Source organism: Rosa chinensis, chromosome 6 (genome assembly GCF_002994745.2).
Source record: "Rosa chinensis cultivar Old Blush chromosome 6, RchiOBHm-V2, whole genome shotgun sequence".
Classification (NCBI taxonomy): domain Eukaryota; kingdom Viridiplantae; phylum Streptophyta; class Magnoliopsida; order Rosales; family Rosaceae; genus Rosa; species Rosa chinensis.
Window position 1 is genome coordinate 7317665 of NC_037093.1, and position 71144 is coordinate 7388808.

A 71144-nucleotide genomic window follows, 5' to 3' on the forward strand; every position below is an offset into this window, starting at 1 on the left:
GTTTAATGAGTAAATTTAGTATTTGAAAATTTGATAGGAGGTGTAGAAAGCATAGAGGTCAAGTGAGCAAATTTAGAGATTACAATAGAAAAACTCTTGCTAGTTTCTCTGTAAATAACTAATAACTTTAGCCTTGAAACAACTGAAATTATGAAGGGTGAAAATTAACTTTTTACCTTTGAATATATATGAATTTCAGCTATAGTTGATATCTAAATAAATAACTTCAAGATATGGGTCCACCGCGCTCCATCATAAAAATTAAAAATACTGTTTACACTAGTAGAGTAATAGTGAAATGGTAATATTAAAAAGGATGGTAAAAGATAAAAGGGTTACTAATGGTATAATATTAAGTGAATTGGAAAGTTAGGAAGAAAAAGGAAAAAATTTTGTGTCAAAAGTTAATGAGGTGTATGGAAAGTATTTTGATAGAAAGTGGATAAGTGATCATTATCCCTTAATTTTTCTAAGGACATCTACTACGAATTTTGAAGGATATTAATAGCTCGATTATACTAGGAAGATCCGGGACCCGAGCCCACACACATCTGAAGTGTCACTAGCTGCCTAGCAGGAGATTTCCAGCAGACGAAGAATATTATTCTTCCACGTGGCATCATCTCTCTCACCACACTCCGCCACGTGTCGGCGAATAAGGTCAAACCCAGCCTCTGTGGAAACCGATTTGATTCAAATCGAATACGTTACGCTTTGCCTCGTTGCGTGACTTCCGAAACTGCCACCACCAGGTTACCCTCCCCCAGGCGAACCCGCCGAGGACAATTAAGTCATTTTCTAATTCTGAAATTTTGAGGCAGCGTAGTGATCTGAAGGAGTTAGAAAGAAGCAAAATGGGGATTTTGTGGAGGATTTCAGAGTAAGCCAAAGCGTGGAGAGGAGAGAGATTCGAAAATTGGATTCTTCAGCACCATTTTTGACCTCTTTGGATTCGGACTAGGGATTTCGATTGGTCTCGTCGCTGGCTATTTCCTTTTCATCTATGTCCAATCCTCAGATGTTGAGGTTCGCTCTCTCTTCAATTTCTTTCTTCATACACACAATGCAATCCATTCCTTTCAATTTCTAGGGTTTCATCTTTGTATTTTGATTTAACACACCGAGGATGCTCAGTTCTATATCAACACGATGTGATTTGATTTCGCTAATTTGTTTTTGTTGTTTGATTCTGTGGAAATTCAACCTGTAACTGATATTGAATTATTGGTTTCGTTTCGCTAATCGTTTTGGAAATTATTGGATGCTAGTGTGTGCGTGTGTGTGTATAGATTATGGGCACGTGCTTCGGTTTTCGAGTTGTGTGTGATGCAGCATTCTTAGGCATATAGATTTTACTGTCAGCTGTACAATATGAAGTAAGCAAAGCAATGAAGGTGCTTCGAGCACGAAATTGCTGCAGTTATGATAGCTGGGAAAGAGTAGGAGACTTGGCAGATCATGCATGCAAGGTGGTTTTACTAGGAAAGGGACACTTTGCATAAAAGAGCATGTATACTTGCTCAGCCGTACTTGTGGAGAATCGTTGATTTCTGTTTATTTTTGTAATCTTAGTACACAAATCTATATGGACTCTATCCGGAGAAACTTAGATGGTTTACAAATAGAAGAGACTTGAAATGGATATATTGCTTTATCGAAACTATCAGCTTGCTAGGCAAACAAGTGCGTGTGGGTTAAATAAGTTTGACAAGAGTGAAGAGTATATAGAGAAAAAAGAAATTTATTTTCTTTTGGGGAACAGATGTTGAATTTTCTAGAGGCCAAATCGGCATCTACGCAGCAACAGCTGCACGCAGCACGTGTTGGCCGCAATTACTGAACATGGTTTTCTTCGGTTATTGCATTGTCTAATCCTATTCCACTCATTTTGTTTTCTGTTACGATATTTAAACTGTGTAACATAAATTTCTCTTGATTTGGTTGTCTTTATATTGTGTCCTAATTAAGCTGCATCTCCTAGGCTTATTTGAATTGAAGTTTGCATTCCAGAAAAATGGAGGAAGTGCAAACCATGGGGGCTTATTTTCGTGTAATATTGCGGATTTGAGATGCTGCTATACAAAGGGATGAAGGGGCAGAAAAGCAGCAGAATGGGGGGCTAAGAGCCACTAATGTAAAAATCAGTGCATGGTTTCTTTGTTTGCTTTACTTTTTGTTTGGATGTTGCCAAGCCCCAAACTCTTAAGGGATTTGTTTGTAATTAGTGTGATAGTTTTAACTGGGGTGAGCGCTACTCTACTTTTTGCTCTGCTCCCGCTCCCTATTTGTTGATTACTCCGTACAAGGACTACTAGATACTAAATATGAAGTTTTCTTCGATGACGTACTAAATATGAAGTTTGCTCATAATCTCCTTACACTTTTTGATCAAAAGAAAAAAAAGAAAAAAATTTGTTTATACTTCACATTATACCCATTTATTTAATACAGAGGGTAGAACTGTTGCCTAATTACATTTTCTTTTCTTTTGGTCTGGATCACCAAGTATTCGAGTATGGTACTGTATGTATCATAAAATGAAGTTTTGATACCTTCCGTTGCAAGGATAAAATTGGCAAGAAGAATATTAAAGCAACTAATGTATTACTTGAACCTATAGAATAGTGATTGGTGTCAATATGTGTAAACTAAATTAGTTAATTAAAAAAATAAAGAGGGCATGCTGCTCATCCAAGTGACTACATGAGAAACACTAAACAAGCGAAACCCTAGTTTCGAGCCTAAGCGGTGGGGTCGGCGGCCATCGTGCAGAGTCGGCAGCTATCTGCGTGCAGCTCGGTGACAAGCTTGACGGGCTTCACAGGACGGGTCTGGTGGTTTACTTGATTGATCTCTTGATCGGTGGTTGGCTGGTTTTGGTCGAAACTGGTTTGCTCAAAGGTGACGATGGCTGGTTGGCTTGACGTTTAAGGGTCGGGTCAAAGGATCAGAGAGTCGAGGAGTAGAGATGGTTCGTTCGATCTTACCAGTGAGGCTTGGTCGAGGTTCCAGGAGTCTGAGGCACCTGATCGACTTTGGTTTATTGGGATCGAGTTTCTGGATTTCCGGTGGGGTTGTTGCCGATTCGGAAGGAAGGCAGCGGACCCAGTTGCAGGTGATGAGGTGCTGGAGGGGCCGGCCGCGGGAGAGCTTGGTGGCGACGACGATGGATTGGCAGAAACTGTCTAGGACTTCGGCTATTCTTGCTCAGGTTTGGACGACGGCTGGGGTGGCTTCGCTACTGGGGGCTAGGGCTGCTGTCTTGGCTGCTCGGGTTTGGGCTTGGGCCTTTGGGCCTGGGCTCAAACTTGGGTTGCTGGGCTGTAACTAGGCCCATATTATGGGCTTAGGGTTTTTTAAAATGTCAGTCCTAATTCAGATCATGGTTTCTTCGGAATTGGTAATTATCTTGAATTTGGACTGGAGGAAGCGGCTTATGGATGAGGAACTGACTCCTATTTGTTTGCTGGGAAGTGGCTCTCTGTTGGTACTGCAATTGTGCGCCTGGCTAATGGGGATGCTAGTCAATGATTTTGCCCTAGAAGACACGGAGTTGTTCTTTGTTTATGGGTCCGCTTCCAAAGCGGGCTCAAAATCGACTTGTAATGAGTTTACATTGCTTAGATAGGAGCGTGGTAGTTATCCCGCCATTTTTCTGTCTTTAAGTGTATGTTAGACTCTGGCTTTTTGGCTGGTCATCTAATGCAATGAACCTTTGTTTTAAAAAAAAGTGACTACATGAGCTCAAATATTTTTAAATTTTTAAAAGCCTAAAATTGCTTTTTTTCTAATATGAAAATAACTTTATATGTTAAGGACATAATAGTACATCAACATACTCAATTTTTTTGTTGCTGATAATAACTGCATGTTTTCATTTTTTTTTTCCGATACAAAATTTCTAGTATGAAAAAGAAAAAAAAATTATCTAAAGGTCTAATCTTAAAGAAAAACTAAATTAATCTTAAAAGGCAAATTAGCACGTGCTAAAAGGCTAATATGAGTTAAAGTGAAAGAAGGCAGTGGGGCAAATTTTTTTGAACCAACCTATAGAGACGTAAAATGAGGTGGCACTCCTTGGAGGATATTGTCTATAAAAAGTGTAACACAGACAAATTAATGTAATTTGAACACAATGAAAGTAGATGATGAAGGCAATTTCTTACACGACTTAAATTCATTTTCTAGTATATATATTGTTTTCTGATGAGAAATTTTAAATACACACCCCCAATTACTTAATACACACCCCATTCTCAATACACCACTCATTTAATTTACCATTCTAATATTTTACTAAATACACAACCCAAAGTACCTAAAATACCCTTAATCTCAAAAATCATGAAATATTATATTATTTGACCATATTAAGGCTACTATTTAGTATGATTAGTATAGGTTGACGTTTTGTAAATGGCCATATTGATTACTTGTGTTAAATATTGGGAAATCCTTACAGATATATTATTGTTCCTTTCAAATCTTTAAACATGAGAATAATAAACAAGATGAAGAACACACACCTCAACAATACGTGTGTTTGGATGAAGGAAAAAGAGATGATATTTAAAATGAAAATAAGTTCATAACTTCTTAACATGAATTATCTCATTTGACATTCTATACTTGGAAATTATGAATTTCTCTATGGACAGAAATGAATGAATTGATTGTCCGAATTCTTCACTTCAATTTCCATCAAAATATGTATCATTTCGAATTTCCTTACAAAAGTTTACTTTTCTTACTTTATTAGTTTCCAAAACAAGGTCATTTTCGTTTTCAATATTTTAACTTGTTTTAAATCTTCTTAATTTATTACACATTTCAAATTCTGAATAAATACAACCAAACAATGGAAATTGCAATTTATGGAAATTCTAATGATGGAGTGGCAGATTCCATCGTTTTAAAATTTCTCAACAATTTATAATTATTTCATCCAAACACAACATAATTGAAGAGAAGATTGTTGAGCGAGGTCTTAAGAATCCATGTCAATGGTCGAAATTGATATGATAAAGTGTGGAGAAAGATGTATTACAGCGTCGAGGGTTTAGAAGAAGAGACGTAAAAAAGAATATAGGCGTGATTCAAATTTTTTTCTTCTTCTAATATATAGATGTCCATTTTGGACATTTAATCTACCTATAAAATTTGATTTAAAATATAAAATAATAGGGATGTGTATTAAGTAATTAGAGGTGTGTATTTAAAATTTCTCTTTTCTGATCAGTGACACAGAAAAACAAAAAAAACAAAAACAAAACAGAAAAAGAAGAAAGAAAATAGCTGTCTTCATAGTTTTAGGAATCAAACTTGATGTAGTGTGAAGTCTGGGTATTGAGTTGCTAGAGCCTTGCAGAACAAAAAGACAAGTTCAATTGCTTCTTCTAGTTTCGGTGGCAACAAAGATGTTTGGAGGAAGTTATGGAGTTTAAATGTTCCTCACAAGATCCGAGTGTTTATGTGGAGAGCTATTCATAACTTCTTACCATGTGCAAAGAATCTGAAGCAGAGGAAAATCTTAGGGGATGATTGCTTCTGGCAATGTGAGGCACCGAATGAGACTGTTATGCACGCAATTTGGGAGTGCCCAAATGCCAAACAAGTTTGGAAGATGTCGTTTCTAAATGGCGTCTATAAGATGTGGCAGGAACGATCTCTTTTTGATTTGGTATACCATGTCTGTCTGACTGCTACTAAAACAGAGTTAGAGTCTTTCTGATTTATATCCTGGTGGTTGTGGCGAAACAGATATCTAAATAGGCATGGCGAAAAAGTTCAGGGACCAGCTGATGTCATACTTGGGGTTAGTGATTGGCAACGTGATTATGGAAGCATGTGTGGTCCAAGGAGGGTCACTATCAATGAATCCCCAAAGAACCATATTATATGGAGGCCACCAGCTGTTGGTTGTTTAAAGATGAATTTTGATGGGGCATGTGAAACAAAAAATGATATTTGTGGCTTTGGTGTAATTTTCAGAGATAATCAAGGTTTAGTGCTATATCAGTCCCACAACTTGGGAGCCTCCGTTCACAGTCAATAGAAGCTCTTGCTCTTCTACATGGACTCAGATTTGCTATGCATGTGGGTTTCACAAACTTAGAAGTTGAAGGTGAAGCTCTCACAGTTATTAACACGTTGGAAGATAATGAGGATGATTTGAGTTCTGAGGGACAAATTATTGCAGAAGTTAAGTCTCTAATTCAGTCTTTTCATAGTTGTAGTGGGCACTTTGTGAAACGAAATAGCAATAAAGTTGTCCACCGTTTAGCAAAAGTAGCCTTAAAACTTAGTCAACCATTCCTTTGTTTAGAGTCTGGGCCTATATGGCTTCATGAGTGTGTCAATATGGACTTTCAGTGTGAAGTCTAGTGTGGGTAACCTTCTAACTTTTCTACCATGTTGGGGAATAAGTTTAAATTGATACTCCATAACTCATTGTAATCATTTCATTATTAATGAAGTTCTATTCAGATAAAAAAAAAAAAACTTGATGTACCCCAAATTGAACTCCAAATATTTGGGTTAAATGAAGGAAACAATAATGTCATGATAACAAAAATGATACGAAAAGGCATACACAATATGTGAGGAACAGAAAGTTGGTCTATCTACCTAAAAAGATCAACACGTGTGCTTTCCTTCCTAAATAAATCCTACAACAACAAACAAACTAATGCTAAACAAAATGGCTTAAACGAAAAGATCAATTAATTGAGACTGGTTATTCGCTATTAGCTCACACATGGTCGTAGAAAGAACTAAAGAACGTGGTTCTTGTCTTGGTGTTGATTGTAACCCCTTTCTCGTTGCCAGTGGACTTTTCTTCCGCAGAGACATTAAGGATGTCGTTGGCATCGAAATTAAACAGTAATCAAACTGAGAACACGCTTGGGAGCTGGAGGATGGTCGTTTTCACCCATCAAATGATTTTTTTCCATGTTTCAGAATACGAAGATATTATATGAAGTTTCTTCACTCTCATCTCCACTCTCACTCTCACCTTTATATGATCAGGAGGTTCTTGTCTTGGTGTTTATTGTAATCCCTTTCTTGTTGCCAGTGGACTTGACTTCAGCAGAGACATTGAGGATGTCGTCTGCATCAATATTAAAGCAAATATCAATCGTAGGAACACCTTTGGGAGCTGGAGGAATGTCGCAGAGCTCAAATTCACCTAGTAGGTTATTATACAAGCCTTTCTTACTCTCACCTTCAAATACCCTGATCAGTATGCTATCTTGGTTGTCAGACTTGGTAGTAAAGTACTCGGTCCTCTTGAAGGGAACTTTGGTGTTTCTTGGAATCAAAACTTCCATCTCAATACATTCGGAAAGACGATCATGATTATGATCATAATCAAGCCTACAAACACCTGTGCCAAGTGAGAAAGGTGTGACATCCGAGAGAGTGGAGTTCTTAAGCCTATTCCCATTTGGTATTCCACAACACCCATTTAAGACTGCATCTTGAAGCCTATTTCCATTTTGATTTCCACACCCGTTTAAGACTGCAGCTTGAACAACTGCTCCATATGCAATCGCCTCATCAGGATTGGTGCCCTTACACAATTCCTTCCCGTTGAACGCATCCTGCAATAGCTCTTGCACCTTCGGAATTCTAGAAGAGCCACCAGCAAGAACAACATCATCTACATCTCCAGCGTCGATGCAAGCATCACTCAAACACTTTTTCACAGGCTCCATACACTTTTTGAAGAAATTCATGTTCAATTGTTCAAATTTGGCTCGAGTAATAGTTGCATTGAAGTCAATACCCTGATCCATATAGTCGATGTCGATGTCAACTGAAGATGTGAATGACAGTCTCCTCTTTGCCTTCTCACATGCATTTTTCAACCTCGTAAGAGCTCTCGAGTTCCCTCTAACGTCCAAATCGTGCTTCCTCTTGAATTGCTCGGCACAATAGTTCACCATTTTGTTATCAAAGTCTTCACCTCCAAGGTGAGTGTCTCCAGCGGTGGCCATCACATCAAAGACGCCACCACCTATTACCAGTAGTGATACATCTATAGTACCACCACCTAAATCAAATATCATAACAGTTCTTTTGCTCTCCGAATCGGCTTTCTTGTCGAGGCCGTAAGCAATGACTGCAGCAGTCGGTTCATTTATAATACGAATCACATTTAGGCCAGCCATTTTAGCAGCATTTTTGGTAGCCTGACGTTGTGAGTCATTAAAGTAAGCAGGGACAGTAATAACAGCATTTTTTACACTTGATCCAAGATAGGCTTCAGCAACTTTATGCATCTTTGGTAGTACCACGGATGATATTTCTTCAGCAGCAAAGTGTTTCTCTTGGCCCTTGTCTTTCACAACAATAATGGGCTTGTCATTAGGACCTTCGATGACCTTGAATGGCCAAAGCTTCAAATCACTTTGAACACATGCATCACTAAATCTTCTACCTATCAATCGCTTTGCATCTGCAAATGGCAAATTTGTGGAACAGAATCAGGCATTTATGAAGCATAAGGCCGATGTCAAAGCAATACATACACAAGACAAACCAGCCAGTTCAATTAGCTTTGCCAAACAACAATGGTTGTCGGTTAGGAAAAAGAAGTTAGATGATTTTCATACCAATCTGCCAGCTTTTAACACTTTGAAAATACGAGTGCTACTTGAGGAACCTATTTCTTTTCTTTTGCAAAATTATAACTTAATAACATGGAGACTATCCACAATGTGTCTAGAGAAGTGTTAGTGGCTTCTTTAGTATTAGCTGCAGGGCCTAGGCTTTCGGAAGTTACGAAACCACAATACATGATAAGCCTAGTAATATCAAGAATCTGTTGAGGAAAGAAAAAGTGGTAAAATAAAGCAGTTGCAGGAAATAATAATACAATTTATAGAAGGCCATTTAATTCTTCTTAAAAAAAATAAAAAAGAAAAGAAAGAAGAAGACCATTTAATTAGAATTTGATATATTTGTAAATTTGAGATGAATAAGATTGATGATTATACCAAAGACTGTATTGTTGGGGTTTTTGATGATCTGGTTAAGTGCTGCATCTCCTACCAATTGCTTAGTATCAGTGAAGGCAACATAAGATGGAGTGGTTCTGTTGCCTTGATCGTTCACTATAATCTCAACACGATCTTGCTGCCACACTGCTACGCACGAGTAGGTTGTCCCCAAGTCAATCCCTATCGCATGACCCGCTATTGTTTCAAGAACTTAAAGAAGAATACATAAAACAAGATCGAAGAAAACTGGTCTCGAAGATTGATTGTCTGTTGGTTACTTGGTCTGTGTTTTATAAGGATAGGTTCATGGGTATAACGGGCGTTAGTTGCGAGAACAGTTTTGTAACTATCTAAATGGGAAGGTTTGAAAATGTCGAACAGGGAACTCAGAAGAGACATCTTAGATTCCATTGCTTATCTTGTACACCAAGAATTTCAAATCTCAGACAACATTTGATTTGCAATGTCTTATTTTGGTAGGATATGTTTCAACCGCTTCATGCTTTTTGTGCCTGATTTTGTTACTCCTCAAATGTATTTACCTGGGTATTGGGTATTCATGGCAGCCTCGATCAACTTATGAGCAAACAGAACCCTTTTGTTTTCAATCAGTACATGATTTCACCCTAATACCGTAGACAAACCCGAAATGTCTTTCATTTCAGGTCATTATGAGTGGCTTATTTGTTGAATATACGACATTAAAATTTTCTAATGGTATAGACACTAATAAACAAGAGAGAAGGGCATTAGACATTCGTAACGGTCATCATAACTCAAAGAGGCCATGTGCCCATGTTACGTATCCAATCCAAAAAATTGTTGTCAACGTTGGAGAAAGAAAAGGGAGACACTTCAAAGCCAACAATCAATCAATCCACCAGCAATGGAAAACATACTCAGAATCTGAGTTGCTGTCACCCAATACTATGACACTTCCAAGGCATATGGAAAACAAATGGTTGAGATAAAAAATGCAACCACCTCATTCATTACACACTACCAGAACAGATCAAGGATCAGAACTACTGAAACCAAAACAATTTGGCACATACTCCACCTAAACAAAGTATATAAATACTCTCCAAAATAAAACATGTAACCACTTCAGTCATTAGTACACACACTACCAGAACAGATCAAGGATTTGAACTACTGAAACCAAAACAAACATATCCTCCACCTACACAAAGTATATGAATACTCTATTCCTAAATGTACCTAAAGTACGGACATACCTCAACTAATACAGGGCAGCTTAATACAACAACCAACAAAATAAATGAAGGTACGGGGACTACTCAGCCATTTTCCTAGCAAGACTATCTATATGCTTAGTTGGTAACCCAAAGTTCGACAGTACTACTACAAAGAACTCTGCCAATATGATTCTGCAAAGGAATTGTTCAATATATTACACAGGACTCAATTCAGGATACAATTGGACCCTTCACATTAATCAATTACAAAATATTAACGTAAAAAAGCTTTGATAAAAAATTTAAACACCAAAACAAACACTTGGGATTCAACCCAACAGTAAAGCATCAAATTTTATATGTTCTCCATCACCTCCCATGGAGTAAGACACAGACAAAGAAGAAAAAACAGGGAGCAGGAAGGACCCGTAAAACCCCAGGAGACTTGAAACATCACTATGTGGCTACGCCAATTACTAGGTCGCATAGAGAATGAATAGTGTGATTGAAGATATATTCTTCAACTTCTATAATTGCAGCATACTCACAAATGAGATTAAATAATTTAACTGATGACCACATTTTGCAATACACAGATGACCATTCGAAGTACGAAACAAACCTCACAATAGCACCAATCGGATCTACCAAGTCGAGTATCAACAACTGACCAAATAACAAAAAAAAAAAGCATCAACCCAACCCTCAAGCAATGAATGCCACAGTTAGCATCACGTCATGTCAACATTGGGTCATCAATAACCCTAGACTCATCTAGCAATAGCATTCAATTTGTTCTCATCAACATTTCCCCTCGGCTTCCATAATTAAGAGGCACGAGTAAAGAAACTAATCTATCCACACAGAAACTAGCGTAATTTGCAGCAAAAAATGACCACAAAGCAAGCAAACAATACACTCAATCCAACCAATCAAAAGCAAGCAGAATAAAGCACCAATTCAACTTAACCATAATGTAGAACCCAGATTATATTTATCACAGCCTGACTAGAATCAGCATCCACAACTAAATTAGCAGAGTACTTAAACCAGAGTACTTACATCATCAAAATTAAATTAGCTTATTAACAGAGAAAAAAAAGACGCCGACTCAGACCTCAACCTCAGTAGACGGCGGCGGTCAGCGCCTTCTGCACATCACGAGGGTCCCTTCCGTTCACCAAGCAGCCAACGGACACGCACGTGCCGAGAACCTCCCGCACCGTGCCGTCCAGGCCTTTCGCCATGGATCTCGGCTGCAAGACGGTGGCTATCTTCTCCACATCGGCCAGGCTAATGCTGCCGCTGTGCTTGACGTTCTTGACCTTCTTGCGGTCGCGCTCGGGCTCGTTGAGGGCCTTGATGACAAGGGCGGCGGCGGAGGGAACCACCGAGATCTTGGCCTCACGGTTCTGCACGGTGACCTTGGCAGTGACACGCAGACCCTTCCATTCCTTGGCTGTCTCCTTCGCGATGTCTTCTGCGATCTTCTTTGGGGAGAGACCGAGAGGACCGATCTTGGGAGCCAGGGTACTCGCCGCGCCGACTTCGCCGCCGGTGACGCGGACGAAGACTTCAACGACCTGCGAGGGATCCAACTTTGGCGCCATTGCTGCTGGTAGAGACTGGAGAGTGGAGACTGAGCTTTAGGGTTTCGAACGGGAAGGGGTTGGGAAATGGAAGATTATATATAGACTAGGGTTTGGTGTCTTTTATGTCCAATTTGCCCCTTGCAATAGCCGCGTGTCTGGGGATTAGACTGTGGGTGTTTTCGTCAATGAGTGTAAGTACGATAAGGGACTAAATGATCTCTGGCAACTGGGGCATGGTGTAAGGTTAAATATGTCTTTTTAATATGCTCGCTGCTATGGGTCTTATACAACGTGCATTTAGCTTACTTACAACTTGCAAAATGCACATCGTAAATTTAAAATATCTTTTCTTCCTGTAATGTGTTGTTAACTCTACCCTATAACACTTTCTTCTTTGCAATATATAAATATATATATATAGCATCCTTATTAATTTGTTCATCGATTTGTGGTTATAATGATGGCTAGGCTCCAGACAGACCAGCTCAAACAGCTTTTATATATATATATATATAGAGTGTAGGAAATCTCAGAGTTGTAAATTCCAATCATTTGAAATGGTGGTTGTCCATCAATTCAAAAAAAAAAATATTTATAGATTTATTTGAAATATAATTTAGGAATTGCAAAGTTTTTTACCTCTTGTTCTATTTCATTGTATTCGAACTCTTCTGCATTTAGGAGTTGTACTCCTTTATTTTTTTCCAAAGATGCTCATCATTTTAACATCTCTTGCTACCAAGTGTTTTGGTTTTTCATATTTGATACTAGTCAAACTAGTGGAAGGTTCTAAAAAAATCATATTAAAAAATCATATTTGGAATATGATTATTCTTAGGTTTTTCTAATGGTTTGAACCCATTAGATTTCTTGGATTTTACTGTAGTTACACTAGAAGCATAAGCATTAGGCATTGAGTTGCTAAAAATGCTAGAAGATTTTAGCAAAAATGAGACTTAGGAAGATAAAAAAGAACAACAAAACCTAAAACACTTCAAATAGTTTTAACCTAAATTTCAAAGCTACTGGATAACAGAGCAAGACAATATGTATGAAATTACAAAAGTACAACAAAACAATAACTTCTTTGCACTATAACTTTGCACCAACTAAATACAGGGAAATCTGCGGTATCAAGTTTCCAATTAACCCTAATACCAGATATGGACGATAAGATTCAATCAAATGGGCAAGATGTGTCTCAACTTCTAACCTAAGCACTGAGTCCTCAATAAATGTTGTCACATAAAAAATTAAATTCTCCTAAACAAAAATAAATATAAGTACTACACCTATCCTAAAGACAATGGAACTAACACCTCTAGAAATCTTACTTGCACTGATGGTAAAATGCCCATATGCGAATCATTTCTCATAACATTCAAAACAAGTATTCATGACACTAGAAACTTTGAAACGTAGGATTCAAATCACAAGGTCTAACCCACTGATGATTTGCTTGCAACATCTCATCATATTTGGCAAGCAGGCAGATATCCGGAGGCGCTCTCAGAAAATCAGGGGTCAACCACCCTACTATGTCAATATTATGCTTTTTCCCACACTCCATCAAACCAGAAAACCCGATTAATGTCTTGTTGGAACCATCTTTGTAACTAAACCGGTAAATTCCAACGCGAAAATCATATAACCCTGGATACAATAATTGATTCTCAACCATGCACAAATTAGAATACGGTAGCCTCTGTGCATTGTTAGCTAGCAGATCGCGTATTGTCATAGCCGAGTCTATTTTACTGTTCGAGAATGAAAAAATATTGAGACATTCCCAAAAACAACAAGAAAAAGACAACTAGGCCTAGAAACTATCACAGTAACTGTAAACTATAAACGAAAATGATAGAATGTAACTGCAACGTTCACTACTATAAAACCCAAGTACTCGGCCAAGTACTGCTCACCTCAAAGCCTTCAAGATATCAGATCCTCAAAGCCTCCCTCAACTCCGGCTCAGCCTCCTTATGCTAGAAATTTCCAATTATGGTGAGTTTCACTTTTAAAAGTGGGGGTTTCAGAATCTTGGTTTAAGGGTGCAGGCTTCGCATGACTCTCAGACCAAGGTTCGCAACTTGCGACAGCGGAGGTTTTTTTTTTGTTTGAGGTTTAGGGTTTAGGAAGAGGGAGCTCAGGTTTAAGAGAGAGGATACTTTATAGTCTATACCACTCTCATCACCATATTCATATATATGTAATGAATTTGGATCTGATCCCCAATATTTGGCCTCTTCCTGTTTTATTGGGCCTCAATTTAACTATTTTCATATATATATTTTTTTAAATAAAACTATTTTCATACTTTTTTGTCGGTCTTTCTTTAACGATGTAATTATGTAATTTATGTTTCAACGTTTTGCAACGACGTATTATGACTCTCCAAATTGGTAGTCTATCTCGAAATTAATAACGTCATCCAATTAAAGAAGCATACAATTAATTCTATAATTTACATTGTTTGGCAAAAAAAAAAAAAACCTTCAAAGTCTCTGCTTTTGTTTTGAGGGAAGCGTGACGGTGGCAGATTTGTTAGGTCTTTGTTGGGGGGTCTTGGGGTAGTCATCTCCTTCATGTTCTTCAAGTTCAAGGGCTATTGTGGTGGAGGCAAACTACTGGTTTACATCGTGGAGTACATATTTTCATGATTTGAGATTGGTGGAGAAGGTGACATCTTTTGGTTACAGGATTAGATGGTGGGGGAGTTTAGGTTTTTCTCGAGGTTGTGGTGCTAGTATATTGGTTGTGACAGTGCTAAGAGGCCGAAGTGGATGGTATGGAGGTGGAGGTTCAATTATTTTTGTCTGAATACTAGATTTGTGTATATTGGAAGCCCAATCTTGATGCCCATGACTGATTTCTCCGATTTGAATTCATCGAGTTCAACAAATTTTTGAGGGCCAAGAATATAACTAAAACTCACTCTAAGGTTCGAATTAATTTAATTTGGGCTTTAGCTTATCCTGCTGAAGCAAAACTTAAAAACTAGCTAGTTATATTTCGCTTTTAGCTCATCTAGTTAATAAAAAGAAATAGCTATTACTATTGGAAATGCTCTAAGCTTAGTATTTTATAATAGTCAAAGAGCACCAACGAACGATAATCGCATTAGTCCTTTTTATTGTAATCAAAAGGAAAAAAAATAATCAAGTCTAAGTTTGATATTTTGGCTCGTAGCCAGTTTTGCTTAATGCATGAGAAATGCTCATGATTCATTAAAAATTCACAATATTCCATTAATTACCTATACTAAAGCTCTAGCAGTCTAGCTCCTTATGAACAGTAACGTCCATATTGGTTTAATGTTTTACCCCACTTTATTGTTTTATTACAACTATGCCATTCAACCTTCAATAGTGAACGGTAAAATTTGTGTTATTTTACTGTTTTGGCCCTCTTCCAAGATCCACCAACCACTACAAATATGTGCACATAATTTCGGCCTTAATCTATAACTCATACACCATTCAAATGGTGTGTTTGCAGTTTCTAGTAAATACAACACCTAAACTCTAGAAAATTGCTTTTGTTAGTGACTCCCAGCTTCACTATGCAATTGGTCAACTAATCTCAACAAGGTATAAAATTGATGCAAAAGCTCGGATGGTTACGAAGTCCATCGTTTCTCTATCCCATAACATGATGATAATTTTGTGCTCAAATCCTAAGTCAAGAGGGATCGTATTGTTAATGGTGGTCCATGGTTCAATAGAAAGTTTTTGCACGCAATAATAAGTATAAACTTGTCATCTTAAATTTTATGAAATAACAGTGATACAACTACAAAAAAGCTAACCTCACAGGTATACGAGTCATGCGACTCAATGTTTCCTTTCGTTTCTTTATATACTTGTTTTATTTTTTTCGGTTCAACAAAAAGTCTTTGCACACAAGTATAAGTATAAACTTTTTTTTTTTTTTAGATAAGAAACTATATGTATAATTTGTAATCTTTTTATGAAATAACACTGATAAAACTACACAAAAGTTAGCCTCATAGATATATGAGTCATCCGACATAATGCTTTCTTTCGTTTTATATATATATATATTTTGATAAGAAACTATAAGTATAAACTTATAATCTTAAATTTTATGAATTAACATTGACATAACTAACAAAAGTTAGCCTAAGAAGTATACGAGTCATCCAAAGTAATGCTTTATTTCGTTTTTTTATATACTCGTTTTGTTTTTCCAGTTCAACAGAAAATCTTTGCACACATGCATAAGTGTGAACCTCTAATCTGAAATTTTATGAAATAACAGTGATACAACTACACAAAACCTAGCCTCACTAGTATACGAGTCATCCAACGCAATGCTTCCTTTCATTTCTTAATGAATTGATTTTTCCACTTCTGAATGTAAGGAACGTCGACCTTGCCACAAGGTCTAGCCCACCGATGATTTTCTTGCAACACCCCATCATATTTGGCAAGCAGGTAGATATCCGGAGGTGCTCTTGGAAAATCAGGGTCAACCACCCTACTATGGCAATATTATGCTTTTTTCCACATGTGAATGAAGAATTCTAGTGGCTGAAATGTGTAAACCCAAACAACAGAAGTGGAAAGTTAAGTAATAATAGTCAAAAGAGTATTCCAATAACAATTTAAAACTATGGTCAGCTAGTCAATCATAAGCAAAAGACAATAGAAACCAAAATACAAGACAAGAACCAAGTTCTTACCATTTCGAATGCCAGATTATTATTATTATTTTGGTCACTCCTTCAATCGTCAAGGAAGCCTCTCCACCCAAACTCTTCAAACATCTTTTGTTCATTTTCATGGTCTTTTCGTTGTCTCTCATAATCAAACCCTGCACCCTATGTATTCTCCTCCTCTATCCTCTCCTCCTCATTTGAATTACTGGTGGTACCCGAATTGGAAGGCACACAGATCCTTGAGCGCACAGGTGAGTGAAGACTAAATAAGCCGACCATATTTCAAACCAGTCCCACCAAAGTATAGTAGTCGTCATGACCCGGATGAAAAGACCAATTTTGTAGAAGTGGAATATGCACTAGACCAGTAGTCGAACTCACATATTGTGAATCTTCTTTTATGCAGGACTTGGTTCGATCCCATAGAATATAAACCTGTGGTGCTTGACGTGGATACTCGGCCAACCTTATTTGGATCATGACCTTGTAATTCTTGCCATGATAGGAAATGGGAATGTAACCCATGATCAAAGGAATGGGAGTGCTCACATTAGTCTCATGTAGATGAACCGCCAACTCGGGAAAATCAGAAAGAAGTTCCTTGAGGGCTTTTCGGAGGTGTTCAATAGTGATTCCTTTAGGTATGTTATCAGAAACAGAGTTAGTCAACTTTGAAGAATTTGAATTGTTACAGCGCTTTACGAAGGGATGTCATGAACCAAAAGCACCAACTAGCTCAACAATTAGGTTGGCTAAAGTGGAGTGATTTTTTCACTTCTGAATGTAAGGAATGTCGACATTGCCACAAGGTCTAACCCACCGATGATTTGCTTGCAACACCACATCATATTTGGCAAGCAAGTAGATATCCGGAGGTGCTATCGGAAAATCAGGGGCCAACCACCATACTATGGCAATATTATGTTTTTCTCCCACACTCCATCAAACCAGAAAACCCGATTAATGTCTTGTTGGAACCATCTTTGTAACTAAACCAGTAAATTCCAAAGCGAAAATCATATAATCTCAGATACAATAATTGATTCTCAACCATGCACAAATTAGAATACGGCAGCCTTTGTGCATTGTTAGCTAGCAGATCGCGTATTGTCATAGCCCAGTCCATTTTACTGTTCGAGAATGAAAAAATATTGAGACATTCCCAAAAACAACAAGAAAAAGACAACCATGCCTTGAAACTATCACAGCAACTATAAACGAAAAAGCTAGCCTCATAGATATACAAGTCGTCCGACGCAATGCTTCCTTTCATTTTTTTTATATACTTTTTCTTTTCAAGTTCAATAGAAAGTCTTTGCACGCAAGCATAAGTATAGACTTTTTTCTTCTTTTTTTTTTTATAAGAAACTATAAGTATAAACTTATAATCTGAAATTTTATGAATTAACATTGACATAACTAACAAAAGCTAGCCTTAGAGGTATATGAGTCATCCAAAGCAATGCTTTATTTCGTTTCTTTATATACTCGTTTTGTTTTTCCAGTTCAATGGAAAATCTTTGCACACAAGCATAAGTGTGAACCTGTAATATGAAATTTTATGAAATAACTGTGATACAACTACACAAAACCTAGCCTCATTGGTATACAAGTCATCCAACGCAATGCTTCCTTTCATTTCTTTATATACTCGTTTTGTTTTTCCGTTTCTTATTTTTGGGTCGGTCCCCAAACCCTTTTTGCCTTCCCTTTTATGAAGAAGTTGAATCTGCATTTTCCTCTACCTATAGATTTCCGATATTTCATAAACCTATATAAATAAATTTACAAAACAGAATGAAAGAACTAAATAGGAATTGAATTTTAAATCTCATACACTTTTTTTGCTTGTTTGAAAGGTTGGGACAACGATCAGGACAATGGGACGTGAGATTGCACAAATTCAATTCATCACTGAGAATTGATCTTGACCTACCCTTGCTCTACCTTTATGTAGTAGTAATCATATCTTTTCTTAATAGGAAGAGTCACGTGCTGTTTATATAACAGTAATCCGTTCTTATTAGCAAGTTTTTATGTACAACTACTCCTATCACTTTGTTTTAATCTTATCTGTTTATATATGAGTTGTGTTATTTATTTATTTTTTAATTTTAATCTTAAGAAACACCTCCACCCATAACAATCTTAAGATAGATTATAACCGTTTGTTATAGTAGTAATTTGTTCTTAATGTTCTCTTAAGAAAATACAACCCCATTTGACACTATTCATCTAAACAGTAGGTTCTATAATCAAACCATCTCCAACCAATAGGTTGCAAAATTTATATCTCCAATTAGTTGGACAAATTGTGAAAAGAAAAAGATGAAAATTCAAATAAGTTTATAGATAGTGCACATGGATGGCCCATATTGACTTTGGTTTGGAAAGACAACCGTTCTATTTGATGTTCCAAATATTGAACTTTAATTAATATTTTGGCACCTCAAAATGGAACTTTTATATTCTATTCCACCAGTTGGAGATGGATCTGATAAAAGAAGTTCTATAATTTAATATAGAACCACCAATTGGAGACGACCTTAGCAAGTTTTTATGTACAACTAATCCTATCCCTTTATCTTGATCCTATCCGTTTATATATAAATTGTGTTATTTATTTATTTTAATTTTAATCTTAAGAAACACCTCCATAAATAACAATCTTAAGATAGATTACAAACATGTGTTATAGTAGTAATTAATATGTTTTTATTAGCAAGTTTTTATGTAAAGAGGAGAGTAAAAAAGGAGAGTTTTGTTTTTAGGCTCTTTAAAGATCTCGTTTTTTAACATACCCACTTTTGTGGTTGGCTCTCTGGGGCAAATTTATATCTCAGAGAAAATTAATGTATAGCCGTCTAGCCGTATCAGACTTAAAATCTCACAAAATAGATGTAGCCGTTAGCCATTTATCTAAGAGTGAAGCAAAAACTTAACATCTCACAAAACGAATGGTTTTCTTGAATTTGAACTAGTGTATAGCCGACTAGCCGTCCGAGACTTAAAATCTCACAAAATAGATGTAGTCGTTAGCCGTTTATCTCAAAGTGATGCAAACTTAACATCTCACAAGACGAATAGTTTCCTTAAATTTAAACCAGTTTATAACTTGATTGATTACAACTACGAACAACACCTTTGCCTTTGCCTTGGATTACTCCTTTTCCTCTTCCCATTTTGTTTCGAAATGGCAAACATCCTTGCTATTCTCCTCGCCATACTCATCCATGTCTTCATTGGAGTCCTCGCACTTTTGGCATGACACTTGTTCCGCTGGAGAAGAACTGTGATCACAGATTTCTTCATGGCCATAAAACACAAGAGAGTAAGCCAAGAGCCGAGGAGCAATGAAGGAATCTCAATACCCCCACTACCGAAGAAGAATCAAATCCAGCATCCACCCTAAAATCGTCTACATCATCTCCACAATCCATTGTTCTCAAATCCCCTGCCTTTTGCAACAGATGTGGGCGCGTCCTTGTTCCGGTTTTCGGCGGTTCCAGCTAATATTTTATCTGCCAACGCACTCCGCAGCCTCCTACTCCTCCTGCTCAGTGATCGGGTCAATCAATCCCTTCGGAAGAATCACGTGTTCTATATATGCATAGTTCTTGTTTGTTATGTAGAACTAATCCTATTAACAAGTTTGTTATTAGAATTAATCTCATCTGTTTATCTTAATCTTAGCCGTTTATCTTAACCTTGAGTTGTGTTATTTGTTGTGAGTTTATCTTAACCTTAGTCATTTATCTTAATCTTGAGTTGTGTTGCTATTTTTTTAATTTTTAATTCCCAACATGCTCTACTAATCAGGGCAGTAGAAACACAAAGATTATCGCACATTTTTTTTAAGAGTTAATTAGTTTTAAGTCAAAAAACCATGACCTGTTTTGATTGTAATCTGGAAAATTTTTTTGTTGATTGCGGTCCAGTGACTAAGCATCCACATCAGCTTACTTTCCTATATTAGCATGATGAGTCAACTTCTACTTTTTCACATACCAAATTTACCCATAACAATATTACTCAAAACATTGCGTCAATAAATTGAAAGTTAATGTTGTTTTTCAATCAATTTGGTATTCATAAAAACTATACCAATTATAATATGTCATCAGCACAACAAAACCCTTAATTGATGCATCGTCATTAAAAAAAATTATAACTTATATAAAATGATCATACCTTACCATCATTTTTCTTCTCCTTTATTCTGATCACTTTCTTCTTGTTTCTACACCTATATTATAGAATTGTCATGTTGTTCAGCTTCATTATACAATCAAATAGGTATTCATAAGAAGGTTTTGATTCATCTAAAGAGGTAATATTCTACATTATATCTCTATCTTTGCACCTTAAGATAAATCGTACAAAGGAAAGGGATTCTAGAAAGGGAGATACATTTTTCATAACTTAAGGGAAAGGCAAGTTGCTGTGGTTCTTTTTTTTTTTTTTTTTTTTTTTTTTTCTGTACCTTTAGATTAAGAACAATGTTAAAAACTAAGTTGCTCTTTTTTCATTACCTTGTGCATATATATGTTTGCAATTTTGATACCTAGTACAAAAGTAATATTTTAAGGGGAAAGGCAAGCTGCAATGATTCTACTTCTTCTTCTTCGTTTCCTACCTTTTTATTAGGAACCATGTTTAAACTACCTTAGTCTTTTTTCATTACCTTGTGCGTAAAAATTTGCACTTTTCAAACCTATTACAAAGGTAGACTAGTGTTGGTTTCTTTTTCTCTACCTATTAAATAGGAATAATATTAGAATTCGACCATGAACTAATCTATTACTATATCTCTAGGTATTGTTGTGTCAATAACACTACTTAGTAATATCCAAGGGGGAGGGCAAGATATAGGTTTTCCCCTCTCTATGAAAAAACCCTAAGAAGGCTTCACGACCTTGAGAATTTTCTCATCCGGCGGCGGCCTTGGCCTAGGCTGGCCGTTTGGCTTCGCTGAAGCCGCGGGGCTTTGCTGCCGGGCGGGATTGCTATTGCCTCAGTGGCTTCATGTGTGGTAAGATATATATATTGTTTTCTGATTAGTCACAAAAAAAAAAAAAAAAACAAACAAACAAAACAAAACAGAAAAAGAAGAAAGAAAATAGTTGTCTTCATAGTTTTAGGAATCAAACTTGATGTAGTGTGAAGTCTAGGTATTGGGTTGCTAGAGCCTTGCAGAACAAACAGACAAGTTCAATTGCTTCTTCTAGTTTCGGTGGCAAAGATGTTTGGAGGAAGCTATGGAGTTTAAATGTTCCTCACAAGGTTTGAGTGTTTATGTGAAGAGCTATTCATAACTTCTTACCTTGTGCCAAGAATCTGAAGCAGAGGAGAATCTTAGGGGATGATTGCTGCTGGCAATGTGGAGCACCGAATGAGACTGTTATGCATGCAATTTGGGAGTGTCCAAATGCCAAACAAGTTTGGAAGATGTCGTTATTAAATGGCGTCGTCTATAAGATGTGGCAGGAACGATCTCTTTTTGATTTGGTAGACCTTGTCTGTCTGACTGCTACTAAAACAGCGTTAGAGTCTTTCTGCTTTATATCCTGGTGATTGTGGCGAAACAGAAATCTAAATAGGCATGGCGAAAAAGTTCAGGGACCAGCTGATGTCATACTTGGGGTTAGTGATTAGCAACGTGATTATGGAAGCATGTGTGGTCCAAGGAGGGTCATTATCAATGAATACCCACAAAACCATATTATATGGAGGCCACCAGCTGTTGGTTGTTTAAAGATGAATTTTGATGGGGCATGTGATACAAAAAAATTGTATTTGTGGCTTTGGTGTAATTTTCAGAGATAATCAAGGTGTAATGAAGGGTGCTATGTCAGTCCCACAACTTGGGAACCTCCCTCCAAGGTCAATAGAAGCTCTTGCTCTTCTACATGGACTCAGATTTGCTATGCATGTGGGTTTCACAAACTTAGAAGTTGAAGGTGATGCTCTCACAGTTATTAACACGTTGGAAGATAATGAGGATGATTTGAGTTCTGAGGGACATATTATTGCAGAAGTTAAGTCTATAGTTCAGTCTTTTCATAGTTGTAGTGGGCACTTTGTGAAACGGGATGACAATAAAGTTGTCCACTGTTTAGCAAAAGAAGCCTTAAAACTTAGTCAGCCTTTCCTTTGTTTAGAGCAGGGGCCTATATGGCTCCATGAGTGTGTCAATATGGACTTTTAGTGTGAAGTCTAGTGTGGGTAACCTTCTAACTTTTCTACCATGTTGGGGAATAAGTTTATATTGATACTCCATAACTCATTGTAATCATTTCATTATTAATGAACTTCTATTCAGATAAAAAAAAAAAAAAAACTTGATGTACTCCAAATATTTGGGTTAAATGAAGGAAACAATAATGTCATGACAACAAAAATGATACGAAAAGGCATACACAATATGTACGGAACAGAAAGTTGGTCTATCTACCTAAAAAGATCAACACATGTGCTTTCCTTCCTACAACAACAAACAAACTAATGCTAATCAAAATGGCTTAAACGAAAAGATCAATTAATTGAGACTGGTTATTAGCTATTAGCTCACACATGGTCGTAGAAAGAACTAAAGAACGTGGTTCTTGTCTTGGTGTTGATTGTAACCTCTTTCTTGTTGCCAGTGGACTTTTCTTCGGCAGAGACATTAAGGATGTCGTTGGCATCGAAATTAAACAGTAATCCAACTTAGAACACGCTTGGGAGCTGGAGGATGGTCGTTTTCACCTATCAAGATATTATATGAGGTTTCTTCACTCTCATCTCCACTCTCACTCTCACCTTTATATGATCAGGAGGTTCTTGTCTTGGTGTTTATTGTAATCCCTTTCTTGTTGCCAGTGGACTTGACTTCAGCAGAGACATTGAGGATGCCGTCTGCATCAATATTAAAGCAAATATCAATCGTAGGAACACCTTTGGGAGCTGGAGGAATGTCGCAGAGCTCAAATTCACCCAGTAGGTTATTATACAAGCCTTTCTTACTCTCACCTTCAAATACCCTGATTAGTATGCTATCTTGGTTGTCAGACTTGGTAGTAAAGTACTCGGTCCTCTTGAAGGGAACTTTGGTGTTTCTTGGAATCAAAACTTCCATCTCAATACATTCGGAAAGACGATCATGATTATGATCATAATCAAGCCTACAAACACCTGTGCCAAGTGAGAAAGGTGTGACATCCGAGAGAGTGAAGTTCTTAAGCCTATTCCCATTCGGTATTCCACACCCATTTAAGACTGCATCTTGAAGCCTATTCCCATTTTGATTTCCAAACCCGTTTAAGACTGCAGCTTGAACAGCTGCTCCATATGCAATCGCCTCATCAGGATTGATGCCCTTACACAATTCCTTCCCGTTGAACGCATCCTGCAATAGCTCTTACACCTTCGGAATTCTAGAAGAGCCACCAGCAAGAACAACATCATCCACATTTCCAGCGTCGATGCAAGCATCACTCAAACACTTTTTCACAGGCTCCATACATTTTTTGAAGAAATTCATGTTCAATTGGTCAAATTTGGCTCAAGTAATAGTTGCATTGAAGTCAATACCTTGATCCAAACAGTCGATATCGATGTCAACTGAAGATGTGAATGACCGTCTCCTCTTTGCCTTCTCACATGCATTTTTCAACCTCGTAAGAGCTCTCGAGTTCCCTCTAACGTCCAAATCGTGCTTCCTCTTGAATTGCTCGGCACAATATTTCACCATTTTGTTATCAAAGTCTTCACCTCCAAGGTGGGTGTCTCCAGCGGTGGCCATCACATCAAAGACGCCATCACCTATTACCAGTAGTGATACATCTATAGTACCACCACCTAAATCAAATATCATAACAGTTCTTTTGCTCTCCCAACCGGCTTTCTTGTCGAGGCCGTAAGCAATGGCTGCAGCAGTCGGTTCATTTATAATACGAATCACATTTAGGCCAGCCATTTTAGCAGTATTTTTGGTAGCGTGACGTTGTGAGTTGTTGAAGTAAGCAGGGACAGTAATAACAGCATTTTTTACACTTGATCCAAGATAGGCTTCAGCAACTTTATGCATCTTTGATAGTACCATGGATGATATTTCTTCAGCAGAAAAGTGTTTCTCTTGGCCTTTGTCTTTCACAACAATAATGGGCTTGTCATTAGGACCTTCGATGACCTTGAATGGCCAAAGCTTCAAATCACTCTGAACACATGCATCACTAACTAAATCTTCTACCTATCAATCGCTTTGCATCTGCAAATGGCAAATTTGTGGAACAGAATCAGGCATTTATGAAGCATAAGGCCGATGTCAAAGCAATACACGCACGAGACAAACCGGCCAGTTCAATTAGCTTTGCCAAACAACAATGTTTGTCGGTTAGGAAAAAAGTTGGGATGATTTTCATACCGATCGATGTGCCAGCTTTTAACACTGAGAAAATACGAGTGCTACTTGAGGCACTTATTTCTTTTCTTTTGCAAAATTATAACTTAATGACAAGGAGAATATCCACAATGTGTCTCGAGAAGTGTTTGTGGCTTCTTTAGTATTAGCTGCAGGGCCTAAATCAATCGCCAAAAGCTTTAAATAACCTGGTTAATTCCCAGGCTTTCCAAAGTTACGAAACCACAATACAGAAGCCTAGTAATCAAGAATTTGTTGAGGAAAGAAAAAAGAGGTCGAAAAACGCAGCTGCAGGAAATAATAATACAATTTATAGAAGAAAGACCATTTAATTCTTCTCAAAAAAGAAAAAAAAGAAAGACTATTTAATTAGAATTTGATATATTTGTGGATGTGAGATGAATAAGATTGATGATCATACCAAAGACTGTATTGGTGGGGTTTTTGATGATCTGGTTAAGTGCCGCATCTCCTACCAATCGCTTAGTATCAGTGAAGGCAACATAAGATGGAGTGGTTCTGTTGCCTTGATCGTTCACTATGATTTCAACTCGATCATGCTGCCACACTGCTACGCACGAGTACGTTGTCCCCAAGTCAATCCCTATCGCACGACCCGCCATTGTTTCAAGAACTTAAAGAAGAATACATAAAACAAGATCGAAGAAAACTGGTCTCGAAGATTGATTGTCTGCTGGTTACTTGGTCAGTGTTTTATAAGGATAGGTTCATGGGTATAAACGGGTGTTACTTGCGAGAAAAGTTTTGTAACTATCTAAATGGGAAGGTTTGAAAATCTCAAAAAGGGAACTCAGATGAGACATCTTAGATTCCATGCTTATCTTTTACACCAAGAATTTAAAATCTTAGACAATGTTTGATTTGCAATGTCTTATTTTGGTAGGATTTTTGACAGGGTCCAAGCTGTTTCAACCTCTTCATGCTTTTTGTGCCTGATTTTGTTACTCCACAAATGTATTTACCTATGGTATTCATGGCAGCCTCGATCAACTTATGAGCAAACACAACCCTTCTGTTTTCAATCAGTACATGATTTCACCCTTATACCGTAGACAAACCCGAAATGTCTTTCATTTCAGGTCATTATGAGTGGCATATTTGTTGAATATACGACCTTAAAATTTTCTAACCGTATATACAACATTAATAAACGAGAGAAGGGCATTAGACATTCATAACGGTCATCATAACTCCAGGAGGCCATGTTATGTATCCAATCCGAAAAATTGTTGTCGGAAATATCTCGTCCACCTTGAGAACAAGCAAATGAGTGACTGAATGTGGAGGAGAGAAAAGGGAGACGCTTCAAAGCCAACAATCAATCAATCCACCGGTAACGAAAAACATACTCAGAATCTGAGTTGCTGTCACCCAAGTGACACTTCAAGGCATATGGAAAACAAATGGTTGAGATAAAAAATGCAACCACCTCATTCATTACACACCTACCAGAACAGATCAAGGATCAGAACTACTGAAACCAAAACAATTTGGCACATACTCCACCTACACAAAGTATATAAATACTCTCCAAAATAAAACATGTAACCACTTCAATCATTAGTACACACACTACCAGAACAGATCAAGGATTTGAACTACTGAAACCAAAACAAACATATCCTTCACCTACACAAAGTATATGAATACTCTATTCCTGAATGTACCTAAAGTACGGACATACCTCAACTAATACAGGGCAGCTTAATACAACAACCAACAAAATAAATGAAGGTACGGGGACTACTCAGCCATTTTCCTAGCAAGACTATCTATATGCTTAGTTGGTAACCCAAAGTTCGACGGTACTACTACAAAGAACTCTGCCAATATGATTCTGCAAAGGAATTGTTCAATATATTACACAGGACTCAATTCAGGATACAATTGGACCCTTCACATTAATCAATTACAAAATATTAACGTAAAAAAGCTTTGATAAAAAATTTAAACACCAAAACAAACACTTGGGACTCAACCCAGCAGTAAAGCATCAAAATTTATATGTTCTCCATCACCTCCCATGGAGTAAGACACCGACAAAGAAGAAAAAACAGGGAGCAGGAAGGACCCGTAAAACCCCAGGAGACTTGAAACATCAATATGTGGCTACGCCAATTACTAGGTCGCACAGAGAATGAATAGTGTGATTGAAGATATATTCTTCAACTTCTATAATTGCAGCATACTCGCAAATGAGATTAAATAATTTAACTGATGACCACATTTTGCAATAAACAGATGACCATTCAAAGTACGAAACAAACCTCACAATAGCACCAATCGGATCTACCAAGTCGAGGATCAACAACTGACCAAATAACAAAAAAAAAAAGCATCAACCCAACCCTCAAGCAATGAATGCCACAGTTAGCATCACGTCATGTCAACATTGGGTCATCAATAACCCTAGACTCATCGAGCAATAGCATTCAATTTGTTCTCATCAACATTTCCCCTCGGCTTCCATAATTAAGAGGCACGAGTAAAGAAACTAATCTATCCACACAGAAACTAGCCTAATTTGCAGCAAAAAATGACCACAAAGCAAGCAAACAATACACTCAATCCAACCAATCAAAAGCAAGCAGAATAAAGCACCAATTCAACTTAACCATAATGTAGAACCCAGATTATATTTATCACAGCCTGACTAGAATCATCATCCACAACTAAATTAGCAGAGTACTTAAACCAGAGTACTTACATCATCAAAATTAAATTAGCTTATTAACAGAGAAAAAAAAGACGCCGACTCAGACCTCAACCTCAGTAGACGGCGGCGGTCAGCGCCTTCTGCACATCACGAGGGTCCCTTCCGTTCACCAAGCAGCCAACGGACACGCACGTGCCGAGAACCTCCCGCACCGTGCCGTCCAGGCCTTTCGCCATGGATCTCGGCTGCAAGACGGTGGCTATCTTCTCCACATCGGCCAGGCTAATGCTGCCGCTGTGCTTGACGTTCTTGACCTTCTTGCGGTCGCGCTCGGGCTCGTTGAGGGCCTTGATGACAAGGGCGGCGGCGGAGGGAACCACCGAGATCTTGGCCTCACGGTTCTGCACGGTGACCTTGGCAGTGACACGCAGACCCTTCCATTCCTTGGCTGTCTCCTTCGCGATGTCTTCTGCGATCTTCTTTGGGGAGAGACCGAGAGGACCGATCTTGGGAGCCAGGGTACTCGCCGCGCCGACTTCGCCGCCGGTGACGCGGACGAAGACTTCAACGACCTGCGAGGGATCCAACTTTGGCGCCATTGCTGCTGGTAGAGACTGGAGAGTGGAGACTGAGCTTTAGGGTTTCGAACGAGAAGGGATTGGGAAATGGAAGATTATATATATACTAGTGTTTGGTGTCTTTTATGTCCAATTTGCCCCTTGCAATAGCCGCGTGTCTGGGGATTAGACTGTGGGTGTTTTCGTCAATGAGTGTAAGTACGATAAGGGACTAAATGATCTCTGGCAACTGGGGCATGGTGTAAGGTTAAATATGTCTTTTTCATATGCTCACTGCTATGGGTCTTGAAAAACTTGGTGAGGTTATACTTCAGTCTTATCTTCTTTTTGGGCCCAATTACTCTAACCCGGACTTTTTCTTTTTTTCTTAATTTTAATTTGTCTCAAGTGACCGGTGAAATTTTCTTCCTACCAAAAACAATAAAGAATTTACAGAATGTTGGCCAATACCAAGCGGTCCGGACACGAAAGCAATCATATATTAGTTGCAACGTAGCCGGAATGGCTTTTTGTGTTTTTTTTTTTAATTAAATGGGTTGTCAATTCATTAGATAAATAAAAAAAGGAATGCAATACACAGTAACTCACCTATAAATCTATAATGGGCATGTTGAAATCGACCTACTACCTAGAGACCTAGAGAACCTATCACCCTAAGTAAGAACGCCTTGGAGAACAGTGTGTTTAAAATAATCAAGTAACCTGACACTACTGCAGTTTAAAAAAAATCATGTCAAATTCTAACTCTGATTTATTCTTAATCCACAGGACCAGTACCCTACGCATAGAGGATTTCCCCAAGAATACCACCAGACCTTAACTTTACAGCATTAAGAGTGTGTCGTAAATAATCATATACAACGTGCGTTTAGCTTACTTACAACTTGCAAAATGCACATCATAAATTTAAAGTGTCATTTACGGCGCGGTCTTTAAGAACATGTTTCCACACGTCATGAAAACTCATTTATGGCGTGTTGTGCAAGCTGTAAATGACTTTTTTTTCTTCTTGTAATGTATTATTTTTAGTTTGATGCTCTACCCTATAACACTTATTTATCTTTCTTCTTTGCAAAAAAAAATATATATATTAATAGAGTGTGGGAAATTGGTTTTAGTTTTGGTTTGTCATTGGACTATGTACAATTGAGTCTTTAAGAGTGGTGGTGGTATTTGTGGTGATAGCTTGTATCAATCACAACAATTTGCAATTAATATATAATATTGGCCTCGACTATTTGTACTTTTCGGCATGATCCAAGCACAGGATAAATCGTTTATTGGCCCGACATGATATGGCTTGAAGCGTTATGGGCTTGGACCGTTGGTCGATTGGGCCTGTAGACAGGCTCGAGGTCAAGCCTGATAAAAAATGGATCAACTTTGGCCGACCTATACACAGCTTGAAGCCCTATTGGGCTCGATCCACCCTGTTTACCACCTCTAATTAATTATAAACGTTAATGCAATAAAAATCATTTATTTTTTGGGTTTTGCCTGTATGCCCAAAATCACCATGTATTTTGCTCAAACAAACCAACAAGTTTGTATTGTGTCCATTTACACAAATCTTAAAGGAAAAGACCTATAAGAGTATTCCTTTTTAGGGTAGTGTCAAATATATCCTATGTGGACTTTTTAGTTCAATCTTGCCATTTCTTAGAGAAACTTGTTCTTCAAACTTAGAGGAAAAAAAGACTAACCTTCAATATGCCCAAAACTTTTCACCTAACGATTACTCAAAATAGACGGAATCACTACTGCTTGTTTCTATACTAAGTGAAAAAAGACGTTTTTCTTTGAAACAGGAAATCTAAACTTCAAGGTTATACAGGATAAAGGCAGAAAACATATTAAAAACAACATAAAACAACAACATAGACTTGAAATATTGACGAAGTGGATGAGCAATCTGAAATTATTTATTTAAACATAATTACAAACTAAGAATTTAGAGCCTCATTCTCAGGTAAACAGCTAAATAGCTGTTTAGCTATCCATGAGTATAATTACAGATATTTACTTGAAATAAAAGCACACTACTCCAAACTAGGTCTTACGTACAGGAAAGAGCACACCTCTACTATGGCTTTCTTACTTCTTGAGAGAATACTCATTTGCTCAATTTTCTGATGCCTTACAAACTGACCCTAAGGCCCTTTATATAGGGAGCGGAACTCAAACTGAAATATCTCAGTAACCTAGGGTTTCTCTCCTTAGTCTAGATCTAAAATCTTGTAACTGTCTCAACTTTTCTCTTTTTTTCTGCTAATTCTTTACTAGTTCCTCTATAAATAACTAATAACTCTAGCCTTGAAACGATTGAAATTATTAATAGTGAAAATTAATTGTTTACCTTTTAATATAGATAATGATTTTCAGCTATAATTGATATCTGACCAAATAACTTCAAGATTTGGACCCACCACGCTCTGTCATAAAAATTAAAAATGCCGTTCACAATAGTAGAGTAATAGTGAAACGGTAATATTAAAAAGGATGGTAAAAGATAAAAATGGGTACTAATAGTATAATCTTTATTAATTAAGCCAATTCTGTAGAGAATGGTTAAATTTTTGAAGTACCTGTAATGCCCATAGTTTATTAATATGAAGAATAACAACATTTTCATCATGAGAGGGTGAAATTGATATTAGCCATAAAATTGAAAATAACTATCCACTATCCATTTGTTTTCTTTTTTGTTTTTCAATCTTTATCTATTTTCTTTAAACGGCCAAATGACACGCACAGAGTGTGTGTCAAGAGGCTAGTATTAAGTGACTTGGAAAGTTGGGAAGAAAAAGGAAAAACATTTGTGTGAAAAGTTAGTGGGGTGTATGGAAGTATTTGGTAGAAAAGCTAATCATCATTTATCCCTTTATTTTTCTAAGAAGTCGTCCATACGTATCTACTACGAATTTTGAAGAATATAATAGCTCGATTATACTAGGAAGATCCGGGACCCGAGCCCACACACATCTGAAGTGTCACTGGCAGGAGATTTCCAGCAGACGAAGAATATTATTATTCCACGTGGCATCTCTCCAACTACAATCCGACACGTGTCCGAGAATAAGGTCAAACCGAGCCTTTGGGGAAACCGATTTGATTCAAATCGAATACGTTACGCTTTGCCTCGTTGCGTGACTCCCCCTCAACTCCCCTAGTTCCGAAACTGCCACCACCAGGTTACCCTCCCCCAGGCGAACCCCCAGAGGACAATTAAGTCATTTTCTAATTCTGAAATTTTGAGGCAACGTAGTGGTCCGAAGGAGTTAGAAAGAAGCAAAATGGGGATTTTGTGGAGGATTTCAGAGTAAGCCAAAGTTTGTGGAGGGGAGAGAGATTCGAAAATGGGATTCTTCAGCACCATTTTTGGCCTCTTTGGATTCGGACTAGGGATTTCGATTGGTCTCGTCGCCGGCTATTTCCTTTTCATCTATGTCCAATCCTCAGATGTTGAGGTTCGCTCTCTCTTCAATCTCTCTCTTTCTTCATACACACAATGCAATCCATTCCTTTCAATTTCTAGGGTTTCATCTTTGTATTTTGATTTAACACGCCGAGGATGCTCAGTTCTATATCCACACGATGTGATTTGATTTCGCTAATTTGTTTTTGTTGTTTGATTCTGTTGGAAATTTCAACCTGTAACTGATATTGAATTATAGGTTTCATTTCGCTAATCGTCTGGAAATTATTGGATGTTAGAGTGTTTGTGTGTGTATAGATTATAGGCATGTGCTTCGGTTTTCGAGTTGTCTGTGATGCAGCATTCTTAGGCATATAGATTTTACTGTGAGCTGTACAACATGAAGTAAGCAAAGCAATGTAGGTGCTTCGAGCACGAAATTGCTGCAGTTATGATAGCTGGGAAAGAGTAAGAGACTTGGCAGAGCATGCATGCAAGGTGGTTTTACTAGGAAAGGGACACTTTGCATATAAGAGCATGTATACTTGCTCAGCCGTACTTGTGGAGAATCGTTGATTTCTGTTTATTTTGTAATCTTAGTGCACAAATCTACATGGACTGTGTCCGGAGAAACTTAGATGGTTCACGAATAGAAGTGACTTGAAATGGATTGAATAAGTTTATCAAAACTATCAGCTCACTAGGCAAACAGGTGTGTGTGTGTGTTGAATAAGTTTGACAAGAGTATATAGAGAAAAAAGACTGGCGAAAAAATTATGCAGCCTGTTTCATGTAAGCAGATGCAGTATCTGCCCTTGCTTAATGGTAATTGATTGCTGTTGTTCAGAACCCTGAAATTCAGCCGTTGGTTGAGCAAGACTCCGAAACTTTGGAGCGGATGCTTCCTGAGATACCTCTTTGGGTGAAGAATCCAGACTACGATCGCGTATGTAGTTACTCTGTTAAAAATTTCTTTGCTTTATATGTTGTGGTTTGTAACAGCATAGGTGTTTTAGTACTTATGTTCCTGCTGATAATTTTCTTGTGTCCTTGTGCAGGTTGATTGGCTAAACAAATTTCTTGAGTATATGTGGCCTTATCTTGATAAGGTGATTCAATATTTTTGGATCATTTTTAATTATTCATAGCTTATGGGTTTTTCATCTAATCTCGAATTTCTGGTTAAGCTTCATGGCTTTCTCTTTTTGTTCTTCTATAGGCGATCTGCAAAACTGCTAAAGATATTGCAAAGCCCATTATTGCCGAGGAAATACCGAAGTACAAGATTGAGTCTGTTGAATTTGAGAAGCTGACTTTAGGTTCCTTACCACCAACTTTTCAAGGTTAGCCGACCTGAGATTTCTCTTCGGAGTTTCTCTCACGACCAACTTTTTTAAGTTTTAGAACATTAGGGTATCCTTTGTTTAACTTTGAGGCTAATTTATTATCATACATCAGAGGCACCTTAGTGGTCCTTGTTTCCTCTTCAATTACTGCGTATGGTTCATTTCTTGAGATAATTTGAAAATTGATATACTAAATGTTAATGTACTTTGTAGGTCTTGTGTTGTGGTTACATATATTTATTTTTATATTGATGTACTTTCAGAACACTGCATTTATGTTTCTTTACATCTTATTATCTTTAGGTATGAAGGTTTATGTAACTGATGAGAAGGAGCTGATTATGGAACCCTCAATTAAATGGGCTGCAAATCCTAATGTCCTTCTTGCTGTTAAAGCATATGGAATGACAGCAACTGTTCAGGTCTTGCATCTTACTTTGCTAAGAAAATGCTCGAGTTAGTTAAGATGTGTGTGTGTGTGTGTGAGTCAGTGAGAGTTACTTCTATTAATATATTATCGTGTGGTTTATTTCAGGCGGTTGATGTGCAAGTTTTTGCAGCACCACGTATTACTTTGAAGCCCTTGGTTCCAAGCTTTCCTTGTTTTGCCCAAATCAATGTGTCTCTCATGGACAGGGTCTGTGTTAAAAGAGATATCTAACAATAGCATCTAACTTTAATTTGGGACTTGTTTACATGAATATATGTTAGATATGTTTTATATATTTTGTTCAAGAATCTTCATCTTTTTTATGCTACTATGATGCAAGTGCTAAATTATGTCTTGGGCAGTTGGTCATCTGGTTTGTTTTAACCTATAACTAATGGCTTTAACCATGCTATATTGTTTTATTCTAGAATCCTTTTGGAGTTCCATATCATACATGTTTTACTTTACACGTTTAAATCCATTTCAGAAGTCCAGATTATCCTGGTATTTGCAGGATTGTGTTTCATCAGGAATATTTTTTGGTAAATCTATTCAGTATGGTTTACCTGCTGGAATAGTCTGTATATATTATTACTAATTCTTTACTTTTTCCCTCTCTTTTGCAGCCTTTTGTTGACTTTGGATTAAAGCTTATAGGCGTTGATCTTATGTCAATACCTGGCCTTTACAGATTTGTCCAGGTGCTATTACTTTCTCTGGATGTCATTTGCAGAGGCGTATCCCCATTCGAAAAATACTTGTGCACTTGCTAAGCCTAGTTGGTTATAATTCATGCTAGAAACCTGATTGAGAGATCATTACTATATGGGTTATGTATCCCCATTCAAGATGAAATACTACTTCTGATCATGAGAGTATGCAAACTGTATTCTAATTTCATCTAAAATCATCCTTTACTAGCTATTATGAATATCATTTTGGGAGTTACTATGCTTTTTATTTATAGTATTTGGCATCAATGTGTCATCAACTCATTTTACCTGTTTGACCAGTATAGGGAAGTTATTTCACAATTAATTTGGTGCAATATGTATAAAGATTGAAAAATGTTTGTGTATATTTGAAATTGTAAGTACGCGCAGCATATGAATGCAGACACGTAATAGATTCATGTGCCGGATAGAATGCAATAGAGGTTAGAGTATGGATTAAAATATCAGCCATGGGAGATATACCAGGAGTCAAAAAAAAAAAATATAGGCAGATATGTCGTTTAGTGAGGAAGTATTGGAGATTTCTTCATTAAAGACAAGTTCCCCAGTAAGATACTTTGGCAATAGGGATGTATTGGCAGATCTTTCATTTTCTTGGGTCAATGGGCTTCATTCTTTGGGTCAGGGGGTTAGAGTTGAATACATTTCAAGGATAAATGCATTCTCAAGATCTATGAGCTAGCAATATTTTTCTCATTGCATCTCTCAGTCCTACTCTGGAGTAGGGTCCTTAGAACTGGCTTTCTGGTGACCAAGTTGTTGCTAGAAGTGTTAGTTTTGTATTTTCCAGGGGTTCTTAGCTATACTAATGCATATGTTATGCATATGAACCTAGTGTATAGATGGTTCAAAGCAAATGGTAAGTTGTGTTGGTTTCAACTATTATAGATCAGTGTGTAGATCGATTATGGAGAGTGTAGGGTTTGATCTTCTTATTCTTGTGACCCCTCCATTTGCCTGGGAAGTTGAATGATTTGTTCCTGTTTATTCATCACTTCATACGTGTGCTGATTTTTTGAGAAGACTTCTTCCTCTTGCTGTTATGCTTATCAGTTTGTAATATTGGTTTTGACTGCATTAGAAATCTCCTGCAGGAGCTTATCAAAGACCAGGTTGCTAACATGTATCTCTGGCCAAAAACTCTTGAAGTACCGATAATGGACCCAGCAAAGTATGTTTCGGCATTCATCTGAAATATGTGGCAAGTACTTTCTGTTGCTTCTTTTGGCTGACAAAAGTTCTTTGAATTTGCAGAGCCTTTAACAGGCCTGTAGGACTTCTCCATGTGAAGGTTCTGAGGGCAATGAAGTTAAGAAAGAAAGATCTTCTTGGTGCTTCAGACCCTTATGTAAAACTAAAGCTCACAGAGAGCAATATGCCATCAAAGAAGACCACTGTTAAGCAGAAGAACCTGAACCCTGAATGGAATGAGGAATTTAATATGGTTGTCAAAGACCCACAATCTCAGGCTTTAGAATTTTTAGTTTATGACTGGGATAAGGTATAATATTCCAGTTTATCAATCAGAAGTCATGTTTTCTGTTTTAGCTATGTATGTCTGAAGCATTTTATCCCTTCTTTTAGGTGGGAAAACATGAGAAAATGGGTATCAATGTAATACCTTTGAAAGACCTCCCCCATAATGAGCCAAAAGTTTTGACTCTGGACCTCCTTAAAACTATGGACTTAAATGATCCTCAGAATGAGAAGAACCGTGGGCAGCTTGAGTTGGAATTGACTTATAAACCCTTTAAAGAGGAGGACATGCAAAAAGGGTATGAAGAAACACAGACATTAGAGAAGGCTCCTGAAGGAACGCCACCTGGTGGAGGTTTGCTTGTTGTCATAGTTCATGAAGGTCAAGATCTTGAAGGAAAGCACCATTGTAATCCATCTGTGCGACTTATTCTCAGAGGGGAGGAAAGAAGGACCAAGGTATGAGGGTTCTCGGAACATTTGAAAATAAAAATTTACCCTATTTATTTATTTATTTATTTTTCTTTTTGAGGTATCCTGATTTTGATATACTTGCTCTTTTGTGCTCTTTTGAACTTTCAGTATTTGAACGTAGTGTAGATTTTTCTCTGCCAAGTATTATACCGTATGCCTGTGTAAAACTAGTTAATCTCTATTATACCCTATATGCCTGTGTAAATACTGTTTTTCCTGTCAAAAGATGACAAGGGATAAGAGTATCAATTCAACATGATTGTTAGATGTTCATATGTGAAAGGCTGGATTTTGGATTTTTTTTTAATAGATTTTTGTGCCTATCTTACTCACCGCCGCAGAATAGCATGTATGCATTCCTCACTTGAATATATAGGTTATACCATGTACAACTCTGTGTAAATCTTGGTAATGTATGTTATCCTTCAAAGTTACATTGATGGTGATATTTTCTGTCAGAAGATGGTAAGGGACAATGGAGTCTTTAACGAGATTATTAAATATTGAAAGAGGCTGGATTCTGGATTTTTTTTTTCTTTTCATTTTTTGTGCATGTGACACACAGACTCACAGCCAGAGAATAGGATGTATGCTTATATTTTACTTGAATGGTGAAACTGTACAAAGTTGTTCTCTAAATGGTCCATCTTGTTAATAAAAAAAATTCAGAAATTGTAAGATTCTAAGATTATCACATAATGTATGCTTATGATCTTATTTTTTGATTATGCAGCACCTAAAGAAGAGTAGAGATCCAAGATGGGAAGAAGAGTTTAAATTTGTGCTTGAAGAACCTCCCACTAACGACAAACTACATGTAGAGGTTGTCAGTACCTCATCAAAATTGGGCCTGCTGCATGGAAAGGTGAGGATCATATTTGTTTTTTACATGGTATGCAACTATATATTGCACAAAAATGAACAGTTGTAGATTCTATTGTATGTCACTGCTAGGACAAGCATGCTGCATTTTGAGTGATCTGTTAAAATATAATTTTTGGTGAACTGCATTTTACCTTATCTATATCGACTAGATATCCCTTTGTGGGATCTTCTTGAACCGTTGTTCATATTGATAATCTATGGCATAGCTTTAGAACAGAAAGCAAATCATGGTTTGTTGGCAAAGGTCCTAAGGTCAAAGTCCCCTCCCCCCAATATTCTTTGATAAAAAAAAAAAAAAACGATGCAATAACCTTGTGTTTCTACTGCCCTGATTTAGTGAACTGCATTTTACCTTATCTATATCGACTAGATATCCCTTTGTGGGATCTTCTTGAACCGTTGTTCATATTGATAATCTATGGCATAGCTTTAGAACAGAAAGCAAATCATGGTTTGTTGGCAAAGGTCCTAAGGTCAAAGTCCCCTCCCCCCAATATTCTTTGATAAAAAAATAAAAACGATGCAATAACCTTGTGTTTCTACTGCCCTGATTTAGTGTAGCATGCTGGGAATATCTCCGGTACTTGAATTCTGGATCCTACAAAATTCTTTTTTCACATTTTGTTTTGTTTATGATACATGATTGAAACCATTTTGGAATCAGGAATCTCTGGGCTATGTCCAAATCAGTCTTTCTGACGTCATTTCCAACAGACGAATTAACCAGAAGTACCATCTCATAGACTCGAAGAATGGACAGGTCCAGCTAGAGCTGCAATGGAGAACTGCTGAATGAGCCGAATGTTTTTCATTTACTTTTTTCTTTTAAGCTTGAAACAGGGTTGATACTATCACACCACATGAAATAGGATTCCTATACTATCTCCTAAGCAAATATCGGTTTGCTTCTTCTACGTGTACATGGTTGTAATAATGATGCTACTGGCAAAGTGATACTACATGGTTTGCTTTGCTCATGTATTAGCATAGATCTGGGTTGGCTGTGATCGATTACTTTAGTGAAGAAGATGCTCACACGGAAGTAATGGGAAGTAAAGTACTCGAGATGCTCACACGGAAGTAATGGGAACTATACAACATCTTTCTTTTTGTCACAATGAGATTCATATAATTGACTTTTGTGTATGTCCTTATTTTTCTGTTGTGTAATCAAGCAATAGCCATATATACTGTCTTTGGATAACACATTAGAAGAAGCTTTAGTGGACCCTCTATTTTGTAATCTCATAGAACTGTGAGACTAGATTGAGCAGATTTAGAAGCTGGTTAAAGAAAAAAAAATTGAGTTGAAGAAACTAGAGAATTTTCGTGCTTACTCGAATTATTATAACCCAAACAAAATTGTTCAGTATGTAGATTACGGATTCAAATTTCACTACGATTAGAGATGGGGGGATGAAAGTACTAATAGTGCTTTTAATGAATTATAAAAGTTCCTTTGAAGTAGTCGGTGAGTCTTGGCATGTTTGTTAGCTGATCTACCTAACACCGTGAATGTCACGATTTAAAATCTCATTAGCAACAGGGGATGATTAGGGTGAGGATTAAAAAAAAAAAAAGGATTTTAAGGTACACTTCTCTATATGCTATTCTGCTTGTACTCTTTTAGGTACCACTTAAATGGAGCCTAAGTTGCTCTTATAGGTATCGATGGAAGTTAACGCTCTAGGTATTAGTGGAAATTAACACTCTTCTATATACAAGGGGAAGTTTATGGAGCGTGGATTAAAGTTATGTGTCTGAATTTGACTCTCAAACTTGTAATTTTGTTTTTCCTTTATTTTGAAAAAGAGATTTGAACTTAAAACCTCATTCACTAGTAGATAGAAAATCTCATTAGACTAAGATTACATATGTAACAAAACTCTATTTTAATCTCCCAATTAGAATTTTAGTCTCAATTACTATTTTTCGACGTAAGCAAAGAGTTATAAAATTCAGAGATGAATTTTCTTGGGTCAGAAAATTCTAGAAATGGATGAAAAAAAATAAAGTTATCCAATGGGGCTGGTGGAGCGCGCGTGATCAAGTCTAACTACCTCACTCTTGTCTATAGCCATTTCTCTTTCATCGCTCTCGTTACTCTCACTCTCTCTCTCTCTCTCTGATCGTTTCCTCTTCACTCCGAGTCGCCGCAGTAGCCCTTCGTCCTTGCTCCGATGGCGTCGCCGGTCGTCGACAAAGATTACCTCAAAGAAATCGATAAGGCGCGCCGTGATCTCCGTGCTCTCATTTCCAGTAGAGACTGCGCTCCGATCATGCTCCGACTAGCGTACGCTCTCTCTCTCTCTCTCTCTCTCTCTCTCAATTGAATGAAGACCGTTCGGCTTGTTCTTCGTTTTCTGCGTCTTCAACGTAACTGTGTTAATACTTGCATGTGATTACTTGTACGGATTTTGTTTGAATTGTAATCGCCGTGATGTGAATGCTTGTAGGTGGCACGATGCTGGTACTTACGATGCGAAGACGAAGACCGGTGGGCCTAACGGTTCCATTAGGAATGAAGAAGAGTATACTCATGGCTCTAATAGTGGATTGAAGAAAGCTGTTGATTTTTGCGGTATGTTCATATTGTTCGTATATGAATCTTTGATTGACTTATTTTTCTTGTTAATCTTGATCTTGGTGAATTCTGTATGTGAGAAGTGAGAATTGGTTTTGTGATTGTTGTTTGCATACCTGTAATTATTTTCTTGAGGAATGTATTCTGTCTTAGCTGTGAACTGGGAGCAAAGATAGAAATGTTGTTTGATATGGAGTGGACTGTACTACCGATCTTGTTTGCAATTCGGATAGCTCAAGAACTTGTTGACAGGATATTCTCTTGGGTTTTAGATGGTTTTACTATCTTGTATATGTAACGGAGAATACTGGAGGAATTTGCTTGGTTTGGTTAGCTTTAGACCCCCATTTGTAACAAGAACCTGTACAGGGGAATGATAATAAGTTAATAACATAAGCATGTCTATATTTCAGTTGTCACAAATGTGTGTATTTGTAACAACACTGTAAAAATTTCTATGCTTCTGGCTATAATGTAAGATAGTATAATTAAAATTTACAGTAACTAATGCATTTGTTAGTCATGTCTAATTATTTCAGTACATTATTCTTTATACTTATATGGCTGGTGGTTCTCTTTCTGATGTCAGAGGAAGTGAAGTCTAAGCATCGAAGGATTACTTATGCAGACCTATACCAGGTGATTGTAGTTTTAAAAAGTGACTCTGTTTGCAAATGATAATACAAGTGTTTTCCTTAAATTTCTTAGAGGTAGCATGGATTCTTCAATGAAGCTATTAAAGGACAAAATTACTTTATTTTTAGCTTGCTGGTGTTGTTGCTGTTGAGGTCACTGGAGGCCCCACCATTGATTTTACTCCTGGCAGGAAGGTATGAACTGGTCACTTCTTTCTTATTTCAAGAAAGTAGCTAGTTTCCTCATAATTGCTTGTTAAATATTTCTATCTAAGCGTCTTGTTGTTATGCTTAGGATTCAAAAATTTCTCCCAAGGAAGGAAGACTTCCAGATGCGAAAAGAGGTCTGTTGCAATACCTTAGATATTTTTTGCAAGTTTTATACAACCTTTGCAAATATATTGGTTGTCCAGTTTGCTTTATACTAGCATCTTGAGTGGATCGTAGATTCGTGAATGTTATCCATTGAGGTTTTGGAATCTTCTAGTTAGACTAGATGAGCAGTTCATAATAACATTTCTGTAATATATTAGCATTCTGTTTGGTGTTGTTGTAGTGCAAGATGAGGAGAACAAAGAAGAGAGCATTTCAGATCTTATTTTGCCATCTCAATCATGTCAACTTAACTCATCATTTTCGTCCAATTTCTGTTCTGTATACACAGCTTGAGTTTCCATGCGATAGAAGTCTGCATTATTGCGTGATGGGATGGATTTGGTACTGAGGTCTTCTTTTATGTAGTTTAGAGGTGAAATTGTGAAATATATATATATATATATATATATATATATATATATATATGATGCACGGGGAGACTGAAGTGATGCAAGTCACTTGTCACCTGTGTGTATGTCCACAGTGCATGGTCCTACATATGGTGGTCTTTTAATGCAACTATACTGTCATTGATTTGTAGTTGTGGACAGTTTCTTTACATCGCTTAATACTAGGCGTCAAAATGCTGTTCTTGCATTACAACAACAACTCAGGCTTTCCAAATTTTTTTTTTCCTGATGTTATTTATTCCTTGTTGTCAAAACACTGTGATGTTCTTTGAGAAACTAGGAAGTAAAGCTTTTCTTCAAATACACTCTGAAATATACTTACAAGTTATAAGAATTATTTTTGAAGCACTGGGATGCATTGTGTCCTGTTAACCCATTTCATTTCTAGAAGCTCCTTGCTTCCATGTTGAACTCAATCATCCTCTCCCCACGCCTCCCCTCCAGGGCACCTTATCAAGATGCCTGTTTGTTTGTTTGCGTTGCTTGTGCAATTTCAGTTAAGAAATTTGGATGTTGAATTCTTCTTCTGTCGATTGAATTCCAATTATAGGTGCACCACATCTGAGGGACATCTTCTATCGAATGGGGTTATCGGACAAGGATATTGTTGCACTCTCTGGGGCTCATACGCTGGTAAATCTTCCTTTTGTTTCTCTTTATGGCTTTTCTTTGGTATTAGATAGATTACATGCTCATCCTGTTAATCTTTTATGGTCTTATAGGGAAGGGCACATCCAGAGAGATCTGGTTTTGATGGTCCTTGGACTCAGGAACCCCTGAAGTTTGATAACTCATACTTCGTGTAAGACTTAAACATGACAATGAAAATTTCATAATTTCATATTATTATGCATGCATGTCTGTCATGCATTTGTACTCTTTCCATTTTGGTCTGAAATTCTGAATGCATGTGTACTCATTGTTGATACCAGAGAATTGCTGAAAGGGGAATCAGAGGGATTGCTGAAACTCCCATCAGATACAGCTCTGTTAGATGATGCTGAGTTCCGTAAATATGTTGAGCTATATGCAAAGGTAATTTGAGTTTGTTTAGTTCTATTTTACTGCTTGAAAGGTTGCATAGCACAGCCCTGCTTGATTAACAGTCTTGGAACTTTTAGAACTACTTTTACTATTACATAGAAGTTGGTGCTACCTTTACCAAAGTATCAAATGTGCCTCACCGATGTTCCCTTGGCTCATAATCTGGTCAACCCTAACCTGTGAACCACTTGGAAATTGGTAGAGTTTGATTGAGCTATTTATATGAGGGCTTACTTTTTATTAACCCCTGGTAAATTGTAAACCATCCCACCAAAACAAGTTTTGGTCTGGATTAAGGCTTTTGTTCTTATGAACTAGGAATGGAGCGCACTCGAGTGTAATAGCTTTCTTTTATTGTTGCTTGTGGTCTAAGTTTTATGAAGTCCCTGCGACTTTTTTTTTTTAAATGAAAGTCCCTGTGACTTCTGCATTGACATAAACTTGATGATCCGCTACTTATTAGTGTAATCAATTTTATAATGGACTTTGCTGTGTGGTGACTGATTAATACTGGGTTAGACTGGGCTCATTGCTGTACTATGCAAATGGAAGAGCTCTTCAGGTGACTGTGCCACTTCTAATATGAGGCTAATTTGGTTAAATTTCGCACTTGCTATCACTAAGGTTATTTTGGGAACCATTTGGAGTGAATATGATTCTCCCAATCTGGTTCTCTGTTGAATGAAATGAATTATTTCAGTGAGATGCTTAGCCAGGGATGCGCATTGGTGGGTTCTAGTCCCTGCCCAAAATGGGTGATTCACTGATGGAGATGAGGATGATTGGTGACCTGTGCTGTCCAGTCTTCATACATTTTTACTTTATAAAGTATCATTGTTATTCGTTAAGTTAGGTAATGCTTTATTTGATTCTTCGTTTTAGAACTCACATCGTATAGATCAATTACTGTTCTAAATGTCCATGTTTATATGGAAAAGAAAGGAGTTCGCACATGTAAGGATGGGGTATCAAAATTCCCCATGGGACATGGATTAGGAGTGAGTTTACCTTGAAAAGGGATTCACGGCAGGGAAAGAATTTTAGGATAAGAGATGGGAAATACTGTTCTGATTGTGATATGTTTCTATTTGATATGCTTTCTCTTTTCACCTTTGCTAAAATTTGGCATCTGGCAGGATGAGGAGGCATTTTTCAGAGATTATGCTGAATCACATAAGAAACTCTCTGAGCTTGGGTTTACTACAAGTTCCTCCAAGATTATTGCAAAGGATAGCACCATAATAGCACAAGGCGCAGTTGGAGTTGCAGTTTGTGCTGCTGTCGTGATCCTGGGCTACTTATATGAAGCTCGCAAAAGAATGTAGACTTGCTTGCTGATTACTCTGGATCCCTTATGAATAAGTGACATTGAATTTTGTTTCTTTATTTTTTCTTTCACTTAGATTGAGAGAGGTCTGTACTTCATATATTTGATAACATTAAAATCCTATACCTTCAGTGCAGCTTAGCTGGTACATTTACTACTAGAAACATACAAGTGAAACTTTGAGTCATTTTGAAGTAAACAATATAGTGCACAGCTGACTTGAGTAGTTATAATCACAGAATATGACATCCTACAAAAAAAGTTGGTTATCGAATGATGAGGCGTACTGGCTTGTTCAACAGATTTGTTTCTTTCAGTATTCTTCTTCTTAGTTCTTACATCAGATTAGCACCTGCTTTGTAAACTGGTATGATCCGCCGAGGAATCTTTATTCCTGATGGAGTACTTGACCTACTTCGCTCCGGTTGTCATTCTTCTTTGTGTCATTTATGTGCTTACCTGTCTTTGGTTAAATCCCTAAAACATGGTTTGGTTGGTGATAGACTGATAGTAGATGGTTGCCATCTTGAGGAACTGGATTGAAGTCCAGCCTCCCCTAATATCGTTGGAAATTAATGAGGAGGGAAAAGCTGTTGTGTGTTGTCTATATCGAAATGGGTTCCAAACTAGGAACGTATTATTAGGAGGAACCCCAATTTTTATGAAGCTGTTTATCCACCATTTGGTGGGTCATTGAAAAATAGACCTCTGCTTTGGTACAAAGAGCCCCACATGGGAGGGGAGGGCGGCCAAAGAGGTAGGTAAAGGGTTTCACAGGACAGTCCCCCACTGTCCCACGAGTCTTGCTCAATACCTAAGCACATGCATGATCTCCACGTGTTAATGTGCTGGCTGGTCACCACAGATAGTGTGAAATTGTTCCTCGATCCAGAACCACGAGAGACCCTGATCAAGTCCCTTAACCAATTTTACCTAATTCTAATTCTGATTTGATTCTTTATTCCACGTTTGTTGTCTAATTGTGCTTCATCGTCCATGTGCTAATGTAGGAAAAACCGGTTGCGGACAGAGACCATTGTGCTGCTTAATCACCGGTGTCATCCACACAACCGAACACTGTGCTATCATTGAGTGCAATTCGTTGAGAATGGAGATTGCTGGAGAGGTTACCACTCTAGTTGCATCTTATTTCGATGAGTTACATGCTATTATCTTTTGCTTGCTTAGTTATGATTGTCTTAATTTCTCTAAGATAATTGGTCGAACACTTTATCTATTGAGTATTTTAATTAATGAATCGAAATGGAGGCACCCTCTTCGATCTGCTAGCTAGGGGTTATACATGTGGGTTTTGAGAGGAAAAGAAAGTAGTACTTTCTGCACTTTAGTTATTACTAAGTTTAACAAACTACATCTTCTTGATTATGCTTTTTTGTCTTTGTGGGATTTTTGTGTTGCTAGATTATGGACTAATGGGTTTAATGCAAGGGCTATGGATGAGGTTATGTAGGTGGGTTTTGAGAGGAAAGGAAAGCAAGTAGTTTGTGGGGAAATGAGATCAAAAATCATTAAATCATGCCAAAGGGTTCAACATCAGAGGGAAAGGGGCGGACTTTGGACAAGGGTGCCTGCCAGGATAGTTCAGAAAGGATGAAAAAAGGTAGGTGAAAGAAATACACACAATAATACAAGTGGACCTTTCTCTTACTCTCCCCCCTATGAAAACAACCTCTGCCCATGATCCTTTTAACTCCTACCTTCCACTTGAATTTCATGATGAGAGAGAGAGTGCAGTTGTGGTGTAGTGTGGTGGGTAACAAATAATATGCAAATTGAGAAGGGAGATAACAACAAAAAGTTGAATCAACACCTTCCCATTCCTAACCCTACCCCTTTTTGTTGCCTAAACTTGCACCACAAGGTTGGGGATGAAAAGGAAAAGTGGAGGGTGAACCAAAGCCCACATTCAACTACAACCACACTCATTACCTTTTCCTATACCCTTCTCCCTCCTTTTATTTTCATCATCTCTTCCAACTCTTCTAGAAGCCCTCTCTCTCTCTCTCTCATGCATTTATCAATAGAATAAAGAACCACAACTACCATCCCTGGACTTATGCACAAGAATAGCCAAACCAATTGGGACATCTCTTCCCAAAAACCCACTACCAACAAACTTATAAAAGAATTCATTGGTTTATGAATCTGCCTCACTTCAACATATGCTTGTAATTCCCACTCTACCTCCTGCAATCTACATTTACTGATCAGCTGGCTCATGATGACATTCCATTGGAAGCTCTGAAGAATTCAAAGCTAAAACCAGTTGAAAGAGTCAAAATTCAAATCAAGTCTCATGGCCAGTGTATATGGTCAATTGGTTACCTACCAACTACACCATTATTTTAATTATATTATGTTGTCTAGTGAGACAGACTCGAATTTATTTTATTCTATAGTTTTTGGACCAGCAGATCACAAAGAATTTCTAGAAAAGAAGTCTCTACGATGTTCTGAATTATTAAAATTTCCAAATTAAAAATTTATTTACAATATATTTCACACAATGAACTAATCTAACGATTCAAAATTTAAAACTCTAAAACAATTATAGAACACACCCGAAAAATCTCACCCATCTTCTCTCATATTATATGTACTTTACTTTACACCTACCTGAAGGTTACCTGTAGGGCCTCAGTTAATGTCCCTTTAACTTATTATATGTGATTGATGCCATAATATCATCAAGTGAAGAGAGGCCACCAGCCACTCCCTCTAACCTGTCTCACCAACTCGCATCTAGAAGCAATTAGGGTCCCTTCTCTCTCTCCCTCTCTTTTAGTCAAAAGCCTATAAAATCATACGCCAAGTCCTCCACAAGGGCCGACCTTTATGTTTCAGCAAATACAAATAGCAACTCCTCTACCATTTCCAGTTTCCATCACCGCTCTGCTACCAAAAAAAACAATAAAAATAAAAACCAAAGCCAACAACAACAGCTACTTCCAACTCTTGAACTTGCTTAATGGGGAGATCTCCTTGCTGTGAAAAGGCTCACACGAACAAAGGAGCTTGGACCAAAGAAGAAGATGATCGCCTCATTGCTTATATCCGAGCTCACGGCGAAGGCTGCTGGCGCTCTCTGCCTAAAGCAGCCGGCCTTCTTCGCTGCGGCAAGAGCTGTAGGCTGCGGTGGATCAACTACCTCAGACCGGACCTCAAGCGCGGAAATTTCACTGAAGAAGAAGATGAGCTCATCATCAAGCTCCATAGCCTCCTCGGGAACAAGTAAGGGCTATGGAAATTATTTACTAGTAACCTCGTCGTCCCACTATGAGAACAAAAAGACACACACTTTTTCAAGTTGTGTACAAGCTTTTGAGTTCTTAAACATTAATGGGTTTTGTTTGGATTCTGTTTCAGATGGTCTTTGATTGCTGGGAGACTACCGGGAAGAACAGACAATGAGATAAAGAACTACTGGAATACCCATATAAGAAGGAAGCTTTTGACAAGAGGTATTGACCCTGCAACTCACAGACCACTCAATGAAACACCTCAGGACTCTGCCACAACCACCACTATCTCTTTTGCTGCTTCTTCTGCTATTATTAAAGAAGAAGATCAGAAAATCAGCACCAGTATTGGGATTGTGGGCAGCAAAGACTCAAACAACCCAGTTCAAGAGAAGTGTCCAGATTTGAATCTCGAGCTTAGAATTAGTCCTCCTAGCCAGGCCAAACCAGCTGAGTCTTTGAAGAGTGGGGGAAGAGGTGTCTGCTTTTCTTGCAGTTTGGGGTTAAAGGACTCAAAGAGTTGCAGTAGCTGTGGGATTGATAATATTGGTGCCACAAGTGCTGGCACTAGTAATATTGCTTATGATTTCTTGGGATTGAAAAATGGGGTGTTGGATTACAGAAGCTTGGAGATGAAATAAGATTGATTAGTTGGAGTCATGAAATTGTAATATGTAGTTCTAAGTTGAGTGGGGGAGAAATCAGATGGAGATTGCTGATATTAATCCCTTGAGAGCTCTCTGATGTTTTCCCTCTCTTTATGTCTCTAATTTTTATTGACTATTAGAGCATATTTAGTATAATACCAGTACAGCTGATTGGGGAAATTCCTTTGAGCATTTATCTGAATGTGAATCGTCTTCTGTTTCCAAAAAAAAAAAATTATCTTCTACTTCTTTCCTCTTGAAAGGACAAATTGGGTTGTCAGGCTCACACCAAATCTTCAACTGGTGTTTTTTTTATTTTTATTTCCTTTTCTTTTGGGGACAATTTTCAAATGGTGTTTTAATGCTCTATGTTTTGGTGGTTGTTGCTACCAGCAAAGTAAATAAAGAGTTGGTAAATAATCAAGTTGAACTTGCGCTATTCAAATGTGCACCCAAATTAAGGGAAGAGAGAAGTTAATTTTGTTGTAAATGAGTTGGTTAAGTTGAGACATGCATCTTCTTCATCTCAATTTGCATGATGAGAAAAGAGAGGTTAGGTCGCCTTTTTATTTTGATTAAATAATGAAAGAGGGTGCGGAAAGGGGTTTGTTTTAGATGTAAATGTTATGCTTTTGTTAAGTTCTTTCCTGCATCAAAGAAGCTCGGAGAGAAAGAGGTATTCAAAATCTTGTGTATTATCACTATTATGCTACAACCATTGAACACAAGTACTCTTCAATCGTAGATAATTAGTTATTCAAATTCACATATATGGTTTTTTTTTTTTTTAATTTACAATGAATTTTAATAATTGAATTTTGAAATTGATTCATAGATTCTTTATTGGGGGGTTTGTCTTGTTGTTGAAGAAGGCATGGGATTTTTATTACGGAAAGGAAATGGATAAGCTCTGAGAGGAGGAGAAATAAGGAAGATAGGGAGTGGTGGGCAACCTATCATTTCTCAGTTAAAGGTCCGAAAAGAACTATTTAAAAAGCGTGAAGGAACTAACAACTGTCCGTAGTACCACTACCATCCCTCTACCAACCTCTCACCCTTTAAATTATCTCAATGGTGGCCTTGACCCAACCTACCATACCCTACTATTTATTACATTTGCAAAATGAAGACCATATCTAGATACATTTCCCGCCCTTATTTGAGTTTTCTTCTCCTTATTTGCAGGAACTCCTTCGAGTTAGAACTTTGAACCATTCGAGAGGAAATATATATTAGTCATTCATCGTGTCCTGTGGTAGCCTATAGTAACTATACGGTAACCATTCCATATAGTAAACTTAGGGGTTTTGGAATCACTTGGTAGCTCGAAAGCATAAGCAAAAGCCATCACATACATTTTGAATGAAATTAAGATCAACATCCTTATAGTCACCGAATCACTGCAAAGCTTGGAAAACCAATTCGGCATCCATCATTTGTAAGTAGAATCTTCTACTAAAGAGAATAGGTGTAGAGCGCATAGACCTTGTATTAGTATTAAAGAGGTACGTACAATCCGTAATCAACTATAAGATTTCATTCACATGTTATGTTGTTAAACAGTAAGTCCGGACTCACAAGCAAGCAAAATTCTAAATAATTAGGGTTTAGATGTATAGTTTCAATAAAGTATTATGATGAATTGTTTGACAAGAAAATGCTTATTTTTTATGTAACATTACTTGTAATATTTGTTTGCAGGTTGGTGCCACTAGCTACCTCCATTAAGTATATAATGGGGCATAACAGATTTAACAACATGGAGAACATGAGAAGTATATATCGTTGGAGTCGGTGATCATAATTATATAAAAATTGCTTTTCATGAATTGAAGTCTCTTCTAACAAATTGATTAGACTTGAAGAGTCAACTCAATTCTTTTTCATCTTTCATTAATTCAGTATAGGACCTTCCATTGAACCTCCTTGTTGGGGCAGCTGAAGGGCACAGATTGCTTGACTGCCGAACAACCTTGATCGAAGCTTGAAATTATTTGATCCAATTAAGAGGCAAACCTTTACGACTTGATCATAGCCAGAAGAGTTGAGGCCCTTATTTGTTGACTTCATTCAGAACCAGATTGTTACGTACGTTATACCTAAAAAAGTAGAGCTACCAGATTTCATAGTTTTGCCAGCTACTGTAACCTAAAAATTAGTTTCCTCTTCGGTTTAGAATGACAGATAGACTCTTGTTTTCATTTAGTCATTTCGTACCTGATCTGCATTGGCTTAAGAACACTAGAGTATATATGCCCAGATAGTTGGAACTGATTAAAGAGGATAGATGAAAATAAACAATATTGGCAAAAACAATTGGGTCTAAAATCTAAAGCTAATAATTCTAATAGGCAATGAGCTTGATTACTTAAAGGCCATTATTTATTAGCTAAAGAATTTTCCATCCTACAGATTTATCTGTTGAGTACCATATTGTTTGATTATTGCCTGGCGTAATTTTCAATATTTATTGTTCTTGATAATTTGCTGTTTGGAGAGTAGAGAAATAGGGATCTGAATTGGAGACCTATATATTATACAGTTGCATGAGAATAGGAATGGAGAAAACCTACGATTAGAAACAAAAAGCTCTAGATGATTTTTTTTTTTTTTTAAATGGGCTGGTGTGGCTGCGCTCAAGCCTTGATTAATGAAATTGCAGAATACAAGAGGGGGGGGGACATAGAGCCTGAACCCCATATTACAATAAGCATAAAGAGAACATCCTGAAATAATACCAAGACTCTCCATAAGATCTATGTATTCTAACAAGCACCAATTAGCAAAGAGTGCATGAAATGCTACTCAATTTGCTTTGATAAAGCGATAACATACCGGAAAGATAACTCTATAACGAATAAGCATCATTACAAATTGCACAGCTTTCTCACTATGTTGCCGCACGGAAATAAATCCCGCGGCACTCAATTTGGTCATGTCACTAGGAGGTTGCGTCAATTTGATCAAACAAATAGCGCGCTGCCTCCTAGGCCAAACAAAAAGTTCTAGATGATTAGGGCACCGGTGGGTCACCTTTATACGATCAAATACAAAATGTTAATGAAGTAATAAGCATAGATCAGTATGAACAACTTAATTTCTCATTGCGCAGTTACAATATAGAAATTCTATCGTCATAATGACTAGAAAACCTTAGAGGTTAAGTAGGCCACACATAATAACCCTAGTCGGTGATCCACTCTCTTCCCACATTAATTAGGTAGCAAAAGTCTAATTCTGTGTCCAGTATGGATCATACACATTTATAATCTTTAAAATTGTGACTGTAGTTACTATGAGTCGACTCGTAGACCCCAAATAAAGCAAACCCTAGATATTGCCTCCACTTTGCTCTTGAGTCTCTCATAGCGACATTCGGAAATGCTGACATCATTAGGAAGCGTTTAACTGAGAGTACACCGACTCATGTAAATTTCAATTGATAATTAATTAAAAATAATAAACATAAAACTTCCGCTGTTTAACAGAAAATGCACCAAATTTCAATTGATAATTAATTAAAAGTAAGTAAATATAAAACTTCCGTTCCAACTGACTAAAAATACACCGGATCTTATGCTTAACAACTAAAGCAACAATCTCAACTATGTCGTACCTCCTTAGTCCTTATATGACATAATAACAATAACAGTAAAGTCTTTTTTTTTTTTTTTTACGATAATAAAAGTAAAGTCTCATTAATTTACCACCTGTCACTATAGTTACATGGGCTTTTTACATGGTTATAGTTCTCACGCTGCTTGCCTCATGATCATGAATTTGACCAAAACCTGAGTCACACCCACCATCCAATTTTTATCAACAAGCATCTAATTCAATTGGCTATGTCACTTGGGTCCGACCAGAACGACAAAATCAAATTCATCGATCGAGCTAGTAGTGCCCTGGCCTCTGTTCCTCTGGTTTAGACTTAATCCGTGACCACCAATTTTTCAATCACAGTAACAATTCTATTTTATACTAATCAGAATACTTATCATGGTTTCATGGATTGTGTTTATATGTTAGCAGCAGCAGACAAAATCTCCCAAAGGAGAAAGACTTTCCCATTTCCCAAAAGGCAAATTCAAGAGTCCAAGACATAGAGATGGTCATGAACAAAAGGACGCACCGCAAAATTCCAAAAATACGAAAAGTAAAATTGAAATTATAACATAAACAGAGGAAAGCGGAGGGAAAGGCCATCCCACATTGAGAGAAAAAGTAGCAAGCTTTTTCAACCTTTTGCTCCTTTTGCGTTTTCTTTTTCAAAGGTGTTAGGTAGAAGCATCGGAAGCTTCTATCGAGATATTTTTCTCTCTTTCATTCTTCTCACTTATTATTAGGCCCTTGTCTCCCCCTCTCTCTCTCTCTCTCACAGTATTTTTACTATATATCACGAACTGTTGCACCTTATTAATTAGGTTGTTAATGGGTTCTCTTACAAATAGGTCCTATTGGGTTTCTTCTGGATCCTTGGGGTTTTACTTAAGTGACCTCAGGGTTTCAATAATTAAGCAAGTGCCTCATATACTCAACACGGTTTGGTAGAAAGGTACAATATCCCAACTGTTGCTAGATCACAACATGTCCAACTTAATGACAAAAATGTGCAATAGGGTCCATGAACATTTTTCTTCGGAGTCCCACATGTGCATGTGTAAGACTAATAATATACCTCACCATTATCGTGCCCTATCTTCTTCTCCCATCAATAAAATTGAAATTGATTGTCAAATAGTTTGATGTAGCCAACTATTATCCACATTGCCTTGATGGTTTGATGTATCATTAAGAAATTGTGGGCATGTGTCCAGAAGTAGGTTAAGTATGAGTTCTCAGTTCTTACCTTATTCTCCTTGAAACAACGTACTGCTTAAATATTTAATTGAGTGAATTCTCTTTTTTTTTTTAATGACATAAAGAAGTTACAAAAAAAAATCGCGAACAGCATCCCCTCCCAATTGATTCAAATAGAAAGCTGGAAACACAGAAAATAGAAGACACGAAATCCAGAGCTTAGGATTTTGATGGTTATAGGTAAAAGATACTAGTTGCAGTTATAAAATTAGTTTCTCTGAATATATGCTTGAAAACTATAGACTAAAACTGAGAAGTCAACTTCTTGATATCTCTAAGCACAATATTTATGCACCAAGGACCAGAAGATCTATCCATAATACTGTCAATTAGAAACTTTGAATCTAATTCCACAATTACGTTACAAACCTTTTGAAAAAAATGTTGTATGAAGACTTTCTCTTAAAATAGTAGCTTATGCAACTTTACCCTTTCGAGTGAATTCATTTAGTTCATGTTAATATTTACCCTGTATTGAAGTACCTACCTATGATTAGATTCTAAATATATATAAATCTTAAACTTCAACTGTTATTCAAACATTTACAAACTGAAGTATATCTTAGGTTCTATATGGATAAATTAAATTTGAAAAGAACTTAAATTTGGCAGGTTAGATTTGTTTTTTGTTCTTTTGAATTGTAAAGGATTAGCTTTTAGGTCTATACGCACATGAACTTAATCAACACTTGAATATGGATTTGAGGTAAGTACATCTTTTAATTGCCAGAAGATATAACTTTATAACGCCCACTAAAAAGGGTTTGCATTGAAATGGATCGAGCTTTATTCTCAAGAATATATATGTTAGGTCTAAATCAACTACGCGAGCTACTGAATAAAACAGTGATCGGTTAACATGCAATGGCAGCGTTGTAAATGGTTGGGTGATCGAAGGGCAAAACAAAAAGGCAGAAAAATAGGGTTCCATGTCGTCGTCTCCTTTCCTTCTCTGATTGAAAAGGAAAGGAGGGTCTCTGTCGAAGACGCTACCAACTCCCCTCGTTTTTGGGCTGTAGTTGGCAGCCGTCCGACGTTGGCTCATGTGCTCGCTTGCGGCGGTGGCCCCACCCCCACCACCTTCCCGCTGCTTCTGGGCTCCACCAACCCACAGCACCGTTCCTCGACGACAGCCAGTTTTATAATAGCCTTATAATATATAGCTAAGATACCAGAAGGAAACAGACTTGGACGTCGATCACCACCTTCTTCTCTCTTTCTCTGCTGGACAGACATTTCCTCTGTTTTTTTCTGTTTTCTTCTCCTGCTAACTACTGAGGTCACCTAATTAATTATTTGTACGTTGTGAAATATCTTATCTTTCACCTAACCTACCGTCTTGTTCTTCTCCACGTCCTAGTCAAAAGTTGATTAGGGTTTCTAATATATTCGACTGGAAACAATGTAAAGTTAAGGATCGACCAGAAGAACATGCATATATGTTGATTGACATCCAACTCGGATCCATGAGCAAACAGTACCTAACTTTCTACCTTTCCTTTGCATGGCCTGTTCTATCACAAACAGATGCGTCCAAACTCCAAACACACTTTACGTGCAAATATCTTAATTAATTAACTTGGTAACTAGTAATTTATCCTCCAAATAGCAACACAAATATTAATTTGCTGCCAAATTTGGGCCGCGGCTTCCGTGAAATGAAAGAGAAGTTTCTTTATAACTTATTCTTCTCTACTCGGGAGCGTACGCAAATGGTGGCCAACAGCCTCATTAAAATCTTCCTTGCGAAAAGTCCAGCGAGATAAAATAGTTTTTGGGAATTTTATACGCATAACGCAGTTGCAACTAGATGTTTCTCAATGTACTTATGCACAACCAGAGAGCTTAGTTCACGAGAGCCATAGAAAATCGATCCCTTGATTGTTAGTAGGACATATGAATAATGACAATATTTTACATACGACTACTGTAAGCTACAATATTAATTATATATTAACAGAAAACCTTAGTACCTAACCCTCACCTGCCGCTACTCTAGTCCCGGCCACTATATTTAATATTTTGGAGTGGTAAAGCAAGCAAATAATGCATTTGGACTTCTGCAAACTCTGACGTCCGGATTTAGGGTTTCTCGGGTGCATTGAGGCTTAAATGTTGAAGGAGAAAACCCTTCTATAATCAGCTATAGGTAGAAAGAAAGAAATATATTAATTAATTACTCTATAAGTAAAGTTCCCAAAAGTAACATGTAACGACTCGTGGATCTTCCTCCAAAGTTGCTTATTCAGTTGACATTTTTAAAGTTTAAACCGTACTCTTAAGTAAATTAAATTTCCATGGATGATGCGGGACGTTATAGCGCTATCACATCATTAACAAAAAGAATTAACAAGATGATGTCGCAGATGCATTGTATCCGAATTATATAATAAGTTAGGTCAAGGCCTTCATTATCTATTAGTTTGTGTTATTACGCTTCTTGTATTAAAACAAGAACAATTGTCATTGATATGAATAATTTGATTATACTGATACCAGGGATGCCCAATACCCAACATTAATTAATAGTTTAGGTATTGGGTGAAAGAAAGTGCATGCCATTAGGAACTTTGAAGGCCCCCTTATTAGCTTATGCATCGCTTGCTTTTCAATCCGATTATTCAAAGGAAGTGTCGAGCGTTTATCATTAAACCCCAAGTGATCAAAAGAAAACACTTGAGTTCATTATGAAAGACTCCAATTGAAAGTCAAGTAATAACAAGACGAGTTAGACAGCTAGGGAGTTCATTTCCTTAATGCTAATCGATTGTCGAGGAACTAAAGCGGAGGGAATAACGGTGTCCATGTTAAGAAACCAGCGCAAGATAGAAGAAGTCCGGCCGGTAAGGAAAGTGAACAAAGTTTGGTGTTGGCGAGGTGCATCCTTAATTGCATCAACAAGTAGAAGTAGGGATAAACTGATAGAGAATTAAAGCTTCTGAAAATTAATAAATGGGCAGAGGCATGAGTAGAGTTGGAGGGGTGAGAGGGTTGAGAGGGGTGAGGATATGGAAGTGTTTGTGGCTGAGATGTATGGATGTTGAAATTGTTAGGTGGTGGTCGCTAGGTTGATGGTGATGGATCGCGAAAGTCCTCTAGAATATGAGTCAACTTTATGTAATTTTCACTATCAAACTCATATTTTTTCTCTGAGAATTTTGATTAGTAATTCACCATCTTCGACCTATGTCATCCTTATTAATAAATTCCCATACCTGCCCTACAATCCTCTGCTGCCTTTATCTTGTAAACGTATGCAATTTAATAAATATGCGAGGGAGAGATAAGCAGATATCCGATCGATATTGTTCTTTTATCTAAACCTCACATGTCATGTTATGATAGCCATTTTACATTGGTTGTCAATGACTCGATATAATGGAGTACACGAGAGGGATAATTTTTAAAAGATTGTCTTATAAGAGGGATAATTTTTAAAATATTGTGAAAGATAAGTGAATTTGACAGTTAAAAATAAATCTATAATTTTAAGTTTTTTTAATTTTAATTTTTTTAATCTCTTCATATTTTTTTTTATAATTTAATATATATGGATTCTGGCATGAACTATTTGAAATTTGGGATTCAAATGATCTACTGATCAGTCTTATACTTCTGCTTAAAATTACTCTGTCGCTAGCTTTAGAAATGCATTCGAACATCTATGCATCGAAACGCAAATACCAGAAAGATACACCCTTAAATCCGAAACACTTGTTGATTAGTGATGCGAAAGGTAGCATTTCTTGGCATTGAAGACCATTCATTCGTGACATCGACAATAGTTAATTAGATGATTTATAGGTGTCTACACCTCGTCACATGTTCTTTTATTAATTGATTTGTTTTGGTTTGATGTCACATGATTATTATATATGCTTTTTACCAAACAAAGGGAAAAGACAAAAATTTAGAGAGAGGACGCAAAATAGTAGGTAAAATTTGCATACATTGCCTGTAAAAGATTGCTTTTGGAAAACCAAACAGATGGGTAGGTCGAAATCTTTCCGAGTAGATCGATAACGGTGGATTATTATCATATTCATGCCAGATTTGAATATAAAAAATGAGTTGAAAAAAAAAAAAAAACCAAAACAGAAAACTGAAGCAATTCCAACATATATAATTATTAGTCCAACTTTAATTAGTGTTATGTCGAGTCTCAGTTAGTTGAGGAGTCAATTTGATGTGTGCGCAAAGTTGCAACCATATCCTTATACTGTATGTGTATACAGGTCCATGTATATGGGCGTCATAGATATCCTAGCCAGTCCAAATTACAAAATATGATTAATTTTGTCATGATTGATCCGATAAATACAAGTCGGTAAGAAGGGCAAGAAATCCGTGTGACTGAGATGTTTTTCCACAAGTTGGAGGGGTCATTATTATGACTGTTTAGACTTCACAGTCCAAACTGCAAATCAAGTTGTGGTGGTAATATTCCAAGCTGACGGGTTTTCTGCTAGGTCAAAAAGTACTGGTATTGAGTTCATTGAGATCAGGTAACGTACATGGAAATGGGATACAATGTGTGATTCTTTATTCAAATGGATATACGATCTTGTGCTAATATTTCTGTGCTAAGCTGTGCTGGTTTTACTTCAGAAAAGAATTCGAACTCTCTGTCTTGCGATAGGGCCTGGTATGGACAATTAGCGAAAGGCATGCATGTTATTGGAATGGCCTCACGATTCAAAAGCACACTATAAACAGGCCGGAAGGGAACAACAATCAACCAATATAATAACCAAGTAAGAGGCTGTTTGGGGCCTTCGATCCAAATAACATGGACAAACTTCCTAATTTTTCAAGCTTCCGAGTTTCGAATAAGGGAAGAATAATAATGACTTGTTCAGGTTCTTCATCTTATAGGCAGGATTTGGATTCTTCCCGTAAAATACCATATGGTTTTGATGCAGAAAGGAGAATTGAATCAGCTTGGTTCTTTTTCTCTATTTAGCGTGGCTTTGAGAATTTTTAATCATCAAGGGTTGCTGCCGTTTTGTGTTCTTCAAATTAATTTTTGGCATTAGCTTTTGTTGGTATTGTGGGTATATTTTGTTGGTATGAGATGGGCCACTGTGGCCTGCTAGCTTTTCTGTTACAGTGTCATGGTGCACTCTATTTGAGTGTCCATAGTTTGTTGTACTTCATGCATTTTTATGAGGTGCATATGCCACCCTAGTAAAATCTAATAGAAGAATAAAGTTTAGTTGTTGAAGAAAAATTAAATACAAAATATAAAAGAGATCAGATAATTGTATTAGAGCATTTCCAATGTAATGTCGACCACAAGGAGAGATGATCTTCTAATATGAGGGTGATTTGCTGGTCAAGGTCCTCAAGGATCATGAAATTCTATATTTTTTTGCCAATTTTTTTCCACCACCTAACTTTCTTGATTTTGTAGCATAAAATCATGCTTATATTCAGAAGTGATGCATGCAAAATTTATGGTGTGAGAAAAACAAATCATTTCGTATTCATTTTTTTTGGAGTAAATGTTCATTGCATTATATGACCAGCTTACAAATCAGAGTCTAACATACATTTAAAAGACAGAAAAATGGCGGGATAACGACCAAGCTCCTATCTAAGCAATGTAAACTCATTACAAGTCAATTTGAGCTCGTTTTGTAAAGTGAACCCATAAACAGAGAACAACTCCGTGTCTTCTAGGGCAAAATCATTGACTAGCCTCTCCATTAGCCAGGCGCGTAATTGTGGTACCAACAGAGAGCCACTTCCTAGCAAACAAATACTCCCCTTTTTGTAAACCACACTCCTTATCTAGCGAAATTCCCAATTTACCCCTTACCTTCTCTATCATCTCTTTTATTTTTTCTCCCTTTTATGACTCTCTTCTGTTGAACTGCTTCCCCTTCAATCTTCTCTGAGAAAAGATTATGTGGGTGCAAAATTTGTCTCTCCATCTTCTGAGACTAACATTTCAAGAATTCAATTTAGTTCTTCCCAGCAAGTGATCATTGCATTTCCTTTAGTATAAAGAGGATCAAAGGATTTCACTCCTACCCCCATGGTGACTCGAACCCATGACCTTGATCTTAGGTAGTGGGTGTTCTAACTACTGAGCTAACACCACTTCGTTGCATGCTACTATGCTAGGCAATTAAAGTCATTTATCAGAAGGTCAGAACTAAACCCACTTGAAATCGATATCAATGCCCAATAGTGAGCTTTCTGATTCAATCTCTCTGCATCCAACTTCTCTGTACGTATCCAATGGCCAAGTGAATAGGTTGGGTTGGAAGGGTTTAGATAGAAGGAACTCATAGCGACAGATAGGGGTCTGAACAAGAAAGTATAAGAAGGGAAAGCTCACAAAGTAGTAACTAAGAAACTGCTTATTTCTCTCTCGACTCTGCGACAATGGCATGGGTTTCTTCAACGTTGTCGAAAGAAAAAACGATACTGGAGCCTTATTACAGATCTCGGCAGCTCCGATACCTAGAACCTAGTTTCCATTTTTGGGTTTTGCTTGTCCAAGTACATAAGAAGCCTCTGTTCCACAGCTCAATTCTCTAATTCTTGTTGCTTGGGAGGCTAACTTACAATGGTACAGTAGTGAACAACTCTGCATTTTGTGATTCAACTGAAGAAGGAATAGCTGCAATGGAGGATTTGATTGAGAAAAGTGAGGGCTTGATGAAATTGTGGGTAAACTGGTAAAGTAGAGACCTTTAGGGAGTTGATTGAGAGTGAGGAGAAGGGTCGTGAGAGCTGTTCAACTTCAGATTTTTTGATATATGAAGCAGACTGAAGCCCATTTGGTTGATAGGAAATTACAGAAACAAGTGTCTACAATCTCAGGTATTGTCTCTATTCCTAAAGGCACTGAAATTACATGTTGTTTTGTTGGTTTTGATATTAAGCTTGATTTTGAAATTCCTTATCGGCTTATGGTTTCGTGTCGTCGACCTCATCTAGTTTCTCCACCACTTCTTCGCAATTCTTCACACGCCACCTCGTTCCCGGCAACTCAATTTCCAAGTGGCGGCTCTAGCCAATAGAACTTTGATCGATCAGACCCACGACGTCGTCGTACCATTTGACTATCAGGCTCAACAATCAAAGGTCGGCGATGAATAACTTGCTTGTAAGAATCGGAGGAGTGGAAGGTGAATTGATGAAGTGATCTTTGGTAGCTCTGATCAGAGCCACAGCTCACAACCAGCGGCGAGAAAAAGGAGTATAGAACAAAGAACCAAATGCAAATAAGAGAATGGAGTAGTCAGAAGGGTAATTATGGAAATAAAAATATTAAAATAGAAAAGGGAGTGTGGTTTACAAAAAGGGGAGTGCAAATTTCACTCCCCTTCCTTATTCATAAGGACTGCTAATCTTATTCCAGATAATTACCAACTGCTGTAGCAGTCTTGATCTGGAAACGATTGGTCTTGTACCATATACCGGCCCACATGCCCAAGAGTGTCCACCCATCACTAAGTGATCAATGAGGGTGGCAACACACCCTCTTTGAAAGCCCATGAAGTAGGCCCAAGTAGTCCATATGTGAGTCTAGGCCCAAAGGCCCAATCCACACACAAACAATCCTAGCAGGAACAAAGGTCGTCTCCTGCCATGTTGCTGCCGCTGACCGGACTTTCGGCGGGCTTCCCTTCCACAACATCATGCGCCGGCCGGTTCCGAATCTGTCCACAGCCAAGACATTGCTCCTCTCCCTTACCAATTAACTGGAAAGAAGAAGAGGAAGGAAAAAGGAAGATGACCCTCTTTCTTCGACTCTAACCGCCGCAAACACCGGAAATCAACAACTCCAGGATCTGTCCAAATCAACCAACAGACATTGGGAGCTGACCCAGATCCGTCGAATCCGTCGCCGCTCAGCCAAATTGATACTGAGCAACAACACCCGCAGCTCTATGCTCTTCGTCAACGAGGCCAAGCCGCCGTCTTTGCTCAATCGAACAAGATCCAAGGCTAACCAAGGATGCCTCCGCCGCGATGCTCTCTCTCAAACATCATTCCTTATTCATTGTTTATACATATAATTATTCTTACGAATGATTCTTATGAATAATTATTTAAATGCACCAAGAAATAATTCTTAATTTTTTAAAAGAACTGAGAGTAAAAACCCAAGAAATCCAATCCAACTAAGAACAGCTCATATAAAGGTTTGTGATTTAGTTTTCACAAATATCTCAAGCTTTCCGCTAATTATTATTCTCAAGAAAAACCAATGAACATGGAGTATATTTTACCACATATATAGACACATATAGAAACAGTATTAGATACTTGCATGAAACGCAATGCAATAAGAAATTTATATCACAGAGTTTATCAACATATGATTCTACTTCATGTCAAATAAGTGAGACCAATTAAATTGGTCCGAAGAATTTTTTCTTTCACATATTGTGGAAAATCACCCATTCTTCCTCAAGCTAAAAAATGGAAACGACATACGAACTACATATATGCTTAGTTATTCAATTCGCAACCATCCGTAAGCAGTGACTTGGTGCTTCACTGATATGCCGAAATTTGCTTGATCACTATTGCTTTTCTTTTAAACGCTTTTTCTCTATGTTTAGTTATGATCTTAATGGACACCATATGTTGATCGATTTTTACGAGATGACTTGTTATGGTGTACGTTGTTTTCTGAGTTGGTGTACCCCTTCCTCCAGAATAAGTACTAGTACGTGTTGAGTTATATTTTAGGGTTTTTGTCCATTTAATTACATCATTTTTAGAGATTTTTTTCCCACTTACCTCATTAGGTTTTTTTAATTCTCTCTTACCCAAAATACTCTAAGGAGGTGTTCCCTAATACCCCATTAAGATTTTTTTTTTTTTTAATACCATTTTACCCTCACCTTTGTTACTTAGAGAGAGAGAGAGAGAATGGAAGAGAGAGAAACCATAGGGGACTTCGCCGGAGCCAAGTCACCGGCAGCTAGAATCCGGCTAACTTTCGCCGGAATCTGTTCACCGGCTGCCTAAATTCGGTCACGGACCTCCGCCCACAAGAATTTGCTGAAAATCTCACCGGAAAGGTTTTTTTTGCCCCCAATAGACCTTTATTGCTCCTATTGCTCCCCAATAGACGTCTATTGCCCCGATAGTCTATTGCCCTCCAATAGACGACTATCAGTCATGTATTGCCCCCCAATAGATGACTATCAGGTATATATTGCCCCCCAATAGACGACTATCAGCCATGTATTGCCCCCAATAGACGTCTATTGCCCCCCAATAGAACTTTCGTTTGCAGAATGAAAACTAATCTTTCTAAAATTAGACAAATAAAAATTTGATTAAAGAAAAAAAAAATGAAGAGATATGATTACATCAATTTAAAACATCTATTGCCCGGCAATAGACGTCTATTGGCCCCAATAAAACCTTTTTTTTCTTTCTTTCTGGGCTTCTGCCATATTTTACCACCAAAAAAGAAAAAGAAAAAAAGAAACTGATTTGGGTCAAGCACCAACAGACCCGACCCAACCAAGGACCCAGTCGGAGTCGCTGCAGGTATAGCTGTGGTAACCCGAGAGAGGGGTACCACAGCGCCGCGACCCCGAGCCAATGAGAAACCGACATGTCCCAAATGACATCCCGATAACTCATCAACCCGAAATCGCAAGGCCTTTTGGGTTTAGACTGTTGGTTCACAAAACACTTTCTTGGACAAATCACTCTAGCAACCGAACAACATATTTTCGAAAGCAGAATTTAAAGTGGGCTAAAGGATTTGGGCTTACAATAGGAGCCCAATTTGGAGAATAACAAATCACTAAGTAAATACAAGTATGAGAGACACGCCCCAGGGTTATGGGTCTCCCGAAATTTTCTAGATAAGCAAGTAGGAAACAAATAAATAAATAAAAAGTAAATAAATAAGTTACTTTAAAATCCGAAAAGGGACCAAAACCTTCTTTTGATAAAATTAAAGAAGAATGCGCCAGGCCGGACCATATGCCTCATCTGTACGCTCCTCGACCACATGCTCGAAACCTGCACACTGTTGTAGGGGTGAGCTTTCGTCCTCGCATGCCCAATAGGGGCCAACCCAACCATGCTAGGTTTGAAAAATAATAAACTTGAAAATATTTACTACATAATATTGTGCACGTTTATCGAAAATACTTTAAAAAGAGGCAACCACAAACATTTATATCTTTTATAAAACATATGCAGTATGTTTCACACACTTGGAGCTCCGAGATACTTACCTGCCGGCTAAACTCAAACACAACGGTGACCGACCCGGTTAGTCATCCTTCGAGAATCGGCCAACTACTCTGTAGTCCGTGTGACTACAAGTAGCGAAAGTGTCCATTTCCTGGCTCTGAGTCTCCTATGACTGGTTCACTTTCTGTACTTACCTTTCCTCGACAAACATAGGAGCATAGCCCCCTCCGGAGGTTCACGGTTATAGAAACCGTGGGATCCCTAGGAATCTACGCGTCTAGGTCCCATTCACTTTCAGGTCTCAAGTACAAACATACAAGGGGTACAGTATCACAACATGCAAGTCTAGCCTCGGTTTTAGCAATCAACCGTTATCAGTTATGAAAAACACAAGTCTCACGAGGCATCGACTAATGAACAACCAAAAACGTACTTGCAGGCAACATAATATTATACTAGAGCATTCCACATATATCGAAAAGCCTCTAATAAGGAAGGGACAGCTCACCCTACGTGGAATTGGAGTGCTCGTCCATATTCGGGTTCGTTCCCGACTTTCGATCATTTGTCCAAATCCAAGTGCACACGCTCGAGTCCTTTAATAAAAACTAAATCCGATAAGTACTCAATTCATAACTCATTTGCTTAATTTCTTTATGAGTTACCAATTTGACTTGAATCGATACTTAATGGTAACCATTCCCGAACAATTCACTTAACGTAGTAAGCTTATTCGCGAGATGGTGATCACACTTCTTTCCATGTTAAAATTTCGGTCAACCGGTATGACTTCATTTTATTTAGCTTTTAAACCTTAAGCAATTAAATAATAATTACCATTCCCGAATGATTTCGCCTTTCAAACTTCTTTCGGGATATGGTGATTATACTTATTTCCTTAATGTATTCCAAGTCAACCGGTTTGACCCCTTTTTACTTAATCATTAAATAATAGCAAATAAATAGTAATTACCATTCCCGAATGATCACATTCTTATGATAACTTCATGATATGGCAACACTACAGTACTCCAATTTTTAACCTTATTTCATGAACATTAATCCAATATCCTAATTTAGTTCAATCAAATAAAATCCACCATTTTCATTAACAACACCCTTCGAACTTCGGTAATTACTCACTTCTTTTAACATCAAACACGATTTTAGTTAACTTGTCAAAAATCACAAAATTGGTCTCTCTTTGTCCATTCTTGTAAAACAACATTTTCCCAAAATTAATAACAGCCAAACCAATTTAATTGACAACCCAATTCTTTCCATACATTCAAGCATTCAACCATTCAAGCAGCACACCAAATTTCACTTCAAAATACAATTACCACACCAAATCCCATAGCTTGTCAGAGACCAATACTCACCGCTTCTTCTTCTCCAAAACAGATACCAATTTCGTTGTAGCTGCATTTCCACCACCAACCTTTCAGATCCCTAGCAGAAATTATACCATCAATAAACAATTCCCGCAACCAATTCCAAATCCAAAACATAGTTCAAGGTTCTTACCCTTCTGTCGATATCAATCAAAACTATCATAGGAGCTTCTCCTCTCCAAAAATCCCAAATTCGCAGACTCCTCAAAACCTCACATCTCATATTAAACAATCAGGTTAGGGCTTTGATTCGTAACAGCCAAAAGGCTTTATCCAAAGAAAGGTGATGAATTTACCTAGTAGAGAAGGTCTGGAAGTTGGCGGTGGAGCATAGCGGCGCTATGTCGGCTCAGGTCGGAGCTAGAGGTCGGGGGTCTAGGGTTTTGGCGATTGACGCGACGCTGATCCTATTTCTGGAGGTGGTATCGCTCAGGCGAGGCCGGAGAACGGTGAATCGATCTCAACAGAAGGAGAGATTCCGGCGGCGCTCGTGCAGCCTTGTCCGGCTTCGGTGGGTGGCTAGACTTCTGGGTTTTCCTCCTCCATGTCTACTGAGCCAAGAAATAGCGGCGATGTGTGCGAGATTATGGTCGGAATTCAAGGAGAGATGACCTACAGTGGTTTCGTAGCTTCGGGAATTGCGTGTGAAGGTTGGGGTTGATGCATGGCGGTGATTCCAGGTGGGTTTTGGTCGGGTATAGGTGCGGCGTCGACTGGTGGAAGCGGTGTGATGAGATGGTGGCCGTAGCTAGGGTCTCCGGTGGTGGCAGAGGGAAGAAGAAGAGAGTGAGCGAGAGGTCAGGGGAGAGAGAGATGCGGCCGAGAGGGAGAGAGGAGAGTTTTGAGGTTTTAGGGTTTCTATTCCTATTTATACTAGTGTGTGAGAAATGTCGATTTTGCCCTTTCGACGAGTTACAAAACTCCTCTAACTAACTGCTTTCGGTTTTGAGCTCGTAACTTTTCTTTTATTCATTTTTCGTCGGAAACTTCCTAAGTTAATTCTCGACTTCGTACTAGGCCCAAACTCGATTTTGTAAAACTCAAAATCCGATTTTGTAAAACTCAAAATCCAAAACTTTGTTACAACTCACTTTATCGTCTTCGAAACATCAACAAACGGTCACCTCACTAAACTTCTATAACCTTCTAGGCCCAAATGAAGGAATCTCGGCCCAAACTTATTTCGAATAGCCCAATTGGTAGTCTTGACACCAAATTAATCTCTAAAGTCACTTCCTTCACTTAAATCACCTTGCGGAAAAATCTTATTGGTGAGAAATTACCTCCTAAAAATTAAATAAAATTTTCGGGGGCTCACAATAGCGGTGGAGAGAGAGAGAGGCCGAAAAGCTCTTATCCATCTCTCTTCAAAATCAGAACCGGAAGCCTCTGGTGTTGTGCTGGACGTCGAACTCAGTGTCTCCATTTTCGATCTTTGGCTGTTGAAGGCGAAACCATCTGAAACCGGACTGGAAGAAAGCTCCGATCTCGTCCTCCGGGTCTGTAGCCTCCATGGCTCGGCAGTGCAGGCGTCATGCTGTGGGGGAGGGAGGAAGAGAAAGAGAGAGAGACTGAGTGTTTTCCGATCTGCATCGGAGGATGAGAGAGAGAGTGTGCAGATTGAAGAGATGAGAGAGACGGAGATGATGACAGAGGCAAGCGTCGAAGACGATGACAGAGGCAAACTGGCCAGTGACGTCGTCTGTCCTATTCTGATGAGGAAGGAGCGACGGGGAGAGAGAGAGAGAGAGAGCCGACGTCTGGTGTGAGAGAGAGATCACATCTGAGGGAGGAGAGAGATTAGAGTGGCATCATGTAGTTTTTTAATTAGGTGAAGGGTAAAGTTGTCATTTTGGGTTAGTGGGAATAAAAATCTGTTGCTGGGGTAAGTGGGATAACTTTGCCTCATTTTGGGGTTTTTGGTTAAGGACCCTATATTTTAAGTACATGAAAATGGTATACTTGCATGATTCTTTATTAAAATGAATATACAATTTTGTGCTTAAATTTTTGTGCTGAAGTTGTACTTGTTTTACTTAATTAAGAAAAGAATTCGAAGTTAACAATTAGCTAAAGACATGCATGTATTTGGTAGCGGCCTAATGATTCACAAGCACAATATTAAGCTATGATCGGTGCTTCTAAACCGCCTTTTGAAACCAGAACAAACCAGTTGTCCGCCAGCTGCATAGGCGAGAATAGAGGGTCACCTCAACCAACAATAGATCATAACCAAACCTAGACAACCTACATAACCAAGCTCACCACCGCACCTCTGTGGTGCTGTACCACCCTACCATGAAGCTCAAGCTCCTCCTCATGGAACCTTAACCACGAAATACAACATTGGTGCCCAACAATACTCAACGACCACCCCACGCCCTAGAACCCCAGTTGGTTGAAAAAGCTGTTAAAACAATTGAAGACAAGTCTCGTACGTCGCCTGATAAGCAAACCTTAGTAAAGCCTCCTCATTTATTTATTTATTTTAATTTATTATTATTATTATTATTATTATTATTATTATTATTATTATTATTATTATTATTTTTGAAATTATAGAAATCTGGATAAAGTACTTCACTATTAGACCATTAGTGTTATGACAATTGCATGCAAGTACTTATAAAACCTTTCGTATAATAAAAATATCATGAAAAATAGACTAGCCCCGCTAGTCAAAATAAGCAACTAAAATAAAAGGGAAAGAAGCTACAACCCTACAAGTGAGGCTCTCAGACTAAACCCTCTTAAGCTAAAGGCAGTGTTCTGAAAAACGGCCGCCCAGGCCGCCTAGGCGCTGGGCGGCAGGAGACCGAGGCAACTAATGGAAAATTGGAAGCCTTAGGCAGATAGGATTTAGGCGGCCGCCTAGGAGGCTTGGGCGTTCGCCTGGGAGCTCTGGGAAGTCTGGGTGGCTGGGTGGTTTTCTCCTTTTTTTTTTCCTTTCCCGAAACCTAAACTCGACATCAGCGAGACTTCTGGAGATGGAAGCTCTAGTGTTGGCATCAGACACAGAAAGTGTGGGTATTGTTGCGGTGCTTGCCAAAGCTACCAGTTCCTTTTCCCTATTCAGATTTCAAGAACACAGTTACAAATCTGTATGTGTTTATGATCAAGCTAGAAATTGAGAGAGAAAAAGAGAGAGGGAAAGAGGGGGGGGGGGGGGGGGAGGAGGGAGGGAGAGAGAGATACCATTTCGTTGTTTGGCTGCTGCAGAAACGTAAATTTGGAGGGAGGTGTGGGTGCGGGAGAACTGATGAAGAAGAAGCAGTCGTTTATATAGATTAGGGTTTCCCTTGGAATTTTGAGTTAAATAGACCAAATTGGCCCTTAAGCGGGCTGGGTTCTATAGGCTCTGATGAAGGCCACTTGAACTTGATTGTTGGGCTACAGAAAAACAAAATGATCATCAGCTAAAAGGCCTATAATTATAAGTCTGCTAGTGCTAGTTAATGGTCTGTTATGATTCTTTTAATGGCCCATAATTTAGGATTCTTTTAAAATTTGAAGGATTAAATTATGCTTACTACCTTATACTTTCAAGGGTTCATCAGTTCAGTCCCCGCACTTCTAATTTAATCAGAAAAGTCCTTGCACTCTCCAAGTTCATCAAATCGATCCAATCCGTCACTATTCTGTCAATTTTCGCTGTTAAAATGCTGCGTGGGACCTTGTCACAGGGAAAATTCCCAAACTACCCATCGTTAGGCAGCCCGCTGACGCGTCAATGTTGTGAATGCATATGGGTAATTTGGAAATTTTCCCCAAAAATTGACGGAATGGTGATGGATTTGATTGATTTGATGAAATTGGAGAGTGCAAGGACTTTTTTGATTAAACTAGAAGTGCAAGGACTGAACTGATGAACCCTTGAAAGTACAGGCTAGTAAGCAGAATTTAGTCCAAATTTGAATATTCTAGGTACAATTTTATTATTCTTTGAGTCTTTATAAGTTTATATATATATTTTAATTACATAAATAAAAGCTATAAAAATAAAATTAAAATTAAAAAATACAAAACCGCCTAGGCGCATATTCCCGTACCTCTCTGCCTTTCGGGATATCACCACTAAGAACGATACCGCATAACCATAGAGGTGGAAAGGGCTTTCGTGACCCTATCACGAAGGTAGTAGTCACATTGCCTAAATACTAGCATGGTAATAACAAGCACAATCAAGTATGACAATAGAAATCATATGCAAACAGTAATTAACAAATCTTTCCTGAATCTCGCAATAAATAATAATCGCAAAGCAAGGCTCCAGTACGGGTCACAACCGCACTAAAAAAAAAAAAAAAAAAAATCTCAAGTAGGATCATACTCAAAAAACATAATAATAAATGCTATTATTAAACACAACATTATTTCTCAAATCGATAAATAGAAATGTGGGAGATTAATGAAATTGTTGAAGAATATTGACTATTGGTGTGCCGGTCAAACTAGGGTTAGTTTCATTATGGTAATAGTAGAGAAAATTCTAGATTCCCAAATCAAGTTAGATTAGGAATCCTTGTACTCCAAGAAATTGTACTATGTAATCCCTATATATAGGGCTCCTATTATCAATGAATATACAACAATCATTTTCTCTCAATTCTCTCTTTGCATCGTATTTACTTAAACACATTATTAGCACGAGCTCTAACCTTAAAAATAGCAAAAACCCTAAACCTAAAGTCGGAACCTTAAAACCCTACTTGCCTCCTCCTCCCAACTCGTAGCCCCCGATCCCAAGAGTTTGGAACCGGCTGAAACATCACTAGAATCGGCTGGAAACACACCAAACCGGCCGCCGGAAGTCAAAAACCATCAGCTGCGATCTTTCCATCGGTTCACCATGTTCCAGACATCCGATTGCCACCAAATTTTGCCAGTAGCAGAGTCTCGGTCCCAAGATTTAGTAGAACCCAAGAACCGGTCCAGAAGTCCTTGAACCGGCCGCCACACTGATTGATCCTCCTACAGAAAAAACCGGCAGGAACGATTGTTCCCCAGTTTTTCCCTATTCCGGCCAACACCGCCAGCCGCCAGCCATCCCTAGCTGCACCGGCCAACCCTAGCATGCCTGCATCAACACGTGTGTGATCCCAAGCTCCAATTAACAAGTAAGTGTTTACATTAAGGTTCCCGCTTTGTGAAATTTACTTTCTATTTCTTTCTTTTCCTTCGGGAACTTGTTTACTCCCTTCTCCTCCATCTCACCTTTCTATAACGTGGGTTCGATTCTTTAATAAAGCGGAATCGTGGGGATTCATGCTACATACAAACTAAGAGCGTTCGTAATCTTCAGACTAAAAGCATCCGCAAGGATCGATTTTTGACCATATTAAACATTATTGTTTCTGTCTAATCCAACAATTTTTGGAAATTGATTTCTTGGTAGCATAGCTCAGAAATCTTATTAATATTAGTTTTTGTGGAAGCATTGACTCCGAAACTAATGCGTTCTTGTTTCTCTTTTCAGGATGTCGAACTCGAACAGACTCAATTATGTTCCATTGGATTATGCAGGCAAAAGATACCTAATGTGGGCTCAGGACGTTGAGCTCCACCTTATTTCCCGTGATTTATTGTACACAATCCAAGAGTTTTGTTCTAAAGGAATTGCTCTAGACCCTCAAACTGAGATCGACAATTCTAGGGCACTTGGTCTCATGATGCATCACATGGATAAAGACCTCCAGATTGAGTTCATGAATTAGGATAGCGCTATAAAGCTATGTCAAGCGCTTCGTGAACAAAGCTACTTTATGGCAATGTTCATGACTATATCCTTCTGAATTTAGAAGCAGAATGGAATGATCTTCGCTTTTCTGACTTTGATTCAGTCATGCAATTTTATTCGAAAACTCTCTGCATCAAAGCAATGGTGCGTCTGTGTGGAGAGACAATGATAGAAGACCAATTGATTGAGAAAACCCTTAATACCTTCCCTGTCTATGCTATGAGGTCTTCTGATTTATTCCAGACTCATGCAAACGCAAGACGGATCACAAGTTTTCAACAGCTTATTGAAGTTATGGCCATTGTTGAAAGACATGGCAACAAGTTTGTGAGAAGATAAATTGATAGGCTTCGAGATGGCCATCAAGAGCATCGTCCCATGGCTAGAGAAAGTCGCCATAGACGTCATGATCCATATGATCGAAATGCTCATGAAGGTAATCGCCAAAGGCGACAATCACCCGACTGTAGGAGTTGTGACTTTGAGGGACGAAGGGTTAGAAACTATGGAGCCAACGTTGGCCATGGTCATAATTTCCTAATGCCTTAGGTCCTAGGGACCATGCACATTGAGCCAATGTGCCTCAATCAAGAGAGATCCTCTTCATGGTGTCTATTTCTGATATGGAACGTCTGATCAATGGACCTGAGTCTGCAATGTACCTAAAAAGGTAGCCGCCTCATGGTGATCAAGACATCGAGTCAAGGAAGACTTTAAATCTAGCGATAAAGATAAAATGCCGCAGATTTTATTTAGTATAGTCTTTTATTTTCCAAGAATTATGTAATGACAATTGTGCCCTAATCAATGAATAATGACATTTTGTCATAGCTCTTTCTCACTAGGCTCACCTGATTAAGTATGATGTCTAGGAAACTAATTGAGATTAGTGGTACTTAAGGGAGCTTTGCTCCACCGACATCTCTTCTTACTTTCCTGGTCATATTTAATTGGAGTTACCGAAAGGATTGAGTGACTACAATTTGCCTTAGTTTTTTTTTTTTTTGGATTAGATTTTTGGTTACGAAACTTTGATGTAATTATTGGCTATTAATAAAGTGTCGATTCTTTAATATCTTGGAAATTCGAACTTTAAAGATATAAGAGCCAATAGTTTTCATGTGGAAACACATTGTGAGAATGGACGAGAGTTCCTTTGCATCACCTCTAACAACTACGGACATAAATGAGTATTAGAGAAACTTATGTGTCATTCTAGTGGGTTGTATGCAACCATTATTTGAATCATTAAATCAAACCATGTCACAAGAGATGACTTATGGGATTCTGTCACATATAAGCTTTGGCACAACTGTGTGCGACACCCAGGTCGTGATATGATGATCCAGATACTAAAGACTTCATACGGACATCCATTCTTTAGAATGAAGAGAAGTAAGAACCAAAAATTGGTTCAAGGAGCTGCACCTAGGCCTCACGGTGCCTAGACTCCGGCTATATATGCCCGGTGCCACCCACCCCCTGCAGCTACAACATGGCATTGACGCCATGCACCCTAATTCATCTCTTGCTTTTACTTCTAAAGTCAATTGTGACTTCATGGCTCAACTAAAATCATTATTGGTTGCTTCTAAAGCCAATCTTTTGTTCTGCAAAGCTTGCTGTTTAGCAAAATTAGGATCGAAACCATCCTATGCAAAGGACCCAAAGGAAATAATTCCATTCTTACAAAGAATCCAAGGAGATTCTGTGGATCGATTCAACCAACTTGCTGATTGCTTAGATGTTTTATGGTGTTGGTTGATGTACGAAAACACTGGTCATATGTC

At 37.9% G+C, this 71144-nt stretch overlaps 6 protein-coding genes, 1 long non-coding RNA gene and 1 pseudogene across 9 annotated transcripts; 3 read left to right on the forward strand and 5 right to left on the reverse strand.

Moving 5' to 3' along the window:
- Nucleotides 1–856: 856 nt before the first annotated feature.
- On the forward strand, nucleotides 857–38121 carry LOC112173034 (synaptotagmin-1). Of its 3 annotated transcripts, none has more exons than XM_024310580.2 (12): nucleotides 857–1026; nucleotides 32396–32494; nucleotides 32607–32657; nucleotides 32768–32891; nucleotides 33198–33316; nucleotides 33430–33531; nucleotides 33951–34025; nucleotides 35153–35229; nucleotides 35313–35559; nucleotides 35643–35993; nucleotides 36742–36873; nucleotides 37558–38121. In XM_024310580.2, the coding sequence occupies exons 2-12, from the start codon at nucleotides 32447–32449 to the stop codon at nucleotides 37687–37689; spliced, it is 1458 nt and encodes a 485-aa protein (XP_024166348.1). In that variant the 5' UTR covers nucleotides 857–1026; nucleotides 32396–32446; the 3' UTR covers nucleotides 37690–38121. The 3 variants fall into 3 exon arrangements, with proteins under 3 accessions (XP_024166348.1, XP_024166347.1, XP_024166349.1); XM_024310579.2 differs by lacking the exon at nucleotides 857–1026 and adding an exon at nucleotides 31388–31600; XM_024310581.2 differs by lacking the exons at nucleotides 857–1026; nucleotides 32396–32494; nucleotides 32607–32657; ... (2 more) ...; nucleotides 33430–33531; nucleotides 33951–34025 and adding an exon at nucleotides 34043–34199.
- LOC112170725 (heat shock cognate 70 kDa protein) lies at nucleotides 7026–10960 on the reverse strand. The gene is made up of 4 exons (XM_040508412.1): nucleotides 10951–10960; nucleotides 9003–9200; nucleotides 7513–8461; nucleotides 7026–7437 (listed from the first exon to the last, which is right to left on the reverse strand). The coding sequence occupies exons 1-4, from the start codon at nucleotides 10958–10960 to the stop codon at nucleotides 7026–7028; spliced, it is 1569 nt and encodes a 522-aa protein (XP_040364346.1).
- LOC112173035 (60S ribosomal protein L12-1) lies at nucleotides 11329–11869 on the reverse strand. Its single transcript, XM_024310582.2, has one exon. The coding sequence runs from the start codon at nucleotides 11812–11814 to the stop codon at nucleotides 11329–11331; it is 486 nt and encodes a 161-aa protein (XP_024166350.1). The 5' UTR covers nucleotides 11815–11869.
- Nucleotides 23289–25547, reverse strand: LOC112170726 (annotated as a pseudogene).
- LOC112173036 (60S ribosomal protein L12-1) lies at nucleotides 27669–28209 on the reverse strand. The gene has a single exon (XM_024310583.2). It carries the CDS (start codon nucleotides 28152–28154, stop codon nucleotides 27669–27671), a length of 486 nt encoding a protein of 161 aa, XP_024166351.1. The 5' UTR covers nucleotides 28155–28209.
- An 822-nt stretch (nucleotides 38122–38943) lies between the features above and the next one.
- On the forward strand, nucleotides 38944–43529 carry LOC112173456 (L-ascorbate peroxidase 3). The gene is made up of 9 exons (XM_024311088.2): nucleotides 38944–39186; nucleotides 39350–39474; nucleotides 40067–40116; nucleotides 40242–40307; nucleotides 40408–40456; nucleotides 41448–41530; nucleotides 41620–41699; nucleotides 41830–41932; nucleotides 43078–43529. The coding sequence occupies exons 1-9, from the start codon at nucleotides 39074–39076 to the stop codon at nucleotides 43264–43266; spliced, it is 858 nt and encodes a 285-aa protein (XP_024166856.1). The 5' UTR covers nucleotides 38944–39073; the 3' UTR covers nucleotides 43267–43529.
- Nucleotides 43530–46045: 2516 nt separating this feature from the next.
- LOC112174186 (myb-related protein 308) lies at nucleotides 46046–47410 on the forward strand. The gene is made up of 2 exons (XM_024311925.2): nucleotides 46046–46520; nucleotides 46656–47410. Exons 1-2 carry the CDS (start codon nucleotides 46258–46260, stop codon nucleotides 47167–47169), a joined length of 777 nt encoding a protein of 258 aa, XP_024167693.1. The 5' UTR covers nucleotides 46046–46257; the 3' UTR covers nucleotides 47170–47410.
- Nucleotides 47411–63461: 16051 nt separating this feature from the next.
- Nucleotides 63462–64540, reverse strand: LOC112172721. The gene is made up of 2 exons (XR_002925337.2): nucleotides 63751–64540; nucleotides 63462–63675 (listed from the first exon to the last, which is right to left on the reverse strand). It is a non-coding gene; the product is annotated as an uncharacterized LOC112172721 (long non-coding RNA).
- Between the last annotated feature and the right edge of the window lie 6604 nt (nucleotides 64541–71144).

Bases quoted from the DNA above. Each gene is read 5' to 3' on its own strand.
- LOC112170725 (XM_040508412.1), bottom strand. The intron at 8,462-9,002 runs GTATAATCATCA...TGCCATTTGCAG, and splicing joins CCCCAACAATACAGTCTTTG to ATGCAAAGCGATTGATAGGT. The intron at 7,438-7,512 runs GTGTGGAAATCA...AAATGGGAATAG, and splicing joins CAAGCTGCAGTCTTAAACGG to GCTTAAGAACTCCACTCTCT.
- LOC112173035 (XM_024310582.2), bottom strand. From the start codon at position 11,814: ATGGCGCCAAAGTTGGATCCCTCGCAGGTCGTTGAAGTCTTCGTCCGC.
- LOC112173036 (XM_024310583.2), bottom strand. From the start codon at position 28,154: ATGGCGCCAAAGTTGGATCCCTCGCAGGTCGTTGAAGTCTTCGTCCGC.
- LOC112173034 (XM_024310579.2), top strand. From the start codon at position 31,490: ATGGGATTCTTCAGCACCATTTTTGGCCTCTTTGGATTCGGACTAGGG. The intron at 33,317-33,429 runs GTCTTGCATCTT...GGTTTATTTCAG, and splicing joins GAATGACAGCAACTGTTCAG to GCGGTTGATGTGCAAGTTTT. The intron at 33,532-33,950 runs GTCTGTGTTAAA...TCTCTTTTGCAG, and splicing joins ATGTGTCTCTCATGGACAGG to CCTTTTGTTGACTTTGGATT.
- LOC112173456 (XM_024311088.2), top strand. From the start codon at position 39,074: ATGGCGTCGCCGGTCGTCGACAAAGATTACCTCAAAGAAATCGATAAG. The intron at 39,187-39,349 runs GTACGCTCTCTC...GAATGCTTGTAG, and splicing joins CCGATCATGCTCCGACTAGC to GTGGCACGATGCTGGTACTT. The intron at 41,700-41,829 runs GTAAGACTTAAA...TGTTGATACCAG, and splicing joins TTTGATAACTCATACTTCGT to AGAATTGCTGAAAGGGGAAT.
- LOC112174186 (XM_024311925.2), top strand. From the start codon at position 46,258: ATGGGGAGATCTCCTTGCTGTGAAAAGGCTCACACGAACAAAGGAGCT. The intron at 46,521-46,655 runs GTAAGGGCTATG...ATTCTGTTTCAG, and splicing joins CATAGCCTCCTCGGGAACAA to ATGGTCTTTGATTGCTGGGA.